The following is a 72,089-nucleotide window of genomic DNA, read 5'->3' as shown; positions in this document are numbered from 1 at the left end:
ACTACTTCCATTCATTTTGATCCTCCACCTTCAACACAACCACCAACATCTCAAATATTCCCTTCACAATCAACCTTTTCACCTAAACCACCTTCTCCATCAAAGACTCCTCCTCCTCCTCCAAAATTTGCCTATGTCAGAAAAATAAAATTTGTTGTACTTGAATAAGAAGAAAAGGAGATTCCATCACCCATGCCTTTAGCATTTGCTCCTGTTCAAATCATTCCACCCTCATCATCTCCACAAACAAACCCACTTAATCATCCACCCATTGGTTACATGCCACCTGTCAGAGCTTTGGCAACTCAATATCCTCTGGAACTGCTTGCAGTCCAAGATGAAATGATACAATTTTATAAGGAAGAGGATCCACCCAAAAGAACCTTCCCATCTCTATTAGGCTTTAGAACACCTCAGAATATGGATGAATACTTAAAGTTGAAAGCCAAACAAGCAGAGAGAGCATATTGCCAAAGAAGAAAGTAAAGGGTTAGAAGATAGGAGATACCAGGGTTTGTATCAACATCAGCTTAGTAAAGTCAGGAAACTTGAAGACTTTGCTAAAGACCTGAGTAAGTCCATGTCAGAGTTGCCACCAAATGCTCATCTTCAAGAGGAATTAAGGGTTGACTATTTAGACATCATCATTCACACCAAGCCGTACAAAGCTAACAAGTCTCAGTTCAAAGATTGGCCTCTAGATGCTCTCAAAGAAGAAATTAACAGAATTGAAATGATGAAAAAAGATCCTAAGATCAAAAGAACTGCTCCAAATTGGAACAAATACAAGCAGGTTGATCAAGATGAGGCATTAAGGTACAAAAGAAGGAGAGCAGAGCTTGTTGCTGTGGGATATGGGCCTGCAATATCAATTGCAAGATGGTTAAAGCAGAATGTTGATGAGACCTATAGAAAGCTAGAAGAGCTCAGAAAGAAAGACCCAAATATTCCTTAGAAGCTAGTATATATTGATACCACTGCTGGTAGGCCTCAACAGACCCATGCCCCTAAAAAGTTGTTCTCATTATCTGCTTTACCCATCAGTGCCTTAAATCAATTAAAAAGGCAAAAGCAGATGGATGCGGAAGATGAGAAGAAGTATGATGAACATAGAAAAGAGGCCATCATAAACCAACTTCAATTTGGAGTGGATGACGCTGCTAACCAATTTGCTGCTCAAATTGCTGAAACAATCAAACAGTTAGCAAGCAGACCTCAATCCCCAAACTCATCTCAAATAAATCTTGTCCCTAGAAAGCCAGCTAGTCCAAAAATAGTAAAGTGGAAGTCATGCTAAAAAACCCAAGTATTGACTTTGATCAGATCAGATGGTAGTGTTGAAGAGGTTAAAATGGATAGTGCATATAATGTGAATGCATACGATCTCCAAGATTTATTGGACCTTCAACTTGAAAGGGATGATGAAGAAGACATGTTCTCTCTAGACTTTGAACTACAATTCAAAGGACAAATCGGGGAGATGTTGATAAGAAATAAAGATCAGTAATAAAAAGGGTTTTGCTATCATCTATTGTATAGGGAGATTGTTGGATCTGCAGCTGTGACATTGTCTCCAGTAGCATATGTAACCAGGACACAACATGTAGCAAAGGAGATGTTGTTGCGTAACACACTCTTGATTGAGCTTTGGTAAAAGTTGTTGAGGTAAGTGATCGTGTGTTCGTAGTTAATGTTTGTTGAAACTTAAGTTGTATTCAAATTCTATTAAGTTCGTTAGACATCTTTTATATGTACTTATTTCTATAAACAGTTTACATTGTCAATGGGTGGGTACTCCCTTTTTTGGATAGGAGAATGTAAATAGTCGTACGTAACTGATATATTAACTGATGATCTATGTTTATAGTTGTCTATTAGCTATAATAGATAACACGTTTTGGTACAATATCTATATACCTATCTATACTTTCTATTAAAATGTGTTATACATGGTTTTCTAAAAACCACCCGTGTTTGCACACGGGTTTTACTACTAGTAGGATGATAAAACATAATAAGGTTCTCCACGGCTGGAAGCTCGTTTGAATTTAGTTCGTAAAAAGCTCACTCGAAAATTGGTTTTAAAAAGCGTGAAGCGCACAAAAGCGATGGGGTCTAAAATCGAAGCACAAAGCGCGAAAGCGTCAGGATTTCCATACACGAGGCGCAAAGTATTAATATAACATTTTTAAATTAGATTCATATAATATTTTACTATTATATTAATATTTTTACAATAAAACATTAGATAAATAAAAGATGTATATCATTTAATGTATAAGTAACATCTATTTACAACATAAAAAGCTAAATGTACAAATTAAAGAAGTACAACTCTTAATGAAATAAGAGAAAAATACACAATTAAAAAACGTTTGTTGGTGCATATTTTGTATGTTTGCCACTGTTCGAATAGGCTAGATTGAGCGTGCGTTGAATATTGTATAGAATAGTATGAAATCCAGTACGAACCGAAGGTTTTGTGATGTTACAGCTCCTTCGTACGAAGGGAGTCCCTTCGTACGAACGGGCAATTTAGTCGGTTCGTACGAAGGCACTAGGTGCAGCTTCGTACAAAGGCACAAAGCCTATATATATGGGTGTTGGGTCTTGTGTTGGACAAGCTTTTGGTTCCCTGAGGGGAGATGTTGTCCAACTGGTTTCACGGGTATGTAACGTTACACTTTGAATAGAAACCAGATTAAATTAACTTGTTCGGTGTCGTTTCTACTTCTACTCATTTCTTATCACTGAACCGGTTATCTCGGGACCAAAGCTTCGTCAAACTCACCAGATCCTGGACTCTCAATTGCTATCAGAGCTACGGTACTGATTCAATCGATCTAACAGTTGATTGAATCACCTACGCTCATTAATTTTGGATGTGTAGTGAGTTTTGATGTAAAATATCGAAAACACATCAAATTAAAGTTCCATTCACGGATGGAATTCGAAATTGAAGACATCATTATGTTCGGAATTGATTTTCGCATAATCCTGTGAAATTTCATCATGAAATTCAAAGAAATGAAGATTCTGGATTAAAAAATGTGTTTGGAAGTGTTCTTGAGAAATCAGCGCAGCTTCGTACGAACCGATGTCACGAACTGTTATACAAGTTGGTACGAATCCACTCATGGGTTCGTACGAAGGCACATCCGGGTTCATACAAACAGGCATGAGAACTTAATTGTCAAATTTCACAGCTTCATACGAAGGGGCATTTCTAGCCTCGTACGAAGGGACACTTGACATTTAATTGTCATTTCGTCCAGAACTTTAGCCAACATAGAACTTTAGCCAACATATTTGATGATGCTATCACGGATTGTAGAATTTAGTGGGGTAGTCATGATACTACTGGTGCAGCATGTCTATTATCTGAAGTATCTGACTATTTATGGGCCGTAACGTTAAATCCGCATAGATGATAAACTGACATTCGGGGCAGAAATTGTCATATGTTCAGTGTAGTCAAGTTTTTCAGAGATGACAGAAGACTGAATTGCTCAGTTTGAGGGGGAATTCAGTGATGAGACGTCAGAATTTGCAAAAATGAGGGGGAATAAAAATTTTCAGATGAAATTCCAGCATTTTTTGAAATTCGTGAGGATGGGGTAGTTCCGACTTCAGAATTGTCCAGGAATGTGAATCTGATTGAAATATGTAACTTAATAAAAAGAGATTTAGGTTAAAATTTATAAAAACGAAAACACTGAGGATGAAATATGTAAATAAAAGAGTTTTAGGTTAAAATAGAGAGAAAGAAACGCAGCCGTCAGTATCTCCAACTTCCATCTCCATCGTCTGCTCCATTTTCACTAGGGTTCTTCATCATCATCGCAAGTAAGGTTTAATTTTGTGATCTTCATCAGCGTTCTTGAGCATAAAACCTATTTTTCAAGTCTTTATACATAAATCGCATGCTTTGCGCCTTTGATTTCATCTAAAAAAGCGACAAAGGCGCTTACTTTTCGTACTCAGCTCGCCTTATGTCACTCAAGGTGATCCTCTTCGTGCCTTAGGTTGCTTTGCGCTTAGGCGCAACTAAGGCGTGCTTTTTAAAACCAAGGCTCGAAATGGCTCGGTTTGAAACTGAGCCGCTCGGCTCGATCAGAAGAAACTGAGCCTAGCTCGGCTCATAACAAGTCGGAGTGGCTCATATTGGGCTCGTTTGGTAGCTCGGCTCAAGCTTAGCTCGGATTATTTTACTTATAATATATTTTATTTTTATATACATTGTAATATATCACAAAAAACATAGATTTTTTTAGATGTATCTAGGAGTGTAATTTGGTATATGTGGCATATTTGAAGGTCGATTGTCATGCTAAAGAACTAATATTGTATTCCGTTGAAATTTAAAACTTATTTTGTGTTGTTAAACTTGATTTTGGCTTTTAATGTATTAGGTTAACTTAGGGATATGTTTTTTATTGAATATTATTACAGACTCCTACTGAATTTTAAGAGCTATGTATTAAATTTCTTTTTAAAATCGAGCCAAATCAACCCAAGCCGAGCCAACTCGGTTTAAAACCAAGCTGAGCCCGAGTTTAGATTTTCAGCTCGATTTCACATCCGATCCGAGCCGAGCCAGCTCGGTTATATTCGAGTCGAGCCCGAGCTTGTCCTAGCTCGGCCCTCTCTTGAACAGCCCTAGTCACTTTACAGCGACTCGAACTATGTGTATCTTGCTTTATAACATTTTTTGACACTCGGTAAATATTGTATTTTTATTTTACTTAGATTTGTGTGTTTCAACTTTGTTTTTTATATAGATAACTGGGTTATCACCCGCGAACTTCGAGGGTAGAAAAATTTACTTTATATTAATCGAGTTATGTCATTAAATAAAATAAAAATACATGTTTTCAAACGTAATTTTTTTATAATTGTTTTGAATTGAAAGTTGTAGTCAATGGGTTGCGAGTAAGGTCAGAAACTTCGGGCAAGAACCGGAGGCAGAAACTTGCCTCTCTGAACGACCCATGAAACAAAAAAAAACTTTTATTTTTTATAATAAAATATACACATGAAGTTGTTCGAACTTGCAAAACAAACTCATTTAATTAAATTTAGAAGTTAATTAAAAGTTTAAATTAGAAAATATAAACAACAAAAACTTTATTCATTAAAATATACACATGAAGTTGTTAACCTGAGCTTCACCAACATCTCTGCATCATCGACATCGCAAAGTACATCCAAAATCATTTAACATCCTAAACCTGTAACAACCACCCAGATAAGAGACTTAATCTTCCAAGTACCTCGAATGGTTTGTTGGATCGTTCAAAATCCAGTATGTGTAACGCAACTTCACAGCTCTATAAAACAATCGGCTCTGGATCTTTGGAGAATTCCTCAAATAGAGATATACATTGGTCATCTACAAAAATGGTTTATTAAGGTCAGAAACATCAAGTTTTTCATAAAAGTGTCCCGAGTCAACCCAACACAGCCGTTTTGACCCTAAAAACCATGTTTGACTACCTACCCAATATAGTCCATTTTTCACAAAATATTATTAAAAAGTATAGTAGATTTTAGAAGCATGGTTACCTTATATTTTTGGTTTTAAAAATGTGGCAACTCTCTCTCTATCCTCTTTTCTCTGTGTTAAATTATTCTTTTTTTCCTTTTCCTTTCAGTTTTTCGTTCAGAATATAATTCAGATTATAAAAACCTCTCATTTTTTATACTTAAATGTGAATCTAATTGTTCAAACTTATTTGTCTACAATCAACAAAATCTCATATAACCAGCAATTTCATGCACAATCAAAGGTGTCACAATCAAACACAAACATAATTCAATCTACACATTTCTCAAAACACAATCTCTAACATCACTAACCTGTAGTAATAATTCAAAACCCTAACTAATGTGTTGTGCACTCACTAATATCTGCTACACATGTCTCACTTATTCATCTTCACAACTTCAAACACATCTTATCTAACACCTTATGCCAATCAACAAAATCTCATATATACATAAACCTTGAATATTACTCAAACACATCTTATTTAATGAATCAAAATAAAAACACATAAACCTTGAATATTACTCAATTTATGACTACTATCCCACAAAACAAAACTTTGTCAACAAATTATACTAACTTATGCAATGGTAAACCATAAAAATAACAAATTAATTTAGATGATTAGCCTTGCAGAAAACCCAAATCGGGAAAGTTTACCAGAATCGTTAACGAAAAAATCAGACTCGGATTGGGTTACTCAAGCGGATATTAATCACGAAAAAAATCAGACTCAGATTGCCATTACTTCAAAATTTAAATTTAAAATAATGATTGACTTCAAAATTTAAAATTTAAAATCTGAAAATCAAATCACTAATATCCAATCCCGTAAATCAAGCAAACTTATTAGGAAAGTCTAACCTTTCAAATTTAAATTCAATTTACAGTTTCGAAATTTAAAATCAAACACATTAATGGCAAACTTTCAAATCTAATAAGTTCTGTTCAAACTTATTTGTCTACATTTAACCGGGGTAACCCTTTACCCAAAAAAAAACTTATTTGTCTACAATCAACAAAATCTCATATAACCAGCAATTTCATGCACAATCAAAGGTGTCATAATCAAACACAGACATAATTCAATCTACACATTTCTCATAACACAATCTCTAACATCACTAACCTGTAGCAATAATTCAAAACCCTAACTAATGTGTTGTGCACTCACTAATATATGCTACACATGTCTCATTTATTCATCTTCACAACTTCAAACACATCTTATCTAATACCTTATGCCAATCAACAAAATATCATACATCAATCAGCAATACAATGCACAATCAAAGACCTCACAATCAATTTCAAACATCAATCAATATACAAAATTTCTCAAGGCACAAATTTTAATATCACTAACCTAATGCGCTACTACTCAATAATGTGTCGGTGCCATGAAAAAATATCATAACCTTAACTAATGTGTTAACTTACCAAGGCTCAAGGCTGTATATTTTCCCAATGTTGTTTGTCCGACGCATCGTCACAAATCTAACAACCGAGTCAATCGAATTATTAGTTAAAACCCAATAAACAAAGTATACTAATATCCAATCCCGTAAATCAAGCAAACTTATTAGGAAAGACTAACTTTTCAAATTTAAATTCAATTTACAGATTCGAAATTTAAAATCAAACACATTAATGGCAAACTTTCAAATTTAAATTTAACATAATAATTGACTTCGAAATTGAAAATTTAAAATCAAACACAATAATGGTTTATTTCAAAATTTAAATTTAGAATAATGATTAACTTCAAAATTTAAAATTTAAAATCTGAAAATCAAATCACTAATATCTAATCCCGTAAATCAAGCAAACTTATTAGGAAAGTCTAACCTTACCAAGCAAAACCAACCGACATGGTACCAATTTACAGCAATAGCAAGCATATCTCTGTCCAACATAGTTGCAGCCAAAAACTCCGGACCATCTAAAATAAACACCTAATGAATCAAAATAAAAGCACATCCCTAAAATTACAAATAATATAGTCAAAGCATCTCATAAAAAACATCAGGATTTCAAAGCATTCAAAATTTAAAATCAAACACAATAATGGTTTACTTCAAAATTTAAATTTAAAATAATGATTGACTTCAAAATTTAAAATTTAAAATCTGAAAATCAAATCACTAATATCCAATCCCGTAAATCAAGCAAACTTATTAGGAAAGTCTAACCTTTCAAATTTAAATTCAATTTACAGATTCGAAATTTAAAATCAAACACATTAATGGAAAACTTTCAAATTTAAATTTAAAATAATGATTGATTTCAAAATTTAAAATTTAAAAATCAAATCACTAAGGAAACATACCAAAAATATAGGATCATATTCCTCAATCAACTTTAACAACGAATGAGAGTTGTTTTTAGGATCCATAACTGCAAAGGAAGTAACCATTGTTTAAAAAATATATAATGGTGATATATTTATAGAAACAAAGTCTATTTACAGAAACCGAATCATAATTCCGAATACAAAAATAATCTTTAACAACAGTAATCTGTTTATAGAAACAAAAACAACTTTAAAATTGAAATCAAAGGCATCTTTAAAGAATTAACAACTAACTAAATACAAAAATTATAACTCAATGACTCACGATAAATCATCATCAATAATTTTAAGACATTGACATATGAAAGTTGTTCTCACCACAATAAGGTTGCAAAATCATATGATATTTCCTATCAATCGAAAAAAAAACATATAAATTGCAATTACTTATTGTGTGCACAAAACTGAAAACTTAAGAAACATAACAAAAATATAGGATCATAGTCCCCAATCAACTTTAACAACGAAGGAGCGTTGTTTTCATGATCCATAACTGCAATGGAAGTAACCACTGTTTTAAAAAAAAAATTTAACGGTAATCTATTTATAGAAACAAAGTCTATTTACATAAACCGAATCATAATTTCGAATACAAAAATCATCTTTAACAACACTAATCTATTTATAGAAACAAAAACAACTTTAAAAAGAAATTAAAGACATCTTTACAAAATTAACAATTAACTAACTACAAAAATCATAACTAAATACAAAAAATTATAACTCACAAAACAAACCATAAGAACTTCAAAAGATAATCACATAAAATTTCATATTAACACCTAAAGACAAAAATAAAAAAGAAAGACTATACATATCAAAAAACAAACAACACCAACAAAACTGAACTAACCTGTTTTTGGTCGACGAACAATTCGAAAAATATAGGATCATAGTCCTCAATTGACTTTAATAACGAAGGAGCGTTGTTTTCATTATCCATAACTGCAAAGGAAGTAACCATTGTTTAAAAAAAATATAACGGTAATCTATTTATAGAAACAAAGTCTATTTACAGAAACCGAATCATAATTTCGAATACAAAAATCGTCTTTAACAACACTAATCTATTTATAGAAACAAAAATAGATTTAAAAAGAAATTAAAGACATCTTTAAAGAATTAAAAACTAATTAAATACAAAAATTATAACTAAAATACAAAAAATTATAACTCACAAAACAGTGCAAGATATACCTTTTCTTCAACTTCTCATAGGAACCCATTCAATAGTTCCTTGTAGGGGAAGGAGTCTGAAAGAAGCTCTTCACCTAAAATTACAAAAAACATTGTAATATATCACAAAAAACATAGATTTTTTTAGATGTATCTAGGAGTGTAATTTGATATATGTGGCATATTTGAAGGTCGATTGTCATGCTAAAGAACTAATATTGTATTCCGTTGAAATTTAAAACTTATTTTGTGTTGTTAAACTTGATTTTGGCTTTTAATGTATTAGGTTAACTTAGGGATATGTTTTTTATTGAATATTATTAAAGACTCCTACTGAATTTTAAGAGCTATGTATTAAATTTCTTTTTAAAATCGAGCCAAATCAACCCAAGCCGAGCCAACTCGGTTTAAAACCAAGCTGAGCCCGAGTTTAGATTTTCAGCTCGATTTCACATCCGATCCGAGCCGAGCCAGCTCGGTTTATAATCGAGTCGAGCCCGAGCTTGTCCTAGCTCGGCCCTCTCTTGAACAGCCCTAGTCACTTTGCAGCGACTCGAACTATGTGTATCTTGCTTTATAACATTTTTTGACACTCGGTAAATATTGTATTTTTATTTTACTTAGATTTGTGTGTTTCAACTTTGTTTTTTATATAGATAATTTGGAAATACTTTGGTCCAGATAAAAATATTAATTTGTCAAACTCTTAAATAGAACTGTAACTTTATTCAGTTGTATCTATTAGGTTGGTAAAGTCCTTGGTATATTGGGCTTTTGGGGTTGACATTAGAAGACATGGGTCTGGCTCGGTTTAGGCTTTTTGGTTCCTAAGTTGTTTAACTTAATTAGATCTCTATATATATTCAGACATGTAAGTGTAGTCTTTGCGCCTTTGAGCTTAGTGAAATAACCTAGTAGCAGGCCGTAGACGTACGTCCCCCACTGGGGCAGAACCACGTAAAATTTCTTGTGTCGTGTTTTATTAGTTTCTGTGCATGATATTCGTTTGTGCATGTGTGTTAGTTTCGTTGCGCCACTTGATACCTATGCACTGGAATCAGAGCTTTAACTCGTTGAACACACGATCATACTAAAGAGACGATTCACAGAGGATGTCGATTACCTGTTTTGTTTGTCGGGGTTTGAAAAATTGCGATTAGGGTTTGGGTTAGTGTTGGCAGCTGTAGACGGCATCGATAGCTGGAAAAACCATCTCTGAGAGGAAAGCCAAAAGCGACGTTTGTTGTTTTCACGTGCGCCGTTCAAAAAAGGGGTTTGACTAGAAGGTTTTTCTATTTGACCGATGGGTATTTTTTTACCAAGGCTTATCAAAGAAAGGTTAGTATCATTTTGTTTAATCTTTGAGTCGCAGGTTTAGTTTGTTGAATTCGATTGGAGCCGCTGATGAGGTTTATTCAAACGTTGATTGAGTTTGGGTTGTGGGCTAAGTAGGATTTGTTTTATGAGTTCGGGTTTTGATAATTATTATCAACCGGAAAAAATTTGTGGAACAGGGTTTGTGATATTTTAGCTTTCGGGTCGGATTTGTCTACAGAAGATCAGTTTGAGGTATCTGTTTACAGTTTATTTACAGTTACTTGATTTATCAGTTTTGCCAGAACAAATAGGTTTGTTTGATAGTGTTCAGTTGAACAGCTGTCAAGTTTAGGCTCGTTCCATTGTTATGTTTGTTCAATGTTTCTGATTTGTTCTTGTCATAACTAAAGACAAGATGGTTGTAATCGGAATGTTCAACGAATTTAGGTTCTTGTTGGTTGGTTTGCCATGGGAACTTGGATGAGGTACTGATGATGGATAAAACCTGAAGAAAATGGAACCAGCAGGTAAGCTGGTGATGACATAAGTGAAAAAAGAGGTTAGTGGCAAGTCATGTGTACTATTGTTCGTTTGGATGATCATTCGGTTAAGGTTTGTGTTAACTGATCATGTGTACGGTCATAGAACCCTTGGTATCACTTTCTTTCTTTTGAAAGCTCGATTGTTGTTATAACCGTTTGCTAATTAGCCGATCTAGAACTGTGAAGTTGCTTGTTCGGTGGTGATTAGTGGGTTGACATTTGAGATGATTTTTATATTCGTACTAGGTGAAGCTTTATCGCTGAGGAAGTACGAGTGGAGATGCGCCTCATGGAATGTTGTTTTGGCATGGGTTGGGATAACAGGGACAATGGGAGTTGGGCATAGTTGACTTGGTGGGGTTGCATTGAGGCGTCGACATCTTTGAGAGTTAATGTCATACATATAGGAAATTCTGCTTCTGAGAATGTATCGAGGTTATTGCATTGGGACTCAATGGAAGGCAGTGAAGACTCTTGGGTTCGAGATTCTGGTATGCTTTATTTCATGTTACCCACTGTAGTGAAGTATAGGTGAATCTGATTGAAGACTTTGGGATGGTACGGGTTTCTGTTTCGTTGGAAGAAGTGAACCAACTTCCAAGTTGTAAAGTCTTGATTCGCTGAATCAGGTAGATCTAATTGGATTCATTTGACAAGCATGAATCCTAGAGCCACGGGGATGTCAGCTCGAGCGTATTCAGAGGTATAAACCTAGACTGGGATTTGGTAACAGTTGGAGCGCGATAGATGTTCCGACACAGTTACATTGTGATGTTGGATTTTGAGACCGGGATTCCGAATGAAAATTTTCTCCTGGGTTCTTGTTTTTTTGGAGAGTGTTCTATCCTCTGGAAATATCTGGAGCCGGTAGTGCGAATTAGTGGGAGCCGGTTGAGATTGAGGATGAGTCATTGGCTAGTTTTACCTTGACTGGGTCTATGATGACCGGATTGGAGCTGTTGAGAGCTTCAATAGGCCTTTCAGGTTACTAGGTTACTACAAAAATTTGATCAAAATGTCACGCTCCAGTCAAAGATATATTTATATGCCCTAATTACTAGGTTGCTAGATCCAGTTGTGAATCTCAACACAGAGCAATGGCTAACACTACTGATGAAATTGTTTGGTTGACTCGTCTACTTCAAGACCTTCATTCGTTGCCTCGCAACAGACCAACTATTCTATGTGACAATCAAAGCGCTATTTTTCTAACCAAGAATCCAGTCGCTCACAAACGGGGTAAACATATTGATCTTGACTATCATTTTTTACGTGAACCGGTAACTGTTGGAAAATTGGTCACCAGATTTGTTCCAACTAAGCTTTAGGTAACTAAGCTTTAGGTGGCTGATATTTTCACTAAGAGTCTTTCAAGCTCACAGTTCACTTTCTTTCGTCAATTGCTTCACATTGGACTGCCACCGTTACGCTTGTAGGGGATGTTAGATAATGTCTGTATGTATTCCATTATGTTCGACTTATATATTGTTTAGGGTTCCAGATGTATCTTTTATATATTGTTTCTTGTACCCAAAGATTTCATTCAATAACATACACTAAAATTCGTTCAGATATAAGTACCTAGTGACCTAGTCTAAAGTCCATGCCTCAGGGCAATTTACAATGTCTTCTGAGTTGTTAACAGCCGGTGTATTCTTGTTATACACATAAGTCACTTTAGCCAAAATAGAAACCAAATGGTATAAAGATATAGAATTTCCCTGCATGTAAATGATTCTCATTGAGAAAATGGTTCTCAAGGCACATGACATATTCCATTACAATCGCATAACCTCTTTTAGTGGTTAGGCACTTTTTTCTATAGATGTTCGAGAAGTGAGTTTCTTTGATACCGTCAACTTTGTAAAATATAGCCACACCATCAATAGATCAAAACTGACAGTTACTTAAGCATACTATGGTATATAATGTCAGTAGTTAACAAAATATTATATAAATTATTATAATTTCCATACAAGGAGAATATTATATAAATGATTATGAATAAAGAACAGTCCTGTAATCCCAGCAAAATTAGCAATAATTCTTCAGTGATCTTAGGAAAAAAAAACCAAGTTCATCATCCCTTCACAAAGTAACAGTAAATGAATCATAATGCAAAATGTCATTATCACGTAAACGTTACAAAATTTAAATTAAATAAATGGTCTTGATTTCTCAATAATACATGTAAGTCTTATAAAGTATAATACTTTTCACAGCCTCTCGTCCAACAAACAAAGGTTAAGGGATTGTTGGCCCCAAAATGGATCTTTGATCTCTAGACAATCGAATAACTTGAATATATAAACTGAGAATTTGTACAATGGAATGTATTTTACAAATGAAATCTAAGCCCTATTTATAGTTTCTAATGGGTGCGATCCAATAGACGCGTCTTTTCGTGAATAGACGTTTCCCTTGAATATGTGGATGAGATTAACATGAAGGGGTACGTTGATTTGTAGCCACAAACTTGAACCGGTGCCACCCTTTCCTTTTTTCCTTTAGCCGATCGGTGTGTGGTGTAGGAGAGACACACCCCTTCGATTTTAGGAGGGTAGTTACAATGTTTCTTTTTGACAACTTCAGACCTTGTACTTTGTAACCGCCAAGTAACCGCCATCTAAATAACTATTAACTATATACACAATAACCCTTGTACTTAAGGATGTGTAGAGATTAAGGATTTCATTCACCCTCCTAATCTTGAACATCCTTAAGTTGCTGCATATCTTGAACTCCGAGTAGTTCTCGCATTGTAGCAAACTTGACTTTCCTATGTATTCAACACTTCACATGGAATCTTCTTATTCACCAATCTTGCTCCTCACGAACCTTGTTCCTCACTTACCATGTTCCTCACGAACCTTGCTTCACACGAACATTTTTGCCTCACACTTGTCTTGACCGCACTTGATTTGTATCACACGAACCTTTTCTTATGTAGTTGTACGAACTCCGCTGATCTTGATTAACTTGCCCACCATCATATCACATGAATTGTATCCATCTCGCATACATTTTTAGACAATCTGACCCACTCAGATTTCTCTTGTGGTTGTATTACACAACAATTCCTTCTTCTCACCCAGTCATAGGATTACTTGTTTCCTATACACATGTGCTTTCTTCTTGGTCTATCACAGATTTAATCTCGTCATCATGGTTGTTTCTCACAACGTGTTCTTCATCATTGATTGCTCCCTTCACGAGTTATCTCCGCATCACACGATTCTTCTTTCTTTCGACTCCCCACAAATCGACTACACTTTTCCACACGGTTTCGAATCACACAAACCTTTTTTGATGTCTCACCAATAGTATTCATTCTTTCAATAACTTCAACTTTTTCTGCATTCACTGCACTTTTTTGTGCACTCACTACAAATTATCTTCTTGTTTCCTGTATTCACTACATCATGTTTCCCTTTTCTGCATTCGCTGCATCACCGTGTTTCTTTGCATGCACTGCATCTACAATTGTCTATTCCGCATAGCACTTTGTTTCTGATTGAAAAAAAAAACTTTCGAGCCTTCACTTGGTAATTCTAGATTCTTCGAATCGAATCACTCGAACGATTCCGTCTTTACTCGCTTCTTCTTTATGATCGACTCACTCGATTTTCTTTTTCCCAATTGATTCGCTCAATTTTCTTTTCTGTACTATGAATTTGGCCTTCAAACCTTCACCCGCGAATAAAACTGATCGCGTATAACTACTGAATTAAATTCTGATTCTTCCTAGCACTCCAAACGAAACAAAAATAACCCTTTTATGCGCTCCTGTACTCGGTTCGATACACTCACGAACCCTAGTCTGATTGCTAACTTAGAATTCTCACAACCCTTGTCACACCCCCAAATAACCACCTAGGGCGTGTCCCTATTGGAGGTGTAACGATCCAACAAGGAGCCACCAATTATATCAAACGCAAGTTATAAAGTATAGAAATACCCAATTGAAGGAAATGTATCGTTTGAAAAGTTAAACCAAAACCAAAGTACTGAGCGGAAGCATAAAAGTATAAATGTGTCGAAACCCAATCAATATAAATGGTTATCATGACCATAACCACTCCAGCAGCATCAGACGGCAAGTTCCCAAGTTCCTTCAGTAATTACCTACAAGCATGTAAACAAGTGTGTCAGACTACGCTGGTGAGTTCAAGGTTTGTGTTTGTTTACCGAGTAGTGTTACCAATCATGTTAGTAAAACCGTTTAGAAAATGATATGTTGCTTGTTGTTATGATGTTTGACGTTTTGATGTTTTCGATGTTGCTCATGTTAGATACCCTAGGGAGTGTGCCCATAAGTATCCGGGGAGTGGATACCCCTTAACGACCGTTTGCTATGTTGCCATCGTTAGATACCCTAGGGAGAGTGCCCATATGTATCCGAGGAGTGTGCCTCTAACAACCATAGCCATACCCAGATAATTAGTTCACGCCCGTCCTTACGGCCCGGTGTGAGGTTTCCCACCTAATAGCGCTATCAACTAATCACCCCCATTGCCCTCCAGGCAATAACCAAAACCGATTAAGTTATTTACCCAATGTTTTCCCTTCCAAATGTTTACCAGTTGTCCCAAACCATCGGGACGCATGCTTGAGAAAAGTGCAGTGAACTCACCTTAGGTTTGCTCGGTAAGATTAAAGTATGTGTTCACAGTTTGATCAATCCAACCCTATTATGGTTTCAGTACCAGTCAGTTACTTACACACATAAATCACCTATCTTTATCACGCAAGTATGAGCAAGTTTGGCACATATCATTACACAAACTATAATAAGTGTTCGAGCCCTTGTATTTCATATTTCATGAACATATATCACACTAACAGTTCACAACTCGAGAATATACATGTAACCATGGTTCATAACATTCCATACTCACTTAGACTACCAACTTGTGTTAAAATTGCATATGGTCCCATCCAAACAGAGCGCGGCCCTTGACACAAAAATCCAAACCTCTCGGCCCACCAACCTTAAACACAAAGATTACAAATACAAAAATCACATAGCAGGTGGGCCTACTTGCAATCGGTTGAGTTTGAGCCCAACAGAACTCATCAGCGGTGGTGCGGCCCACTCACTAAATATGTTACCCAGCTAGCTATTTCAATTCACCGGCCCTTAATAATTAACTGTTATCCATAAAAATATCAATAGCCTATTTTCATATAACTTGCAATCCAGCTTTCTAAACTTCTGTAAGCGTTCATTATCTCAACAACCTATTATAATGTCAATATTATTATTACTCCTCATGTTAACTATTCTTTCATAAGATCATGAAAAATAAGCCTATCATGTAACATTAATTATCGAGCAGTTAGTATGTACGATATTTAATTAAATCCATCGACACAATCAAAAAAAATAATAAAATTATATCATAAATTAGTAATGATAATATGTAATATACAAATTACGGTTTGGACCTTCTAGGTCTCGGGTTTCATGAGTGGGTTGAATCGATAAGCGAGACATGTGCTTTGGTTTGAACGGTTCGGGTTGGTTCAATTTGGTTTCGACTACACGTTTGCATACTATAAAAGAAACCGTTTTTACCTCAAAGTTACGGGTTGTCACATTATCCCCAACTTGAAAGAAATTTCGTCCCGAAATTTGACAAGTAAGCACGAACGAGTAAAACGAGAAATCAAGATTGTTGCGGATTTTGCTCAGGTGTCACATCATCCCCAACTTGAAAAAAATTTCGTCCCGAAATTTGACAAGTAAGCACGAACGAGTAAAACGAGAAATCAAGATTGTTGCGGATTTTGCTCAGGTGTCACATCATCCCCAACTTGAAAGGGAATTTCGTCCCGAAATTCGCCAAGGATATCGAAAGTTGGTCCCACCGTTGAACAATCGGGGATAGCAGAGCTTCACCTGATCTTTGCGTTCTCCCACCGCGAATTTCCACTATTTCTTAAGCTTAACAGCTTCCCAAGGGGTTCAAGTACAAATCCTGGATCTGTGACTAGGTTCTCATTTCCATATATGTGCTTCTGGTTGCTAAAATCCTACCTTGACTTTCCCACATGTCAAACTTCGTTCCCATGCGTGGCTATCTGGGCCTTCAGGCCCGGTCACCCACATATGGTCTTCAGGTTTCAATGCATCCTATCAAAACTCAGGTGAATAGGATATCGAGGCCCATGCGCTTCGCCTACCCCACTTCCCTAAGCTGAGAAAGCTGAGAAGACGTCCTCCTAATTTGGTTCCCAAGAGTTCACCGCTCCCCGCAGTGCTAACGAGGTTAAGGCTACGCAATCTTCGAAAATTCCGTGATGAATCTGTGATAGTATCCAGCGAATCCAAGGGATTGCTGTATCCCAGAAGGAAATCAGGATTGGCATAAGGTCAATTCTGGAATTCTACCTAACGATGTGGAGGTAAACCAGGGAGCTCTTCAGGAAAAACGTCAGGAAACTCTCGAACAACAGGAAGGTCTTCAAGTTTCCTCTCGTCAGCCTGAGAGTCAGTAACAAGGGCCAAAAGGGAAGGATAGCCCTTACGTAGACAACTTAGAGCCTTCATGGCTGAGATAATACCTACTGTAGCACCGCTACGATGACCCTGAACAGATAAAGATTCACCTCTAGCAAGAGGAATACGAACGACTTTCTCCTTGCAGAGAATTTCCGCCTGATATTTGGATAACCAAGTCCATGTCAACGACCATGTCAAAACTTACAAGAGTATTGGGAAGTAGGTCAATGTCGAACACTTGACCCACGAGATCAAGTTTACAACCAAAAAGAACATGAGAAGCCTCTATCGATTTACTATCAGTTAATTCTACTACATGCTTATTTACAAGAAAGGTGGAAGTCAGTCCTAACTAACGACGGAACCCTAAGGCACATAACTCCAATCGAAACAAGAGTCAAATTTGCCATCATTCAAAGAAGACGTACCGGTCTCAATATTGCCGGTCTCAATATTGCCATCATTGCGAGTCTCCCCCAGCGCCAATAGTAAATACTCTTCCACGTGCTCCGTTCCCACCATTGTTCCCATTGTTGTCGCTCCCAGTATTGTTGTTGTTGCCAGCATTCTGATTAAGCTGAGGGCAATCCCTCTTAAAATGACCCTCATCACCACACTGAAAGCACCCCTTTTGATTTCCCTGGTTCTGTTGAGACTGTTGCCCTTGCTGTCTCTGATTCGGCTGAGTCTGCTGCTGCTGCTGCTTTGGCTGAGGAGCCCTACAATCCTTGGCCTCATGGCCTACCTTATCGCACCTGCGACAAACTCGATCACACTGCCCATAATGATGAAACCCACATTTGCTACACTGAGGCTTCTTTCCCACATAAGGTCTCTGATTTTGATTCACTGAGGATGATTGGCTAAAGCTGCGAGTACTGCCAGTATCTGTCTTCTTTTGGGGCTGAACCGAGTTGGACGCCTTGTCCATATCACCCCACTTGCGCTTACTATCAGTGACAGGAGTAGTGGCTGTGGTGGTGGCAGCAGTAGCTTTAGAAACACGCGGTGGCAGTGAGTTGCTTTCCACCTCCTGATCAATAATCTTGTGAGTCAACCGGACAATCTGGGTTAAGTTATTGAGGTTTGCAGCAGTAACCAAACCCTTCGCTCGTGGAGGTAACCCCTTGATGAATAACTCGATCCTTCGTGACATAGGTCGAGACAAATTCGGACACAAGTCAGCCAACTCATACGACCGCTTCACGTACGCTTCAACCTCAGATCCCACCAGTTTCAGATCGTAATACTCGTTCTCTAACTTCTGTATCTCATCACGAGGACAGTATTCCTCCCTCATTAATTCCTTGAAGTCGTCCCAAGTAGTAGCGTTTGCTGCATCAATACCCAGTAACTGAACCTGGGCATTCCACCAGGTTAAGGCACCATCCTCAAGCGTGCCTGTCGCATACTTCACGCGGTCCCCCACAGGACAGTTGCACATAGCGAACACTGACTCAGCTTTCTCGAACCACCTCAATAGTCCCACAGCCCCTTCCGTCCCGCTGAAGGTCTGTGGCTTACAATCCATAAACATCTTGAACGTACAGGCAGGCTGGTTGTTTGGGTGCGCAGCTTGGTAGGCTGCCAGAGCCTCAGCCACACGTGTGTTTATCAGGTTTGTTAACTCAGCCTGAGTCATGTTAATGCTACCACGTCCGTGTCCTCTTCCACTCATGTTTCTATATATGGAAATGAACTAATTTAGGTGTCGAAAACGAGGAAGGTGCTCAGGTTTATCACGTTAAGAACGATTAACTACCATGTTAATACACAGACATGGAAGAACCCCTCTTACATTCGTTAAGCCTCATTGGGATTTGCATGCACCACGCGTTATTATTATGTGTGCACCCATGATAATAAGGCGGTTTGCATGCTCCTCTCGATGCTTCTTAACTTATGTTTGAAGTTTCTCCCACCCCAATCAACACAAAACAAGCACTACCAACAAGATTAGGATTTACTAGATGTAAGTGTTATGCTACACTATCAATGTGTCATGATGCCTACCATGTCGTATCGTGCATGCTATAAATATAGTTACGTTTACTAGGCATATAAAGCATAAGCTAACGAGGAACGAACCTTGCAGTCTGAAGCTGAGTGTCATGGTCATCGTTTGGATCAATTCGGTTATAGTCTGGTTTTATGAAAACGTTTTAAAACCGAGTTCTCTATAACCAGTGGCTCTGATACCAAACTGTCACACCCCCAAATAACCACCTAGGGCGTGTCCCTATTGGAGGTGTAACGATCCAACAAGGAGCCACCAATTATATCAAACGCAAGTTATAAAGTATAGAAATACCCAATTGAAGGAAATGTATCGTTTGAAAAGTTAAACCAAAACCAAAGTACTGAGCGGAAGCATAAAAGTATAAATGTGTCGAAACCCAATCAATATAAATGGTTATCATGACCATAACCACTCCAGCAGCATCAGACGGCAAGTTCCCAAGTTCCTTCAGTAATTACCTACAAGCATGTAAACAAGTGTGTCAGACTACGCTGGTGAGTTCAAGGTTTGTGTTTGTTTACCGAGTAGTGTTACCAATCATGTTAGTAAAACCGTTTACAAAATGATATGTTGCTTGTTGTTATGATGTTTGACGTTTTGATGTTTTCGATGTTGCTCATGTTAGATACCCTAGGGAGTGTGCCCATAAGTATCCGGGGAGTGGATACCCCTTAACGACCGTTTGCTATGTTGCCATCGTTAGATACCCTAGGGAGAGTGCCCATATGTATCCGAGGAGTGTGCCTCTAACAACCATAGCCATACCCAGATAATTAGTTCACGCCCGTCCTTACGGCCCGGTGTGAGGTTTCCCACCTAATAGCGCTATCAACTAATCACCCCCATTGCCCTCCAGGCAATAACCAAAACCGATTAAGTTATTTACCCAATGTTTTCCCTTCCAAATGTTTACCAGTTGTCCCAAACCATCGGGACGCATGCTTGAGAAAAGTGCAGTGAACTCACCTTAGGTTTGCTCGGTAAGATTAAAGTATGTGTTCACAGTTTGATCAATCCAACCCTATTATGGTTTCAGTACCAGTCAGTTACTTACACACATAAATCACCTATCTTTATCACGCAAGTATGAGCAAGTTTGGCACATATCATTACACAAACTATAATAAGTGTTCGAGCCCTTGTATTTCATATTTCATGAACATATATCACACTAACAGTTCACAACTCGAGAATATACATGTAACCATGGTTCATAACATTCCATACTCACTTAGACTACCAACTTGTGTTAAAATTGCATATGGTCCCATCCAAACAGAGCGCGGCCCTTGACACAAAAATCCAAACCTCTCGGCCCACCAACCTTAAACACAAAGATTACAAATACAAAAATCACATAGCAGGTGGGCCTACTTGCAATCGGTTGAGTTTGAGCCCAACAGAACTCATCAGCGGTGGTGCGGCCCACTCACTAAATATGTTACCCAGCTAGCTATTTCAATTCACCGGCCCTTAATAATTAACTGTTATCCATAAAAATATCAATAGCCTATTTTCATATAACTTGCAATCCAGCTTTCTAAACTTCTGTAAGCGTTCATTATCTCAACAACCTATTATAATGTCAATATTATTATTACTCCTCATGTTAACTATTCTTTCATAAGATCATGAAAAATAAGCCTATCATGTAACATTAATTATCGAGCAGTTAGTATGTACGATATTTAATTAAATCCATCGACACAATCTAAAAAAATAATAAAATTGTTCTTGCTGATCTATCATCATTAATGATTCTGAATATTCTGACAAAACTAATAAGAGGTGCACATGGTTCAAATATATCAAGAGTACAAAATTCATATGGCCGCCATTTATTCACGATCATCCAATTTTGGTCGAACCATTGGCTACAATCTATTGTACCACCAGTATTACTAAAAGCATGTGACTCTAAACATTCATTATTCATAATGAATATCTACCTTAATTGTCCATATTTTAATGTCACATCAAATAATTAGCAACCATCCCCAAAACTAGTAAAGATGGCCGACCACTGTTGTTGTTTTCATTCCATTATAGGACCAATTCTAGTAGTTGCTACAAGTTAATTTCTATTGGACCAAATCTTGATATTTGAATTCAACTAGCATTAAATTTCCTGGCTGACAAAACTGTTATTATATTACAAGTGATTGGACCAACATAAGAATTCACATGGCATGTAGCAGACAAGTATATTAAATTGTATGCATTACTAGAGTGTTTTGATATCAATAAAATCATCATAAATTATAAGCAAATAATCAATAGTAATTTATCATACTAACCGAATTGAAAGGCTTCAAGTGAAGGGGGTGGGGGTCTACCGCCGTCGCCAATCACAGGGGGGTAGGGTTTGTTTTGAGTTTTAGAGGATACGTATACATATATAATACATATAAGGGCGGTTCATGCGATAGGGCTGTAGGGTGTTGTTGTGGGCCGAAGTATTCACACAAGGAAAGGTAGCAACATCAAATATATATTTGATGTTAGTTGTACGCACATGGGGAGGTTTAGAGGGTTTTAATTGATTTATATACTTTCTATTTTTTTTTTTTTTATAACACTCAACTAATATAATCATATCATAAATTAGTAATGATAATATGTAATATACAAATTACGGTTTGGACCTTCTAGGTCTCGGGTTTCATGAGTGGGTTGAATCGATAAGCGAGACATGTGCTTTGGTTTGAACGGTTCGGGTTGGTTCAATTTGGTTTCGACTACACGTTTGCATACTATAAAAGAAACCGTTTTTACCTCAAAGTTACGGGTTGTCACAACCCTTACATTCTTGTTTCTAAAATTTCTTGGCCACCAATACGAACCACTGTACTGGTAAAATTCAATACCCTTGAATTCAACAAACTCTTAAATCTTTAACCCGCGAATAACCACAACGCGTATTAATTGAATTCCTGACAATCTAATTCGCACTATAACCCCGAAATCAAAACCCTAGATTTCGAACAGAACCCTGGTTCGACAACCTTGAACCGAAAAAATTAAAACTTGCGAATTGAAAAATTAGAATGATGAAACCTGATCGCGAATTCCCTGCGATGCCTTGCGATTCCCACGCCTAGAGCCTGATGCTCTGATACCAATTGTTGGCCCCGGATCTTCACAATTGATATTGATTACAAGAAACAAGAACAAGAATAAGAATGAAAACTAACCAGAACTTCTATATATGTCTGAATGATTGTATGTGTACAGAGATTACAAAACAATTGAAAACTACAAGCCTATTTATATTAATTGAATAGATGCGAGTGAAAGACATGTCTCTTCGCGAAACCTCGCGTCTTCTTGATCTTGTGATGGTGGCGACGATTGGAACAAGTGCGTCCCATGGGATGTGTCGCTCCATCAATTTTGTAGGTTATAATCTTTGCTTTTGCCACGTCTAGTCCTCGCACTTGTATACTATTCTAATTACAATATAAACTTTCTATTAATTATTTACCGAACAACCCTCAAACTTAAGGATGTGTAGGGATTATAACTTTCATTGATGACAATAAATATAAAGCACAAAGTTTGCATATATATATGACCATTTTTCTTCAATTACATATTTGGTGATGATGAGTAACAACTCATCTTATTTCATCTAAGAATCGCTTGAATACGTTTGTGAGGAAAACCACTCTTGAGTTAATACCATGGTTTGCCTAGGCTTGTCATGTGGAATTGTATGTCCTGCGCCCTGTACACCATTGCATAAAAACATGTTTTATATTCGATATAAATTGATCATACACGTATAGTTTCTTGAGTATTTCTAGAGAACACGATTTCAGTCTTGTACAACACTTCTTTAGGATATATTATCGTGTGGTTTCAAAATAAGAAATAAAAACCTGAATTCAATAGCTAAAACTGATGATGATTTTTTCTAACCTTAACCGTAGCAAATGTCAATGAATAATCGTTTTGGGCATATTTTGTTATATATCTGCAAAAGAAAAATTGAAATAAAAATATATGAATTTAAGAACTTTAGGAAGAACAATTCCTCAAGAATACTAATATAAAACAAGTTCTAAGTTCAGTTTCCTTTACTTATGTCCAAGTTTCGTTCTAAATGATATATAGAAGGAAGATCCACAAACTAAATATACTGCATTGAGCTCTATCTCACCCTCCAACTTGACCATCAATGTAAAACGGTTTCCATGGCACTTCAACTTGCACATTGAGAGACGTTATCCATTGCTCAACCCCAACATATGGAAATGTTAAATCATGATCACCACTGTCAATTAATAAAAACATTATATGCACACGTTTAACCTAATATATCCGATAATAATTGTATTAGAGCTCAGTGGCGGACCCATGATTTTTTTCATTGGTGTCCATTTTTTTCGCTGTTTAAAATTTTCATAATAGAGCTGATGGCCTCTTGTCCTTAGCAGCACTAGGTATTTGTACCCACCAAAGTGGGCAATAAGTACATTTTAGAAGTAGATTACAGGTGGGAGGGGGATGTTTACAGTTAAAAAAATTATTAGAATTTGGATGGGAAGCAATGTTGCATTACCTCATAATCAAAGCTCTACATTTTTTACTAGAAAGTTCCTTATGGTGGGAAAAACTAGTAAAGATATCATAAGAATAACACAATGTGTCATTCTTTCCTTGATGGTAATGCAAGGTATTGTTGATCAATTCCCATTTTCCAATTGTTCCCTGAGAAAACAATTATATAATGACACATAATGATAGTTCAAGTTCAATTATATCTGCATGAAAATACTAATGATGCGTACTTGACGAATGTTGAGAGCTTGTTGTACAACTTTGGTGTTCGCCCATTTAGTTATGACCTTGTTAAAATCAGTCTGAAATGATCAAGTTGAATGCTTCAGCTTCATTAGATTTGTTGCAAACACAGAAAATGGGAAAAGAAAAACAACAAAAAAACTCATAACAGTTTTAGAGGTTATTTGGTATTGTTTATTAGGCCTTTGTTATACTTTAACTCATTTTAACTCTATCTAAGTGTTACATCAACCTTTCTTCCCCATTTCATTTTACCTTACTCCAAGGAAGTGGTTTAATCCCTTTAGATATTGATTGCCTATTTACTAAAGGGCAGTTTGGTATTTTACTATTAAGTTTACGGTGGAAGTATCAAAACTCAATATGTAAAGCTAAACAATAAGAAACATAATTCATTTATCCCAAATTTAAAACTAGTTAGTGTATGTAGGGCGCTTCTGTACATGTGTAGCTGGGCTTCTTATATAAGAAGATCTATTTTACTTACCTAGTACAGCGACCCGTTCAGGATATGTATATACATATAATGTCTACTGCAGATTGTTAATTTCGGTCCAGCAGGTTGTTAATCGGGTACTAGTGTTTTCGGACCAGAACCGACCCAAACCCGAAAACATGCCTAATAATAAAACCGAAAAAAACCTATATACTACAAATCGAGTCAGTTATGGTCAATTATCATTTTGGGCTCAGTTTTTTCAGTCCGACCCGATATATGCTCACCCCTATAAAAACACATAATTTTTTTAAAAAAAATTCCTTTAAAAACGCAACATTTTATTAATAAAATTTTTTTAATTTTTTTTCCTAATCCGGATAACAATATTGATGCAATGTCATATTTCTTATTTCTTGACAATACACTAGTGTATAATATTTCAAGCTATTATTGTGCATAGTTTGAAATATTATACACTGTCAAGAAATAAGAAGTATGACTAGGGTATTGTCAAGAAATAACAAATAAGAAATAAGAAATATGTATATATATATATAGGGGAGGGTTATCTTGAGAACGCTAAATATTCACTCAATTCACAAATACACTAGTGTTCTCTCTAGAACCACACCCTATATATAGACACACACATATAAAAGCATTCTCAATAACCTCTAAAAGTCGGTAAGAAAGTATTTACTTTATAATAAGCAAGGTCAAATAGGCAAGAAACAACCACATGTGCATATACCAAAATTCAAACTCAGAAAGTGAGTGTGGGAGAGAGAGAGAGAGAGATATTACTTCACAATCTAGTGCGGGATCATTTTCGTCGCAAAATGGTTCCAAAATGTTTTCCAAATTAATATGGCTTGTGCACTGCAAGTTGAAATTTCTAGCATTATATTATTTTCACGAAGTTTATATGTTTTGATACTTGTGTGCATAAATAATAATTCTCACCTCTTCATAGCTTTGCAGACTATTTAAACATGCTGAGTTTGCGGAATTAATGTCTACATAATTACCATGGCAACTGTTCACGGCTGACTGCAAAATTGTCATATTACATATAAGATTCAGTAATATAAGGAGTGATGTTAAAGATACACCGTCACAAAAGTGAAGTATATTTTAGACATCAGTCAACCTGCCACATTATACGGGTTGTATGAGCCATACATGCCTAACCGGCGGTATAACATGGAGAAAAGAAGTCATACAAGACGTATGCACTTGTCAGTGGTCACATAGACATTTCTTTGTTAGTATGAAAACATCACACGGGTTGTATGATTTGTCCCTCATAAGACCCATATGACCATTTTTCGTTGTATCATACGGCCCATTTTGACCAATTATCGCTCTGTCATACATCATGTTAATGTTAATGGTTTATGTATAACAACGACCAATCTAAATTTGGCTTTCTTTATTACTAAAGTTCTAAGATCACCTGATAAATATCGTCTGATATGAGTGCTATACGGTGAGCATATTCAAGTCTTGAATTGATATCCGTGAACTTATTGGTGAAAGGACTCAAAAGAATGTAACCCTACATTACAGTGTAAAAACAAAAATGATATTGACATTTTCACATTTTCTAAATAAAAATTATATCAATGCCATTATATATTGTAATAGTTAAAGGATTTTTTTTTTATATTAAGTTATCCTATTAATGGACATATGTTAAACTTTTATAGTTGAATTAATCTCATATATATATACACGTGTATATATATATATGATTGATCTAAATTTGTACATATTCTCTATAAAATACTTAGGAAAGATTATTATGGTTTGGAAGGTTTAACGTTTACTTGAATGTTGAATGCGGTTTGATCTCCACGCTCGTTACCTATCAATCAGTGAAAAAAATGTTTGGCAGATTACATATTCATCTGCATATAATTCTATTCATTTACCATACATTAAATTAACAAAAGAAAAGAAAAAAAATCATTTACCTTCATATAATTCTAGAGTGATTTTGGGAACGATAATGCCAATGTAAGAAATTCCTGCTATATATAATGGATTCCTCAAAAATTTGGGACGATCACTCAGAAACTGTTCATTAGATAACTATGTTATTATCACAACAAATAAGAGGGATGGTCTTAATGGTTTTTGCCCATAACATGTTTGAGCATTAATATTCAAAAGATGCAAGTTTTCTTTTAAGTTTTACTAAAATGACTTGAATGCCTTTAATTATTAAAAAATAAAAGATTAATAATTTATTTCTCTGTAAAAAAATAATAGTAAACCCTCTCTCTACTCATATCTTCACCAATTCTTGAGAACTCATTTTATTTTATCCTAATATTGAGAATATTACAATACAAAGCAAAAAAATCTTTGTCAATAATGGTCCTTTCATTATAGAGGTATTTTAGTTATTTTATCTAGAATTGATATAAAACTTAACAAAAGTTAGTCTTAAAATTCAAACTCATTATAAAATTTAAACCACAAATCTCAAACTTGAAACGTTTTAAAAAGTTAGTTCCTAAAAGTGTTACTTGGATCAAACCATAAGGACTACATGTGTAATTAACAATAATTACTATAAAACTAGGAAATTATGACTAAAATTTGCGACCAAGATAAGGTTGTCGCAAAATTAGTGACCGGTTTGCGACCAAATCCAAAACAGTCGCAAAATTAAAGACTAACCCATCGCAAATGGTCATAAATTTTGTGACATCATTTTTCTAGTCGCAAATTAGTTGAATGGTGGTCGGAAAACGTTCGCAAATACGAGAAATATATATAAAAACAAAAGTTGTAACCATCTAAAGCGGTCACAACTAATATATATATATATATATATATATATATATATATATATATATATATATATATATATATATATATATATATATATATATACAGAGAGAGAGAGAAAGTGTGTGTGTGTGTAAAATACATTACGGCTTAACGTAAATCACGTACGCGACCAAATTATGCACGTTCATTTGATATAATCACGCATGTTATATGAAATAATCATGCATGTTGGTTTTTTGAGTTTATAACGTGCGTGAACGTGCGATATTTGGTCACGTTCATGATGTACGTTAAGCTGTAATGTACATTAACCTCCCTCTCTCTCTCTCTCTCTCTCTCTGTATATATATAGGGGGCCGTTAAAATGAAAACCACCTCCAGTTTTAAGAACCGCGAGAACCAGTTCCTAACCATTAGATCTTCAAGATCAATGGATGAGATTAAAAGTAACTAAAAATAATATTAGATACTTTTTGTCTTATTATGTTTTTAATATTTTAATCCAAAAGGGTAATTTAGTAAAATGACTCTATTTTGTCCTTTTGTCTTTATTGTTTTTTATTAGCTTTTTGTATTATTTAAACATAATTTTTTATTGAAAGCATTTTTAAATTCAGATTTTTTTAAAAGATTTTTTATACTTTTACATTTTACGTTTTACGTTAAACTTTTTACGTTAATGTTTTTACGTTTTACGCGGCGGTTTTTGCATGCCGGGCTTTTTCAATCGTCGTTTTTTTTAACGCGCCGTTTTTACACCGGGCTTTTTCAAGCGTCGTTTTTTTAACGAGCCGTTTTTACACGCCGTTTTTTCAAGCGTCGTAATTTTAACGCGTCGTTTTTTATGCTTTTTTTAACGTGACGTTTTTTACACTTTTTACGTTAAACTTTTTACGTTTTACGTAAAACTTTTTACGTTTTTACGTTTTACGTAAAACTTTTTACGCTTTTCTTAAAAAATTTTACATTTTACGTTTTAGCTAAAAATTTTTACGTTTTACGTAAAACTTTTTACGTTTTACGTTTTACGTAAAACTTTTTACGTTTTACGTAAAAAAGTTTACTGTTTAACTTTTTTTTTACAAAAACTTTTTACGCCAAACAAAAAACTTTTTACGGGTTTAAACAAGCAACAAGAATCAAAAAACTTTTTACGCCAAACAAACAAGAATTAAAAATCCATCCGTGTGTCTAGAAAAAAACGGGGTTTGGCTCAAAGTTTTCAATAACCACCGAACACCATTTGTCTACCTCTCTGAAAACCTGCAAACCCCCATCTCCCTTCACTCGAAACGCCAAAAACGCACAAACGACCTACTACCATCTCCACCACCCCCCTACTACCACATGAAACCATCCCAAAAAACCACCATCTCCACCTCTACAACCCCCCCCCCTGTGTTTCGAGCAAGAGAGAGACACAGAAAGTAACCCGTTTTGTGTGTCATCTAGGTTAAAAAAAGATTGCATAGTAATATTGATTAACCTTAAGAGTAAAGTATTTGTCTGTCGATTCTCAATTCAAAAAAGGAATAAATTATTTGAGTTCTACAAACAAAACTTTAAAAAACCAGTTACCTAAAACAAGTGTCAAAAACCCAACAAATTAAAAGCCGAATACACCTGGTTCACTAGCCTTCTCCTTCTCAAAAGTCTCGAAGTATTGATAAATGATGGTAACCGCAAGCAAAATTCCAGTTCCAGAACTGATCGCACCCATGATATCTGCTAAAACAGTCAACGCACCAACGCACATTCCTCCAAACGCAGCTGCGGTCGGGATGTATTGATCACCCCAACCGACGTCGTCGGAGATAACCACCACCACTACTGCCTTAACAGAACCACCACCTGAAACCACGAACCCAGCCGGAACCAAATTGATCTTAACATATCTGAAAGGAAATGGAGAATGATGAGGGGTTAGGCTTACCGGAGTGAAAAGATGCTTGCTCCGCCGGCTGCTGGAGCTAAAAACACCACCGCCGGTGTCAAACTTCTTGCTGGAAAATTCGGCCCGACCGCCGTTCGTTGTTGCCAGTGTCAATACTTCTTGCCAGATTAACGGTTGTTTTACCGTGAAGCCCACCGCTACCGTTCATTGTTGTCGCTGTTTACCATGAAGCCCGTCGCCGCCGTTCATTTGTTGCCGCTGAATTCCAACCACTGCCGACCACCGTCACCATGAGAACACCATCACACTCCCCCACCGCCTTCCCCGAACACCATCACACCACCCACCGTCGAACCACTATTGGATCTTGCAAGATCTAGAAAGAAAGAAAGATAGGGTTTGGAGAAAACAGAAAAGAGAGAGAGAGTCTGAATTTAATAAATAGAGAGAGAGATTCTGAATTTTAATAAATGTGAAATCAGAGAGAGAAAGAGATAATTAATATTGTCAGTTTGCTTCAATTACAAAAATACCCCTCCTTTATACACACATGTTTAATGAAATGTCCATTTATGATTGGTTGATTTTGGTTCTCACGGTTCTTACAACTGGGAGTGGTTTTCATTTTAGCGGCTCCCTATATATATATATATATATATATAGAGAGAGAGAGAGAAAGTATAATGTACAAAAACCCTTAACCTACATTAACGTACGACAACTAGCGTAATTAGAGTCCATGCGTGATTATCAACAAGGTTTCATAAAATGAACTAGCGTAATTAGAGTCCATGCGTGATTATCAACAAGGTTTCATAAAATGAACTAGCGTAATTAGGGTCCAATGCGTGATTATCTTACAAAAATGATCCCATGCGTTATTTTTGTGTCCCATGCGTGATTAGGGCCGGATCCGACGGTTCCCTGCTTCGCGTATGTGATGTACGATAACACTTAATGTACGTTAACCCCTCCCTATATATATATATATATATATATATATATATATATATATATATATATATATATATATAAAGCGCAAAAGTTGCGACCTTCGATTTGGTTTCATATGTTGCATATTAGGTGTTTAACGAAATGTAAAAACCAACTTGCCCTTTTCTCACTAAAAAACAAAATGTCATTAATAAAAGCACAATCGTTACAATGCTTTATTGTCTTTTAATCTCATCCATCAAAACCAACTTGATCAATGACTAATATTGGTTCCTACGGTTTTCAATATATATATATAGAGAATATATATATATATATATATATATATATATATATAGAGAGAGAGAGAGAGAGAGAGAGAGATGGGGGGCTGTTAACGTACAAGAGGCCTTAACGTACGAAGCGTACGCGACTTAGCCTCAACATGCGGAAAAAAGTTTATAACATGCGAGTTTGGTTTTTTGACTATTTCTTATTTTTTATTAACATGCGAAATGTGTATATGTATATAAACATGTGATTTGTTTTTCCCTTTTTGAACATGCGACGTTCGTTTTTTTTTTTAACATGCGATTTTCTTTTTTTTTTAAACATAACTTGCGAAATTGCTATCGCGTACACTGCGTACGTTAAGGCATATTATACGATATACTTTTTTTTTCTCTCTCTCTCTCTATATATACCCCTCTAGATGTATATAAAGTAATAAATAATAAACGAGTTAATCTAACTGAAAAACTATTCATAAGTTGAATTCGAACTTTAGAAATAAAGCTTGAAATGATACGAGTTCAAGCTCAAGTTCTCATAATTGTAATAAACAAACTTGGCTCGGCTCGATTTATGTACACTTTTGGATTTATGAAAAGGCACCACTCGCACACTAAAGATGACTCTGTTTCTAAATTAAATTCAGTTTGTAATTAGTCTAATTATATTTTCGGAAAAAAAATATTATTTGCCATATAATTTTACTTTAACCTTTTTAATGAAGTCCACAGCTTGGATGGCTAGAATACTATTACTGCTAATCCATCCTTCTTTGGTTTCTGAATAGGAAAAGCCAGTACCAGCAGGTATATCCACGAATATGATATTAGCCATCTATAAAAAACAATAAACATATTTAAATGTAACTGGTTTGCCGATATGTATTAAACATATAATAATGTAAAATCAGTTGATACTATTAACCTGTGTCCATGCATTTGGATTCAATGTTAATGTGAGATTATTTAGGTCATCATCCAAATTGAAGTTAAGTGGACCTACACATGTTGAAGCAATATATTAGCCATAAATACAGAACTATTACTTTAAATACGTTTTATAGGCACTTATGTTAATCTGGATGTTTCTCACCAAATATTTTTAATGTTTAACATTTATAAGTATTTATACTGGTTATCTATACAACGAGCATACCATTCTTTTTTTGTTTCTACGTTTTATAGGCATTTAAGTTAACTAGTTTTTTGTACGTCACGCGTTATGGCGAAACTGAGCAAATGATAATGTAAAATAAACGTGATTTGAAAATAAAACATGTTGTTTAAAACCTAGATCATTAGAGCGGTTTAGTTTATCATCGAATTGTTTTTGTTTTATGATACCAAATAAATACTTTATTTTGAGTACAACTTCGTTTTTAACAAAACTTATAATGGAATGTCAGGGAAAAAATCAAGCACAACTACGTGCTTAAGTTTTTAGAAAAAAAAAAGTTATAAACATAATTTATTAAAGAAGTATCAAATTAATCGATAAATTAATATATGTTCTAAAAAAGAAAAAAAATATTAAAGAAAATGGCAAAGGAAATATATGGTTTTAAAAAAGGAAAAAAATTAAAAGTATGTTATTAATAGTAAATATAATAATAAACTATTATAATATATTAGATAGAAAAAATAATAAAAAGCTATATATTATTATAAAAATAAAGTTACTATTAATCGTCCTTCATCAACAACAAATATATAATAGTGTTCGTTTCACAGAATGGAATGGAATTCAGAGGGAAATGGAATGCAGATTCCATTTCTTAATTTGTTTGTTTCAACAAATGAAAGCATTGTAATTGAACAATAACATAAGAAACGGAATCTATATTCCAATTCCATCTAGATTGTATTCCATTTTGTAAAACAAACACACCTAAATTCCAAATCAAATTTCAATTCTCGTGCGAATTCCAGTTCCGATTCTGTTAGGAAACTTTAAATGTAAGTATTGAAGAAAAAGATGATCATCCTGACCATAAGCGGAAGATACAGTCAAGGAGTATCACTAAAAAGGTGCCTACATGATATCTTGACAAGAAGAAAAGAAAGATACATCTTCAACTAAGCATCAGGAGAAGATCAAGACAAAGAAGATAATCAGACAAGATCTTTCTGATGAAGTCTGATGATAAATCAGATATTTATCATCAGAACCTGATAAGTCTGATCACCAGAAATCTGATGATCAAGTTCATCAGAATTCTGGCAAGCTGGTCACTAGAAATTCTGGTGGACCTACTTGCCTTCAAGATAAGCCCTGACACAAACCCAAAAAGCAACAAGTTGGCAATAACCGATTCAATGAATATGCCAAAATATCCCTTTGTGCAGAGCAAGTAGTGAATAAACAAATGTTTATTCAGATCTGGACTCTCTATAAATAGAGATGTCAACCTAGGAGGTTAAATGAGTTGTGTTTAGCATTCAATACACACACCACAAACTTCATTACCCTTCACTTAGAATTCTTTTAGTATTCATTTTGTAATATCCAATAACTTTGTTTTTACAAAGTCAATAATACACTTGAAAAATTCTATAAGTTGTTTCTTGAAAGTTTGATTTCTAGTTCCGCATAATATTTTCCTACTTGTTGAAATCACTTGCCATATTAAGTATTTGGGTATCTCTATCTGGGATCAACAATTGGTATCAAAGCAGATTAAATAAATCATTTTCAAAAGATCAACTGCTAATATTTTCTTGATATCCAACTCTTAAAATAAATATGGCAAACTTTCAAACCATGAATAATGCTTTGAATATTGGGTCTATGTCAAAACCTCCAACCTTGGTCAGAGAAGAATACCCTCAATGGAAAATCAGGATGACCAATTTCCTAAATGGACATGATCGAGCACTGTTTTCATCCATTATGAGAGGTCCTCATACACCCAGTATTGAAATACCAGCAGTTCCAGAAACAGAGCACACACCAGCTATCCCTACCTCCTTGGCTCCCAAAAGTGAAGCTCACTGGAGTCAAGAAGATAAGGAACTGGTAGCTGCTGATGAAAGGGCCAAATCATTTCTGATTATGGCACTTCCAACTGATATATTTTCACAAGTAGATGCATGTGCATCTGCATCTGCAAAGGAAATATGGGATCAACTGAAAAATTTATGTGAAGGAGGAGAAAGAATGAAAAGAAACAAAAGAACAAATTGTGTATCTTCTTATGAAAGATTTAAAAGTCTCCAAAATGAGACTCTTTCAGAGACATATAACAGGTTCACCAAACTTTTAAATAAACTTAAAAAGTTTGGTATTGAAAAATCTAATGATGAGAAGAATGTTAAGTTCTTAGATGCCCTGCCAAGAGAGTGGCGTAGTCTCACAATGACCTTGGCATCAACCCTTGAGTTAGGGAACATGAACTTGCATGATCTTTATAGCATCTTAGTTCCTAGAGAGGAAGAAATTTATGAGGATTCAAACCATAAAGGGGGACCTATAGCTCTTGTTTCACACACACAACACACACAGAGAATACCAGTTTCAGATCCATAACCCTCTCACTGCCAGAATACAGAAATTTCTGATGCTTCATCAGATTTTTCAGCCTTTGCAGAAGCTATTGCTTTGCTCACAAGGACATTTGAGCAAAGATTGAGAGGTGGAAACGGTAAATTTCAGAAAAGTGATTGGGGGAGGATGGAAGGAAAGACAAGAGAAAAAGGCAAGGCAGAAGTTGTTTGCTACAAATGCAAACAAAAGGGGCACTATGCTTCAGAGTGCAACAATAAGAAGCTGAATGATGTGGCTTACTATGAAAAGAAGCTTGAAAAAGCCAAGAAACAACAACACAAAGTCAGCCTAATAGCAGGTACTGATACCTGGCTAACTGAGGATTCTTCTGATGAAGAAGAGGAGGAAATGGCTAATTTTGGTTTGATGGCCACAACTTCTGATGAATGCTCCACCTCATCAGAACATAAAGTAAGTTCAAATAACCTTGATTTGGAACAACAACTGAACAAACTTATGCAGGATTTTGTGCTTTTACAAAACAAAACCTCATCAGAAAGCACAAATCTGATTATCTGCAAAAGTTGCTCAACAAAACCAAAGCTGACAACCAATCACTTATTGATCAAATTTTTAATAAAGGATTCAAAAATTGAATTTTATGAAAAAGAAAGAAAGAATCTTTACAAGAAAATTCAAGACAATGAAATCAATGTGAAAGGTTTTCAACAAGCAAAAGAGTTTATACAATTTATTGAAGCAACACCAAAGAACAGAGGTGAGGGGCTGCGATATGTTAAAACAAATATTAAAACTCCCACCACCTTTGTAAAGGCATCTGAAAGCATTTCTGGTAAAATAATATCAGCTTTTGACGCTGATTCATGCAGATCTAGCAATTCTGATAAACTATTTTTGTCACCCAAAATCTGTTCGAAAAGGGATGAGACCTTCAAAATGATTGAAAAACCAAAAATTCATCCGAAATTTCATAAAGGCAAAAACATTCAAGCATCTTTGTCTAAAACTTTAGACAAATCAAATTGTTTGTGTGTTAAAATACTGAAGCTAATTCAACAACATCTCTCTAAAGAAAATCATCCTGCTAATGGCTCAGCATTAAGCAGAGAATCTGATGAGAATTTCTCCTCTGATGAAGAAATATCATGCACATTTTCATCAGAAAAAGTACCCAAACAAGTTTGGGTACCAAAAACCCTCTAACCTCATGATTTCAGGACCATCATGTGCAGCAGATCTGGTACTACGATTCAGGAAGCTCCAAGCACATGACTGGGGATAGGAGCTTACTCAGTAACTATCAAGAGAAACTGGGTAAATTTGTAAATTTTGGAAATGGGGTAAAGGGAAAAACAATGGGATATGGTACGATACATTATGGAGTATTAACCATTGAAAAGGTTGCCTATGTAGAAGGTTTAAAATACAATCTACTTAGTTGTGTGCAATTTTGTGATAAAGGCTTCCAGGTAACCTTTTTACCTGAAAAATGTCTGTTGGTTGGTTTAGATGATAACAAAATATATTTAAGTGGGAAAATGATTAGAAAATTCCATCTATTACTTTGATTTCAAAGAAGAAATTGAGCATCCTAAATTATGCTTATTTTCTACTGAAAACAAAGGAAATAGTTGGTTATGGCCTAAAAGGCTTGCTCACTTGAATTTCAAAACAATAAACCAACTAGCAAACAAAAATCTGGTAAAAGGCTTACCATACATATCATCCAAAAAGGATAAGATATGTGAAGCATGTGAACTTGGCAAATCAAAGAGAGGCTCACATAAAACAGTTTCAGAATCTTCAATTTCTAAAAACTTGGAACTTTTGCACATGGACCTTTGTGAACCTGTACAAACTGCCAGCTTTTCTGGTAAGAAATACATTTTGGTCATTGTAGATGACTATTCAAGGTACACATGGGTTGAAGAACTTTAGAAAAACTACACATCTTCATTCATCATTTTAAACTTTTTCACAAAAATTCGTTGAAGAAAGAACAAAGGAAATGGATACTACCAGAAAACCATATGTAAGTCATACTTCTGATCTTTACCCATTCCCTCTCATCCTAAAAAAAGGTGCACTAGAAAACTCTATCAAGGGGAAACTTCTTCGTCTGTTGACTTCTGTTGACTAATGATTACAAGTCAAGGGGGACTTCTTCTGTTGACTGCTGTTGACTTCTGTTGACTAATGTTAACAAGTCAACAAAAAACATCATAATCCAGACTTGTTCAAATTTATCAGAAAATGGGATTTATTTCTGATGACGTCATCAGAAATGAATTTTAACTTTCAAAAAGAGGGAAGACTATAAAGGTAGATTATTGGACCATTTCTCAAAAATGGGTCCCACACAAAAGGAAAGGTGTCATGTGGCCGTTAGTGTTCTTCATTCAAAATCAGTTATTTTTCTAACAAAAGGAATGATTGAAGAAAATGCAAGTTGAGAAGACATAATCAAAACCTGCGTTTGCACGGATAATACCCATTAATTTTACCTTGATACCCATGATCCACCGATTACTTTCTGAACTAAAACCTCACATCACACGATCTAACGGTAATAAAGGTAATTAATGACCTATTAACCGCTATTACAACCCATGTCCAATGTCCCCTCAACTCCCATAACAACCAAATCTCTGCTAAACCTCTCACTATAAAACCCAAACTCAGCAGAAATTTTCATCACTCACCTTCATTCTCACAAAAGCCTTAAATCCTAAAAACATCTGTTTTTTAAAAGCCAAAATTCCTCAACCCCAAACCCTAACTCCCAAAATTCAGCATTGGCGGAAGTTAATCTCAACATTTTGATCATTCAACATGATGCTCCATTTATTGAAGATCATCAATTTTTTGCCAATAAAGGAGAACAACTTACTGATGAATACAGAGCATGCTGGATATGAAGAAAGATGTCAACTTTTGGTGGAATTCCTCATGAGATGTCCAATCTCAAGAGCACTGACTAAAGGAAGAGAAGTACCAGAGAGATTATTGCAACAATTCATCCACACTTTCAGTGAAGATGGGGAAAATCAAGTCTCTACTCATGTTTGGGGAAATGTCTCTGTGACATTAACCCCTGCAAGAGTAAGACAAAGGCTTGAGTTTCCTGTTTTTGGTAACTACATTCAAACTCCAAGAAAAGAGGAGCTGATAAGTTTCTTCATTGAGCTAGGATACAAGAACAAGAAGGTCACCAAAATTGGTCAAATCAGAAGAAATGAACTCCCAGCATTCTGACAAGTCATGATGAAAACCTTAAACAAGTGCTTCACTTCAAAAATAGGAGGAGCTGATCAAGTGAACCAATTAATTCTGTCAATCATGTATGGACTCATAACAGGGTTCAAACTTGATTATGGGACAGAAATCTTCAACTTGATAAAAAGATCAATCCTTACAAGAAATGGGAAAATCTCTTCTCATTTACCATATCCAAGTTTCATTTCAATTTTCATTACTGAAACATTTACTGAAAGGAATGTAGAAATTTCTCTCTTAGAAGATGTCTGGAGTTCAACAATAATAAGCCATGGAGTGCTAGTCAAGGGTGGACATCAGATAGGGATGTCCATGTGTTACCAAAAAGTATGTTGAATCTAATTCCATCAGATTAACCTTACAGACTGAAACATGAGGAGATCCTCAACAAACCTGTCACACCATCAGATGCACCCACAAATGAAGTGTTTGACTGCTCTTCTTCACCAAAAGAAGAAGAAGAAGAAGTTCAAAAATCTTGGACATCAGAACCAGGACCTGCTAAAGAAAACCTAATTCTGATGATCAGAAATTCACTAGAAAACAGGGAAGCATCAGAAAATTGAAGAAAGCCATCAGAATCCTGATGCTGGATTCCACTTTGAATATGAAACCTATCAAGACACTAAAGTCCAACACTATGAGGAATCACATGTTGCTGGAACAACCCATCAAGATAGTGAAGTTCAACATTATGAAGAATCACATGTTGCTAGTATAACCCATCAAGACACAAAAGTCCTATAATATGAAGAGTCTCATGTTGCTGGTATAGTTTCTCTTTTAAACATAGTTTTAGTTGACACTATTTAATTAAATAGGTCAAATTCTGAAGATTCAATTACTGCATTTTACAAAGTTGAACCTAGAAAAACTGTTGTTGATGAGGATATTTCTAGTTCATTTCATCTCAACTCTGAATCAGATGATATGGAAGAGGATGAGATCCCAACAGATAGAGATCAGGAAACTGATCAAGGAAATCTGGGAGGAGATAATATGTTTATCTTAAAAACTTATGGAGAATCATTCACGGGAATGATTCAAGGACATAAGGAAATCCAGGGTGAAAATAAGTTTTTCATAACCGGTGGAGATGAATCTAGCATACCTAAGGATGTACCAGATTCTGGTAAATCCAAGGGTACACCAATCATTTCCAAAACAGCTACAAATGTGTTTGTAACTGGTGTGTTAGAAGGAACATCTTTTGTTCCAAATATCCCCGAACCACCTATGACACATGAAAATCTTCAGAGAGTCCTGGATAATGTACTCAATGTCTGCAAGAAGAATCATGTAGAAGAGAAGCTTGATCTGCTGCAGTTAGAAGTAAAAGGTCAAAGGGCTGAACTAAAGGCCTTATCAGAATCAGTGGAACTTATTAAGGCATAAACAGAGAAAAATACTGAAGCACTAAAAGCTCTATAGAAACAGAAAGAAAAGACACCAGAAACCAGCATTTCTACATCAGAAATTCAAAAAATCTTCACAGAAATGGAGAAGATTAAAGCACAAGTCACAAATGTTATGGAGTCAAGACAATCAAACAGCTCCAACAAAGTTCTAGAAGAGATTACAATTCTAAGGGCAAGCAACAACAGCATCACTGATGCCCTTGAGAATCTGATAAAAGAATGGGCTGCATTGCAGGAAAAGAATCAAGCAGAATTTGCTAAAGTACAGGAGAATGTAGCCAACAATACAAAACTTGTAGGTGAAGTGAAATCTCTCATGAAGAGAATGCATTTCAACATTGCCAGATTGGCTAAGATTGACTCCCACGAAATCATGAAGCCCATTCCTGTTGAAGCATCTCATCTGGAAGTTCCCAAGCCCATCAGACAACAACCAATTGTCACACCAATCACTGAAGCTGGAACAACTGTAATGGGTCCACCTCCTGTAATCTCAAAAGAAGAAATGGTAAAAAGGTTAGCATCCTCACCTTTGGTTATCTCTGATTTAAACATCAAAATCCCTCAATTTGGTCTAAAACAAACTTCATCTAGGGAGACTGCCATTAGTAAAGACATAACCCAGCAAGCCATGAAGAATTGGGAATAGGAAGCTCACTCCTCAAGACAGCCACAAATTGTAAAGAGAAAAATTTCTAAAACTCAAACACTCATGGTTCAAGAGATTGACAGGGATGTTATGATATTCACTGAACACAACCTGAAGGAATATTACTGGAGTGAAGAAGATGTGCTGGAGAAACCACCAAGTCCTTACAGTAGGGGCATATAGGAGGAAAGGCTAGAAAGAGGTGCAATGAGTATCCATTACACCAATCCAAATCCAATAAAAAGAATCATGAAAGTAGATCAAGAGAAGATTGGGACTGATGGTGCTGGAGGACACTATGTACATAATAGATACACTCTTCTCAGAGAAAATGGCTTAGAACAGAAAGTAACAGATGGAGACCTTGCTGATAAGCTGCATCCTTCGGATATTCTGTTTATGAAGAACTATTATGAAAAGGAAAAAGGCAACACTCAGTTTATCAGAAGAGCATTGATAAGCATATCAAAAGCAGGAATGAAGCTATTTGAAAGAATAGCTTTTGCTGACTTTGATTTGTGTATCAACTATGAGTATGTGCATAAGAAGAAGGTCTATCTTTCTTCACCTGACACTTCAATTCCCTCAGAGCTGAAAGATGATGCAAGATCTGGAGACATCATTGAACTGCCCAAGATTAAAGACAGACACAATCATTGTGTTGTATACAGAGATTTTGAAAACAATAAGGCTCTGTTCAGAAGTGTTGACATCTGCAAGTACTCCAACTAAACACTAAGATATATTAAGGAGTGCATGCACAAAAGGCAGGAGCAGCTTGAAAAGAAAGGGAAGAACAAAGAAAAAGAAAGACAGGAGATTGAGCAGATGATTGATGAGTGGATACAAGCAAGAATATGGTACAAGGGCATGTATGACAATTGCAAGAAATACATTTCCTACAAGAAAAAGTTAAAGACAGGAGATGTGCACAAATGTCTGAAATTGTATTGAAAACATGTTTGATTTAAAATTTTACTTTCATGTAATCTGTTTCAAAACAAAAGTACTTTGTTTGTGACTTGCAAATTCTGTTTCAACTTTTTGGGAAATTTTCTTTTGTACATTCATCTGTCATAAGGTAGTTCATTTTTCTTACAATACTTAGGGGACATTGTTAGGAAACTTTAAATGTAAGTATTGAAGAAAAAGATGATCATCCTGATCATAAGCTGAAGATACAGTCAAGGAGTATCCCTAAAAAGGTGCCTACATGATATCTTGACAAGAAGAAAAGAAAGATAAATCTTCAACTAAGCATCAGGAGAAGATCAAGACAAAGAAGACAATCAGACAAGATCTTTCTGATGAAGTCTGATGATAAATCTGAAATTTATCATCAGAATCTGATAAGTCTGATCACCAGAAATCTGATGATCAAGTTCATCAGAATTTTGGTAAGCTGGTCACCAGAAATTCTGGTGGACCTACTTGCCTTCGAGATAAGCCCTGACACAAAGCCAAAAAGCAACAAGTTGGCAATAACCAATTCAATAAATATGCCAAAATATCCCTTTGTGCAGAGTAAGTAGTGAATAAACAAATGTTTATTCAGACCTGGACTCTCTATAAATAGAGATGTCAACCCAGGAGGTTAAATGAGTTGTGCTTAGCATTCAATACACACACCACAAACTCCATTACCCTTCACTTAGAATTTTTTGAGTATTCATTTTGTAATATCCAATAACTTTGTTTTTACAAAGTCATTAATACACTTGAAAATTTCTATAAGTTGTTTCTTGAAAGTTTGATTTCTAGTTTCGCAAAATATTTTCCTACTTGTTGAAATCACTTGCCATATTAAGTATTTGGGTATCTCTATCTGGGATCAACAAATTCCATTACAATCAATGAAACGAACACTACCTAAATGTTTCTTACCAAATATTTTTAAGCTTTAATATTTATAAGTATGTTTCTAAAAATATAAACTCAACATCTCGTATATAAAAAGAAGAATATGAAGATAATTGTGATAACAATAAAAAAACAAAGATGTTGTAGCAAAATTAAATTAAATAGGTTCAAAATTTAAAACACTATTGGATTTAGGTGGATAAGTTAACGAGTTTAAAAACATTTTGAGTTATAACATTAAGTTTAATTATATGTTTTTGTAAATATATATAGGGTTAGGTTCATCAGTGAACAACATCCTTGTTTGTGAACTGAGTGAACAAATCCTAGCCATTGATTTACACTTGTGTATTAATAATCAAGGGCTAAGATTAGTTCACACAGTTCACTATAAAGGGAGTTGGTCACAAATGAACCTAACCATATATATAGGATTAACTTTAATACAAAACACTAAAAAAGTGGGGAACCGAGATAAGTGCATTTAACATGTTTAACATATCATAAGAATTCAATTTAACATGTTAAAAATTATTTTTTACAAAAAATAAAAAAAATCGATCCTAACCCTATATATATATATACATATATATATATATACATATATATATATATACATATATATATATATAGGGAGAGGATCATGAGAAAATACAACTAAATGAGAAAACTAGAAAACTAACTAAAACAGCCTAAAAAAAGCTAAAAAACATACCATTTTTTTTACAAATTTTTATAAAAAAATCGCTTTTTTATATATATAAAAAAAATTCAAAAAAAAAAATTTGTTGTACTACACATGTGCATTATATCCGTAATAGTGCACATGTGCAATACAACAAAAATTTTTTTTTGAAAATTTTTTTCCATACATAAAAAATAGCGATTTTTATAAAAAAAATGTAAAAAAATTGGTATGTTTTTTAGGCTTTTTTAGTTACTTTTTCGGTTTTCTCATTTAAACTAGTTTTCTCATGATTCATCCCATATATATATATATATATATATATATATATATATATATATATATATATATGTATGTATATATATGCGGATTGGCTTTAATAGGAAACACTAAAAAAGTGGGGAACCCAGATAAGTGTATTTAACATGTTAAATATATCATAAGAATTCAATTTAACATGTTAAAAATTAATTTTTACAGAAAACAAAAAAAAAATCGATGCTTTCGCATATAAATACATGTAGAAGCTTTTTAAATAAAAAAACTAAAAACAAATAAAAAATGCTTAAAAACTATTAAAAATGTAAAAAATAATTACAAAAAATATTTTTATTAAAATACCTTATACATATATTTATATGCAAAAGCTTAAAAAATTGAAAAAATAACTTTTAGCATTTTAAATTGAATTTTTATAATATATTTAACATATTAAATGCATTGTTCCCCGGTTCACCACATTTTTCGTGTTCCTCATTTAACCTCACATTATATATATATATATATATACGATCCTGTAAAAAAGATGAAATTTGTGAGAAGAATAAGAAAGAACATGATGTGAACACATGTTATTATTTAATTAATTAGGATAAGGGCAAATAAGTAATTTAATAAAAAAACTTAATTAAAGATAAAATTCAAAAACTTTTTATACGTAACTTTTTTTTAAAAAAAGAAATTAAACCATAATAACGAGTTTTTGTTTATCTTTAATATAAGCACCATATTGCTATACTGATATAGAGAAAAAAATTATGTTTCAATCGGGTGTTTTAGTCCATGGTGTTTTCTCTATGTTGTTTTAATTGTATAATGATTCAAGGCGTTGTGTTTTACAGTAAAACGCCATGAACGTATATAAGACACCATAATATTAGAAATACCATTTACATTCAATTTTTCAGTCTTGTTTCCTGTGGTATTTTATTTTAGGAATTCAAAACAGATTACGGTGTCTTGTAAAATAAAACGTCATAGAAAACAAAATTGAATGTGAATGGTATTTGCAATGTTATGGTGTCTTATATACGTTCATTCATGGTGTTTTTCTGTAAAACACCACACCTTGAATCACTATACAATTAAAACAACATAGGCAAAACACCATGGACTAAAACATACGATCGAAACATAAATTTTTTTCTTTATCTAGGTATAGCAACATGGTACTCATATTGAAGATAAAAAAAACAGTCGTTATTATGGTGTAATTCTTTTTGAAAAAGAAAGTTACGTATAAAAAATTATTGACGTTTCAAAAAGACGGGGGAACTTGCATGTGCATTGCATGTGAGTTTTTGAATTTAAAAATGTTAAATTTACCTTTATACACTTAATATAGAAAATTAATTATTTTAATGGTAAACACTGTTTACAATTTTGCCATGATAATCTCAACCATTAGATTATAGATTAAAGGGTGTAGATTCCTTCCTACACTTCTTACAAAACACATCTTTTTTTACAATAACTGTAATATATATATATATATATATATACATATACATATATATATACACATATAGGTTCAGATGAGAACTCTTTCAAAGTTGCGAGAACTTAAGAACTCCCATAAAAATCTAACTTTCCATGTGATTTATTAAGCATTTTTTTTTCTACACACATAGGTAAATATTTAACTAGGAAACATGTAAAAAAACTAAAAAAAATTACCTAACGTTCACTTACGCTAGGTTTTTAATCACTTACACTAGTGTAAATAAATTTTAAAACAACATAGAAAAAAGTATTTTGCACTTGTTACACTTATGTAAATTATTTTTAAATTGATTTAAATTTTCTTATATGATATTTTTTTATTCTAAAAAAACTTACTTGATTTAAAAAATTTTGGCAATAAAAAAAGATTTTTCTATGGAGTTCTTATGGTTCTCGTAACTTAAGTGGTTCTCATTTTAATCATTTCCTATATATAGGATCAAGATCAAAGGAAAGCCCCTACGAGTTGTGAGAACTTAGAGAACTCGACCTTCTCGTGCGAGTTTTGCCCCCCATTTTTGTCACACCCTAGATTAAAATGTTACAAAGACGTTCATACAAAAAAAATTCTAAGTGGTGTTTTTCGGCCTTTTACGGCTGCTGTAAAAGTTGATGACATATGTATGACATCGGTTTTTTACAGTATTTACGACTGTTGTAAATGAAAAAAAAAAACTAGTTTTTTTTTTATTTTGGAAAAATTGACTTTTTTTAGTATTTTTGGTAATTTATTTTTTTTTGAAACAACCTTTCGTAAGACCGAGTTCTCTAAGTTCTCACAACTCGTATAAGTTCTCATTTTACGCTATATATATATATACATGAGAGAGTAGGCCTTCGGTGGTTGTTCACCTTGCCCCTCTCCATGGGCTAGACCTAAGAGCTAGCTACTGTGTCATTAACCAAAGGGCTTGTAAGAGCATTCACATCCTTTCCATCAAATTCAGTGAAAGTGTTGTTTATATTATAAAAAAAAATTGTAAGTGGCTGTGAGTAAATGAGAGAAAAATTGTAACTGTTGATATATATATTTGAGTGGACACCATTCACCCACTATAATGTTTTTAATAGATTATGAAAGTGATTGTGAGTTGAGGAGATAGAAAAGGTAATAATAAAGATATAAACAAGTATTATTTAATTGAAAGAAAATGTAGTTGATTTTATTGTAATTAGATGGTAAAAATGGTACAAAGGATGTGAGTTAGTGTAACTAAGGTATGTAATATAGTAGGGGTGTGCACAGTTTTGTTTGATTCGGTTTTTCGTCAAAACCAAAACTGAAACAGAAATTTAAGTTTTTGTTTTTTCAAAACTATTCGCTTTCGGTTATTACAGTTTTGGCAACGGTTCGGTTCGATTTTTTAAACAAAGTTACGTAAGATTCAAAAATAAAAAGTATAAAATAATATTTATGTTAATATACTTAGCTTATTGAATTAATATTATTTACATAAACCTAACATTATAATCTATTTTCATGTTTATCCAAAACTTTTATTATGACATTTTTTATAATATTTTAAAAATCATTTATTATTTATGTAAAATTTTGTTCTCTCTAATAGGCAATGGATAACTTTTATTTCAAGATAAATAAACATGTTAATGTTCTTATTTAAATAGTAAACATTCAAGAATAAATTTAATAATTCCTAAATCAATTTATTAAAACATAATAAAATGATTTTTTGGGTTATTCGTTCGGTTCGGTTTTTATAAAATGCAAAACCAAAATCGAACCATAAATTCGGTTCGTTTTTTTTTCTGGTTTTTGTGTAGTTCTATTTTTTTCAGGTTCAGTTAAATTGGTTTTTTGCTCACCGTATAGTATCCTCTCCAAGTGATAGAGGAAACTAATCTTATGACGAACACTAGTATATATTTTATAGGCAAATTTTGGGTGTGAGTTAGCCGTTCATAGAAAAGAATAGAAAAAACTACAACATTATTATTTTTTGAAAATGTGTGTTAACAAGTTATTGGATAATGTGTTGTTTTCAAGTATAAAAATCTTGTACTCATATAGCGTTTATTACTAACTTGTGTTGAATTGACGTTAGGAGATCACAAGTATGATTAGAAATTATAAAAGAAAGAAAAACATACCTATTTCATACAAGAAGGTAACTAAGGCGGAAGCCCCCGGACCACCAGGTATAAAAAATATCAAAGGATCCTCTTTTGGATTTCTCGTCGACTCAACAAGATAGTAAAACAATTGTACGTCTTCTTTCTCCCCAACTCCAATGTAACTTCCATACAATACAGTTGAACATTTAATGCATGTTTTTCCACTAAAGGGTAGTTAAAATTATATACATATAATACGTGTGTCTAGGGGTGGAGCTTAGTGGGAACCCGGGTATACCCACCAACCTCAATGTTTCAGTTAAAAGTGTAAATTATCCGATTTTTCGTCCGAAAAATTTAAAATTATATAGGTTCACCCCTCCCCCCAATTATTTTGCCTAAATATTTATACAATTCATAAATTGGATCCCATAATTTTCTGCCCCACGAAACTTTTGATCAAACTCCACCAGTGTGTAATAACGTATCACATAGCTATTTTTTGGTTCTATATAAATGTGTTGATTTACCAATTACTATTGTGGTAAGTGTGTTGTATTTGCACATGTATTATTATTTTATAAAAAAATCCATTTAATATATATATATTATACTCATTTTAAATAAATAAAACTTTATTTTAAATAAATATATTATAGTCATTTTATATATACATATATATATACATATATATATATATACATATATATATACTCATTTTAATATATATATATACACATATATAGAAAAAGTATATCGTAAATTACGGCTTAACGTACTTCACGTACAACAACGTGCGTAATTTGTTCTATAACATGCGTGATTAATGTTTTCAATATGCGTGATTATTGTGTTTCAACATGCGTAATTTTGGATTTTTGAGTTACAACGTGCGTGATTTTAAAATGAACGTGCGTAATTACCTGTCGTACGTGATGTACGTTAAGCCGTAATGTACGTTAACCTTCCGTTACATATATATATATATATATATATATATATATATATATATATATATATATTATACTCATTTTAAATAAATAAACTTTAGTTTTATGGTATAATCCAGAAAAAATAAAATAATATATTAAAGGTATTTGAATTTAAAGAAAACCGTGAAACTACTATTTAGTGAAAAAAATAAAATAAAACACAACATAAATTCCATATTTTGTTCTATTTAAGCTTTAATAACTTCAAATGTAGTCTTAAACTGTGTGTGGAGGGGTTTGGGTTGGAAACATTGCTCGACACGTGGTAGGTGGAAGCTTCACCACTCCACACCTAAAAAAGTGGGGTGTGGAAAGGGTGTGGCCAGACCGGCGTTGGGGTGCCATGTGACACCTAATTTTCTTATTCTTTTTGTTATTTTATGTTAATCATAGAACGGCTAGCCAATCGGTCATCAACACCCAACCAACCATTGCCAGACACGTCACCCCAAGTCAGCGCCTCATGCCAAGCGGACAACACCCACCAAAATACCAACCCGGGGCCAACAACTCCCCTTGACCACGCCCACACCCAACTGTCATACAGTGGCGGAACTAGAAGAAATATTCAGGGGTATCCCAAATTTTTTTACGATACATTTATAGAACAAAATCTTTTTTTACCTGCATTACGGGGCGGGGCCGATCTTGAAAATTCAAGTGCCCTGGGTGAGCCAAAAAAAGGCCCTTAGGCCTTACCGAATTAAATTTTATAAACTAGTTTTTTTTATGTTATTAGTATTTAGGTTAACGAATCAATATTGAGCATATCACATTTGGGCTAGGCTTTATGAATTAATATTGGCAGTAAGTTTTTAGATATTAGATTAGGCTAGGTTTATTTTTAATTTTTAGATCGAAATTAAACAATTCAAGAACGCAAGAAGAAAAAAAATAAAGAATACTCACAACTCATAATCACAATTAGCACAACAATCTAATACACTATTGGGTTATTATTTGGTTATTTGGGCTAATTACTATTGGGCTATCATTTGTTTTTTTGGGCTAATATAATCAGTATTATTTGGGCTTGATTTCAGTTTGTAAATTTTTTTCAGGGGTGTCCTAGTACTTGTTGAGGGGTGTCCTTAGTATAAAAATCGAAAAAAAAAAATTTTACACTACCGGAAAAAAGTTGAGCCGTAGCCCGTGCTACGCCCCAACCTACATTAGGTCCGCCCCTGCTGTAATAACCATTTAAATTAGATTTATCAAATGCTTTGTAGTTTGTATACCTTTTAGACAAAATATAGTGTGTAACTTTGTATCTGAGCCTTCCTATTATAAGGGGAAATGAATATAATGTTGTTAAGTATCGATCTAGCATCGTTTTCCACCCCAACAATAAAATCAATTAGTTTGGATCATTCACGTTTTATATGTTATATGAGGGTGAAAGATTAAAAAGACGATTTCATATTACTGTCACGTACATATACGATGGAGAAAATAACGAAAACAGATTTAACCTAGTTTTTGTTTACATTTATTATTAAAAAGAACGTATTTTTGATGTGTTTTGCTTCTATCTTAAAAGTTTAACAACTTTATATTCATGGCCGGCCCTAAAGGTGGGCAGGGAGGACCACCGGCCAGAGCCCGATACTTCGAAGGGCACACTATTTAAAAAAAATCCGATATGTAAATGTAAAAATAAATAAGTTAATAGGGTATACTCATACAAACACCAACATTGACCCACTTACAAAACTATTTTTATGGTTTAGATTAGTTATTAGCCTATTGCTATTAGGTTTAAACCTTTAATGAGCCCAATATCCAATTTCGTTAAGGCTTAAGGACACGTTTTTTCGAGCTCGAACAGTGTACATGAATTCTCAGGGCCGGCCCTGATTATATTCACGATCCCTAGATATACACACGAATGCACAAGCCTATGCATACACATACCTATACGTCTTCCTGTAGATGTCACCACAACTCAATTTTATACACATTTCTTCCACATGTCCATACACTTAATTTTGTATAGAATTAAATGTGTAGATAAGACGCACAATAAACTAGGATTTCTTCAAAGCAGAAGCTCGAATGAATAAAATAATTAAATACAAAGATGATGCATACCCAGTTTCTAATTTGAAAGGAAGATCTTTGGAATATCCAGGAAGTCTTCTGATAACGGATTCAGAATATGATTTAATTATCAGGCAGGATTGTATAGTGAGAAGAAAAATAACATATTTTCTCATGGCTTCAATATGAAGTATATTGTGTGTCCCCTTAAGCTTTTGTAGCTTAACAACGGCTATAATAGCAAGAATAAGAGTTTGCATTTAGCATTTTTTTTTTTTCATTGGACATTTGTCTTATCATAAATATGCATTATATAGAAACGTTACAGAACAATCCTCCTTTAGATGAAACAATCCAAGTTTGCATTTGTGGATGTAGACAAACAGAAGACGTGCACCATTTGGTCTGATTTGTTGTGTCCCACATCGGTGGAATAAAGAAACGTTACAGAACAATCCTCCTTATAAAGTCAAGGGTATTCCAACAAAAATGAACTTAAATTTTAATTTAATTTGCATATTTAGGGGTTGTTTGTTTACCTCTTAATAAGCTTCTTAATTGTTTAGATTCTTTACTAATTCAGCACTTAATGGTTTAGACTGTTTGTTTCACGAGCAGATGTCTGAATGATTCAGACATTTGCCTTTGAATGGTTAAGATTTATACAGAGTTTGAATGGTTGAGACCTCTAATTTGAATTGGTCAGACATTTGTCTGTAAACGGTTAGACATTATACATGCTCTTAATGGTTTAGACCTCTTACTGATTCAACACTTAATGGTTCAGACCTCTTACTGGTTCAGCACTTAACCATTCAAATGTTGCCAAACAGCCTCTTAGTCAGTTTGCATTTTGGTTGTAATATGTTTGCATTTTTGGCCATTTGGCTTAATTTAGTTGCATTTTTGGGTTTGTTTAAAAAGTAGGGTTAAGTTATTCTACAAAAACATATAATTGTAAGAAGTGTAAGAAGAATTTATAGAGTGATAAGTGTCTAATAACATAAAACCTAAACTCACTACACCACAACCCAAAACCTAAACACCCAATCACCACCCAAAAACCTAACCCCCCCCCCCCCCCCCCCCAAAAAAAAAAAAAAAAAAAAACAAAACAAAAACGTAACCCCACCCCTAAAAACCTAAAAAAACTAAAAAAATATCCTAAACACCTCTAAAAACCTAAAAAATATCCTAAACACCCACCACCATGGTGGATGTTTAGGTTTTTTATTTTAGTGGGTTTTTTTAGAAGCATTTGTACCTTTCTTACAATTAAGAGCCTTTTTATTTGATCCTAATCCTTAAAAAGTAAAGTAGTTGTTTATTGGTTTGGATTGAGTCATTTCGAGCCGAGCTGACTCAGACTTAAGTTTTCCTCTCTTGTGGGAAAAATCAATTCAGGAGTAAGCCCAATAAATCAGAAAAAAGTCACTTGGTGGGAACTAAATTCATGACCTAATGGTCATAAGTCTTATCACCAGGGGCGATGCTTTGAAGGGGCCGGGAGGGGCGCCCGACCCCCCGAACTTTTCGGCCAGTAGTGTTATATATGTCGTTTTCGTATAGAAATTTTTGGGTATATACGTTTTCGACCCCCCGGTTCTATAGAAATTTTTGGGTATATACGTTTTCGACCCCCCCGTAAAAAATTTCAAGCTTCGCCACTGCTTATTACATCACTAAAATGCCACTAAACTATAATGTCATGCGCTCACGGTCTACGTTGATTGTTAAACATTGCATTAGTGGATATGGTAGGTCCACGGGCTCATTGATTGTTGAAGATTACATTAAACCACACAAGTCGACGACATGCGTTTAAATGGGACAGGTGGTGGGCACAAAAAAAATTTCATCTTTTCAGTTTATCTTATCCTTCAATGTATCAATGCGTTGATTTGTTGTATACCCGTGTTTAAAATTTAAACAAGTTGTACATCATATATTATTTTAAAAATATTAATGCAGCTGACTAACTTCATTCTTTTTTCCTGTTGACACACAAAAGGGATATTCAATATTTCTCAATTTATATACAAGCTTTTAAGCAGTACAACTATAAATAAAATTAAAAAAAAAATATTATTAAATATGATTAAAAACTAATGGCAGGTAGGCGAGCAACAAGATGCGCCGCTACCCCCGTCTAAATAGCAAACCCTTCCCTGCTAAACACAAAATTCTGCCCCTTAACATGTGCGGTGTTACTGCTTACCACCTGTTGAACCCGCTTTAGGAACCGCACCGCGTCAGGGGCGAGAGCGCCAAAGGTATCGAAAGCAAACGGGACGAACACGTGCTGATTCTCAATGCAAGCTTTTTCGTGTTTAGCTACTTTGTCCGCCTCTGCCTTGGTTATCGCCTGTCCTGCCACAAACCCGTGGTCCCTTAGCCCAACGAGATAATTTTAGTTTATTCGAAAAATAATTCACATTATAAATGAGACTTCACGTTTTCATTCCATAAGCTTTAAGAGAACTCAGGTTCTTTGTTTCATTAAGTTTTGAGATATCTCAAATTTAAAATTAAGAGAACTTAACTTTAATAGAAGTTATGCTTCTCTATTCCATTAGGTTTTGAGAGAACCCAAAATAAGAGAAGTCCATTTTACAAGAACTCAAGCTCTCTGTTTCATAAAAAGTTTTAAGGGAAATATAATTGGGTGATCATAGAACCCAATTTTAAACGAACTATTTTTTAAGAGAACCCAATTTAAGGGAACTCAAAAACTAGAGAACCATAACTAAGAGAATTTGAGATCTCTCAAACATAGAGAACTTAAAATAGTGAACACAAAACTAGAGAACTAGCTGTTTTTCTTGAGAACCCATTTTTCGTGAATTAACTATTCGTGGACATACTCTTCAAACTATTATCATGAACTATTATTGTGATCCGTGTTAATTGGTGGTTTGCTATTAACTTAATGGTTTTGTAAATACTTAGATAAAACTATTTTTTACAAAACTAGATAACTTAATTTGAATGAGTTTTTAATGTTTCACTTCTACCCAAAGGTAATTTGCTACATCTATTTTATTGGACTTATATACATGTATGTCTCACTTATGGCCGAAGGTGATGTGCTTTATTCATGTTTAGCATATTAACCCGTGCATAACTAAGATAATTGTCACAGTTCTGCCCAAAGGTGATCTATCACAATTATTTTGAACACATACTTAAATTATTTTACTTCTATCCAAAGGTGATTTGTCTTCGTTTAAGTAGAAATTTTAAATAAACTTAGGAGTAAATAACAAAACTCGTCCTTTATGTATGTATGTTATTGCAAATCATGTCCTTTGTCTTCAATAATTACATTAATCATACCTAATGTTTACAAATCCTAACATGTTATATCCTTTATCTCAAACCCAATTAATTTTCTAAGTTAATTGTAGTCACGTGGGGCCCACATGAGGGCATTAATGCCTTTTAACCTACCTATCTATTTACCCCATTTAAAACCCCAATCAAATCAGTTTCACCATTTAAAACCCCATATACATCAAGCCTTCTACACTCTGTTGTTTATGTAAATTCAGTATTTGATGCTTCCATCGGTTATGCCATTTTTAGCCTCGAATGATGACTTATTCGTCGGGCAGGTGATACAGAGAAGACGGAGGGAGAGGAATGTTTCGTCTACTCCGTTCTCCAGAGCAATTCAGCGAGTTGCTTGATTTTAAGTTTTTTAACCATAATTTTCTGTTTTATCTGCCAGGAGAATTGTGTTTGGTAAAAGTGAACTAATCTGCACTTTCAATGTTTTTATCGAAAAATAATGCAGGGCTGAAACTAGGATATATATCCAGGGTGAATATCGTATACCTAGCCGATCCGGTACCCGTACCGGGTACAATCACAACTGGAGAAATGAAAGATTCTTTTGATGTAACTGTAACTGTGGTTGCGCAACCAACAAATTCAAAACCAAACGAAAACCCTAGCTCCTTAGTGCATAATTTGCACAATTCGAATCGGCAATCGATTCAAAATCAAGGTTTGTTTGGTCAATGGAATTGAATTTCTCCTAGTTTGGATCTGTGGATGGAACTAGTGGGGGGAAGTTGGGAGTTCTTCTCATTCGTGTAAGCCGGAATCTGTGCAGCTTCTTACGTTTGGTGAGAGCAAGAAAAGTGGTGCCAGCAATGGAACAGTGGTCTCAGGTTTGGGTCAACAGTTGTTTAAATGGTGTTTTAAATGGGGGAAATAGATAGGTAGGTTAAAAGACACTAATGCCCTTACGTGGGTCCCACATGACTACAATTAACTGAGAAAATTAACTGGGTTTAGAGTAACGAATATAACATTTTAGGATTTTGAAGGGGTATGGTCCCAGATCTCGCGTCAGCATCGACCGCGAGTGACCATTACCCTTATCAAAACCCCCACTAGCTAACAACCCACTTGTGCCCATGCGGGAACGCATCGACACAAGGGTTGAATCCAATCTATCTAGTAACAAAGGAGGACTTACATGGAACGGGAGAACGGTAGAGTGATGCGACATAGCATCACATCTGGTGTACGAAAACGGAAGTATTCACAGCGACGCGGCATCGCACCGCGTCCAGTGAACACTTCTATCAATACAGGAAAGCCTTACCTTAGGCATAGAAGAAGATGAACGTAGTGGTACGGCTGACACCGCACCATACGGACATTTTCGTCACAACAAGGGATGCAGGCAAGACGACGATGCGGCTAGCACCGCATCTCGCGTATTCCTTGATCACAAGTAGGAGACGCGGTAACTTCAGATGTTACCGCACGTAGCGATGCGGCTTGCACCGCATCCTATGTACTCAAGCAAGTGGTACTGACACCACAGTGCAAGTGGCACCAATGACAGTTACCTGTCAGAGCTACGTAAGCAATGGACTGACGTGGCGTAACCTCCATAACCGACGAGCCTGACACACCTGAAAAGGGGCAGCACGTCGTCAGTCCATCCATCATCATCCTCCTCCACTCCTCGGCTATAAATACCAACCCCAAACCAGGTTTGAGGTATCTTCTCACAACTCTCTCACTACTACTACTATCTTACTTTGCTTCCCAAGCAAACTACTGATTCTCACGCCGGAGAGTGGTAACAAGGAGCACCCCCCACCCCATCCTCCTTGTTACGAGTCACGGCTTGTTTCCTTGTGCAGGAGATCAACCACCGGTGATCCAGCCAGCGATCCTCGAGAGAAAGGGATTAACCCTTCTTGACGAGACCAGTGAGTTAACCCTGCCCGGTTAACCATTGTTTCATCAGATTTGTAAACATTAGGTATGATTAATGTAATTATTGAAGACAAAGGACATGATTTGAAATAACATACATACATAAAGGACGAGTTTTGTAATTTACTCTAAACTTAGTCTATTAGTTTGACGTTAATAATAGACACATCACATTTTTCTTCAAAAAATGAACCTCACATTAATGATCCTTCATTAGTCTTAAGATCATATTTTAGCCTACCTTACTTTAATACCCATAATGGTACTCGCTGCAATTTTCTTCTATAAATTTGTATCTCATCTGTATCATCCACTCTAATTTTAAAACCTAATATGTTTTTGCTTTACTAAAGAGTTTCTATATGATTTGCTCTTAAATTATTTTCTTGATTATCTTCTAAGACGCGACAATCCTACTGCTCTTTTCTGATAAAAGTATCGCAGAAGAAAAATAGAGCATGATAAATGGGATAACTCAAACATAATGTCTTTTATCATAATCAAGAACTCATTTAAGTAAATGCTATCACTAGATTTCTTCCATACTAAGTTTTTCCTAATATTAATCTAGTTTCTATGGAATAATCAAAATAACTCCTAAGATGCATGATTTCGTCTCATTTTTTAATATAAGGTTAAATGGCATCCGTGAATATATCATAATGTAAAATATCATAACCTATAAAATTAAGGGCTTACACATGGAAATAAGTACATTTTTCCAATTCATTTCATACTAACTTTTCCACTAGTACGATTTTGATGCCTTAACATCAACTATAACACTCAGAAGTACCAAAGGAAAATCATTGTTTTGATCAGCAACATATGTAAAGGAAAAGGTAGGCCTAAAGCTGGAAAATAAGAGGTTATTCACCTTACTACCATTAAACAAAAAGCTGATAGTTCTAAGCTCCATGGTCAAAGTACAAGTACTAATTCCAACTCTAAGGTTCTTTTAGGGAGAATCTCACTACTAGGCATAGGAACAAGACTATTCATAATTCAAAAGAACAACTGGCTAAAATAGGTAGTCGCCTGTTGATGATATTTAAGTCTACTAATCTTTCATAATTCAAAAAAACAACTGGCTAAAATAGGTAGTCGTCTGTTGATGATATTTAAGTCTGCTAATCTTAATATTCCAACTTACACTTGATATGTTGAGTCTAGTTTTATACGTTTTCCTTACCAGAATTCAACAAATAACTAACATGAGAGTTGGTGACAAATTTAAATGTTAAGGCTATAAGAACGATAATAAACTGTTTTCTAATTACGCTTTATGATACCTTACATATTCTGGAGATTAATCATAATTTAATATCAACACTTAAGCTACATTATGATAGTTGTGAAGTTTGCATAACCAACCTAAAGTCACCCTTATCTTAAATTCTTATATTATATGTTATCATATCTGGATATAAACCTTTATAATATAGAACTATATGATACAATACACTTTCACAACTTTTGTTATCATGAAAATGAGAATTTAACAAAAAGACAAATGAAACTTATAAGATTCTTCCATTGAAATCAAATTTCATGAGAAATCATGACAGGGTTGATGAGGATGATCTTTTCATCTAATCTCATTCTCAGTGATTTTAAATCATGTGTTAGATGCTCTTAATAATACTTGTTTTAAGGAATAAGTATGGGTCCATAAGAAGTTATATTTTACTAACATTCACGAAACTTATTCTATAAGGAATATCCAGACGTAATTTATTTCATCATTTAAAGACTATCTAGTTGTATCTAATTTGTCTCCTATGGTTCACAATCTTAAAGAGATCTGTCATATATACATAATATGATTTTTTTTTCTAAATATGTCCCTATGTTTTCTTATGAAATCTGGACATTTTTAAATCAAATAAAGTTTAACATATATATGATAAGTTCCCACGTTACGTATATCTTTGAAACCTCTCTTATAGCATTCCAAGATATATCAAAGATTAATGGGAGCATTAAGTGTTCTTATCATAACTTGGAAGAGTTGCAAGAGGTAGGGGAGTGAAAACTTATTACCTCAATTTGCACCTCTTGTACAAGACACTGCACCTTCAACACTTATCTCATTAAAGTCTAATGCTACTCTTATAAAAGTTTCATTGTTGCTTAAATGTGGACGAACAGATTTCTTACCAAAACTAAAGTAATCCTTAAACAAAGGGAAATTAAAACGACTAACGTCATTAACTTATTTCTCTATTAGGATCTATTGGTCTTTAAATATTGACCCTAAGCATGTTGAGTTCCTAAAGACTTCGAAGGTCAATGGGAGCAGCAAAAGTCTTTATCAAGATTACAAGGAATACAAGAGGGGGGGCGGGGCATTAAATTTTACTCCAAGTTTAACTCCAATTACACCTCTTGTACAGCATATTGCACAAACTCTTACAAACATAGAATACTGAAAATGATAGCAACCTAACTAAGAGCTAATAATAAAATGGAAACTTCTAATAAACCCAATAATCAACTCAGGAGGTCATTTAAGTTTAAAACCTACTAACTTTTGATGATTATGTAACCTCCCTAGCTAGAGTTGAAATGGATTTTGGATAAGTTAACTGACCATACCTCTTCTAAATTAAACCATAGCATAAATCAATCTTCTAAATGGAATAAAGCTATTATTAATAAAACCGGGTGTTCGTAACTAAACTAAATCCTAATACAAACGTTAAGACACTAAGAAGCATGACATTTTGTCAAAGGTTATACTCTAGAGGAGATAAATTATCAAAGAATCTTCTTACCTGTCTTACAATAGTTTCTTTAAGGATCATCATTGTTCTAGTAACTTATAACAATTTAGAGCTACATTAATTAGATGTACATTAAAACAACTTTCCCTGATAACTAACTTACATATTTACAGACTCATAAAACTACCTAAAAGTTCTAAATTGAAGGTCAAAGAACACTTTGTTTGTAAGCCAATAAAATCCATGTATGGGTTAATGCAAACATCAAAATGTGATGAAATCTTAATAATTACTTTCATCAAGAAAAAAGTGAATCATTGTACCTATCTTGAGATGAGTGGGAACAACCAAAACAAACTTGTCCTTAAATAGATAACTTTCTTTTGACAAGTATATGTTACATAAGTCAAAGCATTATTCACATGTACCTTGATATAATGGATCTCAGAGATATCTCTTATATAATAGATCTCATGTCACACCTGCTCATAGGCGGAAGCGCAAGGTGTAAGCTTGATTAGTTTCCATTGCATACGATGTAAGAAAACAATCTATATGAATAAAGTATGCACGATGTTCATCCATTTCAATCACAAGTTTGCTTTCAAAAGACATCACTAATAATGTTGTTTCACAAAAAGACTTGTACAAAAAAAGTTTTAATAGACTGAGGTTTTGCATTCAATCTTTCGCACAAGGGCGGGAGATGTAAACGAAATCCTCCATAAGGATGACATCGCTTTCTTGACAGGTCGGTTCTTGTTTCATGAAGTGCAAGGATCCATTAGTTATCTGAAATACATGTAAGTTTGAAAAGTCAACAAAAAGTTGGGGAATTCATGTGTTTGTTTGCTTTGTATCAAATGAATCTCAAAAACATTTGAAAGTTATTGTATTGTAAACCTAGTATGTGAAGCGTCTATGAAATTCGAGTATCGTTAATATTTTGCAAGGACATTAATATACGTGCCACATAAGTAAACAACCAAACATAGACGATGATATTCAGACTCTTCCGATATGGGTCCACAAAAGCACTCCTAAAAGGCCAAAATACCAGGAGTGAAGCTCGACAAAACTCAATAGATCTACACCATTTGCACCTCGGTAATCATGTATGATTAATGGTTACTCTTGTTCATTTTCTACTTATGCGCACATGATCTAAAGTAATTTCATTCCATAGCTAAACATACCATTTATTGTAACATGTATTCCCCCTCGAGTGTTTAATAGTAAAACATTGAAAAGTTTGAAATGAGGGACATGAACTCAAAGTTTTGCGTTCAACATATTAGCTTGCAAGCAGATTCGGGTATCCGTATACATAACAGACGTGTGCGGGTTTGTATATATTTTTTAGTATATTTTTAGCTCTTTTTACTCGCCAATTCAAGTTTTAAATTTATAAAACACGATATTTTACTATCACTTTACACACACGTTAGGGCAAGTGCACCCATCGCGGACGTAGTATAGTGTTGGCAAGATACCGAGGTCATCCAAGGACACGAGAGCTTTTAATACCGGCTTATCGTCAACGTGTAATCGAACCAAACTTTGAGAAAAGGTTTATAAACTATAAAAAGATGAACTAGAAACAGAAAATACAATAAAAGTAAAAAACAGATAGACAAGAAAGAATCACTTAGTTCCGACTTATCTTTCATGTATCCTTTTGATGATTTCCGCACTTTGGGCATTTTAACAGATTATCTTAGTTATAGTAGTAGGCCCCTCTTGTGATAGCGACTTTACCCTCAACCTAGTGGTTTGAGTCAGCAATGATACAATCCCACTAGGGGTATGTTTGGAAAAAGTAGCTGGTGGCTGGAAGCTGGTAGCTAGTGGTTTGAGCTTGTAGCTTTTTAGATATATTTGGTGTTTGGCAGAGTAGCTGGAGCTTTTAATAAAATGTATAAAATGACTAAATTGGACATAACTAAAAAATTAAAAAGTATGTGCATTAAAAAGTTCATTATCTTTAGAGGTTAAAATAGTCATTTTTCCCTAAAAGCTTGTAGCTCCTTCTAAATGCTACTAGTATGAGCGTTCAATCAAAAGCTTCAAGCTTCTAACCTAAAAGCTTCAAGCTCCTTCAACCAAACAAGGCTTTTTATTGAGTATGAGCTTTTTCTTAGAAGCTTAAAGCTAGAAGCTCCTAAAAGCTCCATGCTAAACATACCCTAGGTCGTATTATTGAAAGATAATTAAGTAAGTTATTAATCAAAAAGTGGTGGCCCCCTTCCATGCAGCGATCACCCTCAACCCTTTGGTCTGAGTCAGCATGGTAATCCCTATGGTCATCCTCCCATGGATTATACATTAGAGGATTAGGTGCTGGGATTCTAGGTATCTAGTTAGGGTCAAATGTTGGTATGGGAATTTGGTCTCCTTGGTTCGGTTCTATCTCCATTGGTTGGGTTGGGAATAGTGGCAATGGTTGTGGTGTAATTATTTGGTCTAGGTTTGGATCTGCAGTGGTGGCTAATATATGAAAGTTTGCCAATCGCCTATTGACTATGTCTTGTGTCTGGGCGTTCATCTCCCTATTGGCTGCTGCTAACACTCTTTGCTGTTGTAACTTTCTCATTCGCTTTCTCCTCTCATGTGCTCCCCAACTGAACCATCCTCTCTTTTTCGAATGGAATGGTTCTTCGGATTGTGCCTTAAAGATGAAGATTCACTCTTCTGTATTAGCAGAATACCCCGAAGGAGTAGGTTGTGAGGAAGTTCCTTCACTTTTGGGAGAACTAGCTATGGTGACGATAGGCGTCAGACGTACCTTGATCACTCATACTGTAAACTCACAGATTGTCAAATAACACAAAACAATAATATTCATGTATACATATAATCACATAGGTTATTTCCTAACACAAGTGATAAAATTTTGGTGTCAGCATAACACTTCTGTGGCTAAAATTAATGGCTATAGCTCTGATACCATTCTCTGTCGCAACCCCCGACCCCTACCCCGGGAGCGGCGGTCGCGAGGACAGTATAGTGGTATCGGTTTTTATTAATTTGGCAGCGGAAATTATATCAGGACCGTAGTTAGGAAATAGTTTATTAGAGTGAAATACCAAACTTTTATATTTAACAAATACATGGGAAAAACCCAAGTTTCCATTACAACATGTTTATAGGGATAAACCCTAATTTATTGAAATAAAACTTCTTTCTTGTTTAGGTAACTTTTATAGCCACTTTTCCAAGCCTTCAGTGCTCTCCAGCTGGCTTCTATTAGCTTCACATTAAGTTACCTGAAACGTATTTTAAAAAGTTTTATCAGCAAGAAATACTGGCGAGTGCATCCCAGTTTAATCAAAACAAGCTTTTATATCTTTAAAGTATTGAGAGCGATTACAATGTTTTTATCTACCCAATTACCACCCACGGTATTGTCAATCCTGACTTGTGGTTATGCTACTACTCACAGTGTAGTAACAACTAATGTATACAAAACCCCAACATACCGAGAGTAATTGTAGAATACATAGACTCAATCACTGTCAATTATACTTTAAAAACAATAGAGGTTTTGTAAAAACTGTTTACAAAAATAAGATGTACTCACATTGCTGACTTAGATAATACTACTGCTTTCTGGTGACTTCCTAGTTATAATCTATTAAAATAACAATGCACACGTGTTAGTAAGATAACCCAATTACATTAGCTATACCCCTGAGACAGAACTCCAACGACTGAGTCAGACAGAGCCTTGACATGCGTTACGGAGCTCTAGATCAATCGGGCAGAGTAACTAATACGTAACCGGGGGTTATAATACTTACAACGAGGCAGAGCTTCGCTTTTTTGGGTATTATACCTGAGTATTTTAGCTTATATTATTTGAGAGAGAAAGAAAATTGTGAGCGACTGAAAATGAGCTCGAGCTATCTATTTATAGGGTCTGACCAGGGGCGGCTCACGCCCAGCGACTCCCTGTGCTTAATCTCTCGCGGCCCACGAGAGTCGTAAGCTAGGCTCTAGCTTTGGCCAGTCAGATCCTAGCTTCAACACGCATGAGGATACGTGGCAGCACCGGGTGCGGCCTAGTGTCACTGGGTCGCGGCCCCGCGACGGCCTAGCTTAACCTGGTCGCGCCCCGCGAGGATCCATAAAAATTGATTTTACTTGATTTCTGTTTATATAAAGGTATTTTAGTCCCATTTTTTGTATACGAGGTATATTTTAGGATGTATAGGGGTATGTTAAGGGTGTTGGGAGAGTTGTTATATACGGGTTTATGTATCGTTGGAAGAAGTAAACCAACTTCCAAGTTGTAAAGTCTTGGTTCGCTGAATCAGGTAGATCTAATTGGATTCATTTGACAAGCATGAATCCTAGAGCCACGGGGATGTTAGCTCGAGCGTATTCAGAGGTATAAACCTAGACGGGGATTTGGTAACAGTGGGAGCGTGATAGATGTTCCGACACAGTAACATTGTGATGTTGGATTTTGAGACCGGGATTCCGAATGAAAATTTTCTTCTGGGTTCTTGTTTTTTTGGAGAGTGCTCTATCCTCTAGAAATCTCTGGAGCCAGTAGTGCGAATTAGTGGGAGCCGGTTGAGATTGAGGATGAGTCATTGGCTAGTTTTGTAACACCCTAACACGTTATAACTGAAAAGACGCAGCGGAAATTCGTTCCATAAAAATTTCTTTCATTAAAAACGTTTTGACCTACTAGCAAGTTCATTATGAAACACTTTCTTACATTATATGCATCTTTTATACTCATTTACATAACAAAAGCATAACTCATAACTATCAATTTACATAGTCAAGTATTCCCGTACAATCTGACTTGTGACTTGGTCTTTGATCGCTACTCCTTGTGATGAAAATCTGTGATTCGTACTACCTGCACCCACCACATACAATCGAAACATTAGCATACATTATATACAAACAAGATTCTTAATCGTGTAGTCTCGATTTGTTCTATCCACATATTCTTTCCATCCGTTATCTATCTAGATGTAGTCATTCCATCCGGGTGCCTAATCCTTAGCGAACCTCGATGGAGTACCTGCACCACATTTCATTCTCGAGGCACACTGTTAATAACGTCAATACTTAAGTGTATTGAAACCACGTATGCATTACATACATAACTACGTACATACATACCTACACACATTCATACATACATTACTTCATACAAACATACCTGCTCACATACTTACATTCATACATACATTACGGCGTACAAACATACCTACTTACATGTTTACATACATACATACATACATTACTACATACAACATACCTACTCACATACTTACTTACATGCATACATACATACATTACTACATACAAACATACCTACTCACATACTTACTTACATGCATACATACATACATTACTACGTACAAACATACCTACTCACGTATTTACATACATGCATACATTACGGCGTACAACTTACCTACTTAGGTGCTTACATACATACATACATACATACATTAATACCTACAAGCATTCCTACTCACATACTTAATTCATTTCCCCGCGTACACACTCACACATCCCGAACTGAATCACATGTCATAAATGCTTTTAAAATATCTTTCAGATATATTTCGGATCTGAAAAGTGAGTTTCATACTCATCCGTAACTTACCAAGCCATTTGGTAGGGTTAAGGAACATTACAAAGACTTAACGAGGCTTGGAATGGGTTCACGGGGTCCGAGTTCGAGGAAAAACGAAGAAATTACATAAACAATACATTTGCATCAGCCCTCCACCGTAAGCTACGCCGTAGCTTACGGTGGCCCCAAATGCTTACGGTAGTTCTAGTCTGCCTTACGGCAGGAATAAATGCCCAGTTCCCACCGTAGCTTACGGTGGCACCGTAAGCTACGGTGGTGCCCAGATCAGCTCCCATCTTTCACACTAAAACTCGCATAACTTGCTCGTTTTTGATCCGTTTTACCCGATTCTTTTTCCTACGCGACCGTAATTTAATTCTCTATCACATAGAGTAAAAATCCAATATATGGACTACCTAACTTTATGACTTATAAGCCTTCGGCTTATTACCCTTTTACCAAGTTTTGACCCGTTCATGCATATATCAACATAACTTGTTTCCAATTGTCCGTAAAACCTTTCCCTACATTTTAGACTAAGAATCCTTGCCTCGGGTCCACATTCTTAACGAATTTCATTACCGCTACCTTACTTATACATAATTATTCAACCCGTTTAGTCCCATAAACTATCTTCGACTATCTAGATTAATACTTATCTTAATACCTTCAATCATTCCATACCATACATGACTTCCCTTCATTTATAACAAGAAGGTTCTTATGTATACTAAGAAGTGAGTTGGATGTCACTTACCTTGTGCGCCCAAGTTCAAGCATAGGTTCCATGCTTCCTTTTGACCCGTTAGCCTCCATACTTGAGCCCGTAGACATGCTATCCATCCTTACATAACCATACATTGATACCCTTGTTAGTAAACAAGGCCACACATAGCATCAATCACGATAAATCTATGCTCAATAATTGACTTTCATTAGTGGATTTCTTGCAACTCATAGCATAGATTAACAATGAGATCCTTTTTACTCGCATAATATAAACATGCCATTACATATCTTGCTATGAATATACCGTGCATCACTTTGACTTCCTAAACCGTACATTTATGATAAGAGATCCACCTTACAACATTCCTACCATTGTTGACTTTCCATAAGGTCAACCATCAAGCATTTCAATTTTCCAACTTAGACACACATTCATTCACAAATTAACATGTTAGACCATAGTCATTATGCCATCTACGCTTCATACTCATTTTGTAGGACATATTTGGTCGCATAATCAAATAGTTACATATACATATATACATACCATTCCGTTCATAACAACATCTTCATAGTTAACGTCAATATCATTTAAGTTTACTCTTTTCTAGAATTCTCATTCGTTCTATAACTATTCTTAAGTCGAAACTAATATAATCAAACAATCCATATATATTCATCACATCATTCAAGCGTATAGCACGGATTTCACATATTATTGTCGTTTAGGCATTTCATCAAACACCTTGTGTGCGTACTAACATCTAAGCTTAATGTACAACTAATTCATGCATATCCTTCTAACCTCATACATAATTCACCAAAATCAATTACTAATCATCATGTATCATACCAAATGAACATTGAACATAACATCATCATATTCCTATACTTTCATCTAACAATAATTCATCATACCCACATAATACATCATTCTTTCAACAAGAATTAAACATAAATGGTGATTCAAGTCATCATCCTCACCATAACAAACGGGTTTCGCATCTAAACTTCAAATTAACACAAATCTTACATAACCCATGTTCTATATGATGTTTCTAACCCTTATACATAATCAATTTCATATTATCTCACGGATTAGAGCATAACCCACTTCACCCATGATCACCAATCTTAAATTTAAAACATACCTTATGATCTCCTCATGTTGGTGATCATTAATCCATGCTCGGTTATAGATTTAAGCATCATTTAGCCTTTCAATTTGGATGATCTTTCATGTTTAGGGTTTGGAGTTCTTGAGAGCTCCTGAAGCTTCACGAACACACACGTATGTGTGTTTGTGTGTGTGTGTTGATCTTTTAATTAGTAAACAACTTTCATTTGTTTCCACTTTAGCCCCTCGGGTTTTCCTTTAAAACATAACTGACACTACCTTTCATTACTTAATACTTTTGACCATACCCTTAACTATGTTAAATAGCCTAGTTATTTATTTCATGACGTGTCATAAAGGAACATCCGACAAATATTAACATTCAGATTTTGGGGCGTTACAAGTCTACCACCCTTAATTGAGGTTTCGTCCCCGAAACCTTTCTTACCTTTATTTAACACTAATTATTCCTTCTCTACATCCACTCGACACAACCACGAGCTCATCACAATGACTATCATTCAATTTCAAAAACATTCCTATTAATGTTTCTTTCATGTTTATTTCATTATTCATATCATTGACTTCTCCCTAACAATTCCATACCTTCCTTATCATAATTTCGCATATCATTTTCATTTCCTTGGTCTGACAACCACGGTTCAATATACATACTTCTTTGACTTGTAATCACACACACCTATGTACTTAACTCTAACGTGATCATCCTTCTACGTTTTCTACAATTACTTGTACCATGCATACCTTTACGTTACTTTCCAACCATCTTTTTCATTTCACTTTACAATTACTCTCACTTCGTGCATTATTTAGTTTACATACGTATGTGTATCATGCAGTTCATCTTACGAGAATTTAATCATTACCCGAAATCTATACATACTCATATATGCTTAACTTTAACGTTAACCTTATTCTACCTTTTCTACATTTACGTATACCTTGCATACCTTTATATTATCTTTAAATCATTCCGTTCATTTCACATTACTATTGCTTTCACTTCATGCATTACTTAATTCACGTGTATAGACAGTTCATATCTCTCCAATCATGAGTTAGACATTTTACTAACCTCTTTTTCATTTCCCAACCACGATCCGCAACCCTGATCGTTCATCTTCTCCTCGTGCACTAGCCGTACAGGCCAAGTTTCATTCCTTCGTGTTATGAGCTTCCGCTCGTGCACGTCCTTTCACCAATACGATTGGTTTCATCACATCAATAGTTCTAACATTATCATCAACAACATCGGCGGTTAGCATACGTCATTCAAACATTCATAACACTAGGTGATTACACACCTATAACTCTTCTACAATTTCCTACGTACCTGCTATAACGTACCGCACATTCTATTTCTTACATGCAATCTTTTTATTTAATTAATTATTTTGTCACTGAAGTACACGTTCGTACTTCCTTCCATTCATGCTTACTTGCAAAAACCTTATTACATCGTTTCAATATTTCTTACTAAGCTTACCATTCCCGCCCATACTCAAGTTATTGTCCGGTTCACCGCCCGTCATCATTCTAATTTCTAAAAGTCAATTACTAACACATCTAACACATAGCTTATACAAAACTTCGTCTATTATACTATCACTTTTACTTTATACTCATTTCTATGACTCGTCCGACTCAATCATGGTCAAACTATCGACATCTTCTTAGGCGGATTAATTTCATCTTTTTATATTTTTGAATCCATCTCACGGATTCAGGCGCATCATTCATGCTTTTTCATTCATTGAATCCGCCTTACGGATTCAAACATTCATTCATGCTTTCTAATGAGATTCAAGCATACCACTTACAACCCGGTAACATCGGGTTAATTGCTTTCAACATAAATCTTTCGTTCTACCCATATAACGGGTTGAGCTTCATACATTTATTATTGCATTCACGACCACCCGTTCTAAACGGATGGTACCTTATCCTTACTCGACTTGTTCAACTTGAACCGGTCGACTTGTATAGCTTATCATAACCCTTTTTAGCATAACCAAATCCGCAAGGGATTTGCATCATTCGTATCTTTCATCCCTTGAATCCGTTTCGTGGATTCAAGCATTGCATTCATAATTATCAATCCATACTTTCTTATGGACTCAATATTTCATTCTTATCACTTATACCTTTCACCCTTACATAGTACTCTCAACCTTCCGAGAGTCTTACTACCCATTTCACCCACACGCCTAGCCGCTACCAAATTCTATCGGACATACCTGTAACAATTATCGCGGTCTCACAAACGTCATACGTTTCTTGTGTACTGGCCAGGTACACCTTCCACGTACTAGTTTCGTGTCTTCGCGTAATCGCCACCTTATGTCCGAAGGATTTAGTTTCGGGATGTGTGACATTTTCAAAACCTATTTACCATGTCGTTATTATAATTTGTTTAACATTTTTCTTTCACTTGGTTAACTGTACCATTTCATACGCCCACACGTTAGATTTACGTACCTGGGGTCAACTCGCCTCATTACTTGCCTTGATGCCGGTCCCAGACCGCATTCACAGTTCATCTCTCTCAACAATTGCGCTTACCCTTCACATAACATACTATTAGTATCCTTCAATTACATATTCTAATACTTACTTACATTCGCTGTTGCCTTTAGGCTTCAATCGAGTCTTGGATTGTACGGGCTCTTGGGAACGAGAGCACACCGGTTTGAGTTCAAGTATTTACCTCCCGTTACTTGATTCTCTCAAACCAGGGCTCTGATACCAACTTGTAACACCCTAACACGTTATAACTGAAAAGACGCAGCGGAAATTCGTTCCATAAAAATTTCTTTCATTAAAAACGTTTTGACCTACTAGCAAGTTCATTATGAAACACTTTCTTACATTATATGCATCTTTTATACTCATTTACATAACAAAAGCATAACTCATAACTATCAATTTACATAGTCAAGTATTCCCGTACAATCTGACTTGTGACTCGGTCTTTGATCGCTACTCCTTGTGATGAAAATCTGTGATTCGTACTACCTGCACCCACCACATACAATCGAAACATTAGCATACATTATATACAAACAAGATTCTTAATCGTGTAGTCTCGATTTGTTCTATCCACATATTCTTTCCATCCGTTATCTATCTAGATGTAGTCATTCCATCCGGGTGCCTAATCCTTAGCGAACCTCGATGGAGTACCTGCACCACATTTCATTCTCGAGGCACACTGTTAATAACGTCAATACTTAAGTGTATTGAAACCACGTATGCATTACATACATAACTACGTACATACATACCTACACACATTCATACATACATTACTTCATACAAACATACCTGCTCACATACTTACATTCATACATACATTACGGCGTACAAACATACCTACTTACATGTTTACATACATACATACATACATACATACATACATACATACATACATTACTACATACAACATACCTACTCACATACTTACTTACATGCATACATACATACATTACTACATACAAACATACCTACTCACATACTTACTTACATGCATACATACATACATTACTACGTACAAACATACCTACTCATGTATTTACATACATGCATACATTACGGCGTACAACTTACCTACTTAGGTGCTTACATACATACATACATACATACATACATACATACATACATACATACATACATACATACATACATACATACATACATACATACATACATACATACATACATACATACATACATTAATACCTACAAGCATTCCTACTCACATACTTAATTCATTACCCCGCGTACACACTCACACATCCCGAACTGAATCACATGTCATAAATGCTTTTAAAATATCTTTCAGATATATTTCGGATCTTAAAAGTGAGTTTCATACTCATCCGTAACTTACCAAGCCATTTGGTAGGGTTAAGGAACATTACAAAGACTTAACGAGGCTTGGAATGGGTTCACGGGGTCCGAGTTCGAGGAAAAACGAAGAAATTACATAAACAATACATTTGCATCAGCCCTCCACCGTAAGCTACGGTGGCTACCGTAGCTTACGGTGGCCCCAAATGCTTACGGTAGTTCTAGTCTGCCTTACGGCAGGAATAAATGCCCAGTTCCCACCGTAGCTTACGGTGGCACCGTAAGCTACGGTGGTGCCCAGATCAGCTCCCATCTTTCGCACTAAAACTCGCATAACTTGCTCGTTTTTTATCCGTTTTACCCGATTCTTTTTCCTACGCGACCGTAATTTAATTCTCTATCACATAGAGTAAAAATCCAATATATGGACTACCTAACTTTATGACTTATAAGCCTTCGGCTTATTACCCTTTTACCAAGTTTTGACCCGTTCATGCATATATCAACATAACTTGTTTCCAATTGTCCGTAAAACCTTTCCCTACATTTTAGACTAAGAATCCTTGCCTCGGGTCCACATTCTTAACGAATTTCATTACCGCTACCTTACTTATACATAATTATTCAACCCGTTTAGTCCCACAAACTATCTTCGACTATCTAGATTAATACTTATCTTAATACCTTCAATCATTCCATACCATACATGACTTCCCTTCATTTATAACAAGAAGGTTCTTATGTATACTAAGAAGTGAGTTGGATGTCACTTACCTTGTGCGCCCAAGTTCAAGCATAGGTTCCATGCTTCCTTTTGACCCGTTAGCCTCCATACTTGAGCCCGTAGACATGCTATCCATCCTTACATAACCATACATTGATACCCTTGTTAGTAAACAAGGCCACACATAGCATCAATCACGATAAATCTATGCTCAATAATTGACTTTCATTAGTGGATTTCTTGCAACTCATAGCATAGATTAACAATGAGATCCTTTTTACTCGCATAATATAAACATGCCATTACATATCTTGCTATGAATATACCGTGCATCACTTTGACTTCCTAAACCGTACATTTATGATAAGAGATCCACCTTACAACATTCCTACCATTGTTGACTTTCCATAAGGTCAACCATCAAGCATTTCAATTTTCCAACTTAGACACACATTCATTCACAAATTAACATGTTAGACCATAGTCATTATGCCATCTACGCTTCATACTCATTTTGTAGGACATATTTGGTCGCATAATCAAATAGTTACATATACATATATACATACCATTCCGTTCATAACAACATCTTCATAGTTAACGTCAATATCATTTAAGTTTACTCTTTTCAAGAATTCTCATTCGTTCTATAACTATTCTTAAGTCGAAACTAATATAATCAAACAATCCATATATATTCATCACATCATTCAAGCGTATAGCACGGATTTCACATATTATTGTCGTTTAGGCATTTCATCAAACACCTTGTGTGCGTACTAACATCTAAGCTTAATGTACAACTAATTCATGCATATCCTTCTAACCTCATACATAATTCACCAAAATCAATTACTAATCATCATGTATCATACCAAATGAACATTGAACATAACATCATCATATTCCTATACTTTCATCTAACAATAATTCATCATACCCACATGATACATCATTCTTTCAACAAGAATTAAACATAAATGGTGATTCAAGTCATCATCCTCACCATAACAAACGGGTTTCGCATCTAAACTTCAAATTAACACAAATCTTACATAACCCATGTTCTATATGATGTTTCTAACCCTTATACATAATCAATTTCATATTATCTCACGGATTAGAGCATAACCCACTTCACCCATGATCACCAATCTTAAATTTAAAACATACCTTATGATCTCCTCATGTTGGTGATCATTAATCCATGCTCGGTTATAGATTTAAGCATCATTTAGCCTTTCAATTTGGATGATCTTTCATGTTTAGGGTTTGGAGTTCTTGAGAGCTCCTGAAGCTTCACGAACATAGACGTATGTGTGTTTGTGTGTGTGTGTTGATCTTTTAATTAGTAAACAACTTTCATTTGTTTCCACTTTAGCCCCTCGGGTTTTCCTTTAAAACATAACTGACACTACCTTTCATTACTTAATACTTTTGACCATACCCTTAACTATGTTAAATAGCCTAGTTATTTATTTCATGACGTGTCATAAAGGAACATCTGACAAATATTAACATTCAGATTTTGGGGCGTTACAAGTTTTGTCATGATTGGGTCTATGATGACTGGATTGGAGCTGTTGAGAGCTTCAATGGGCCTTTCAGGTTACTAGGTTACTACCAAAATTTGATCGAAATGTCACGCTCCAGTCAAAGATAATATTTATATGCCCTAATGTTACAAACCGAATCGTTAACCAATTGATCCAAAGAAATTAGATAAGAAACTTGAGAGAACTTGAAGATTTTTGGAGAAGACTTAATTCATATTCATTCATCCTAATAACTTAGAAACATAAATGGCTTTATATAGCCCTAAAAGTAAATAACCAATACTACCACTAACACCACTATCATAACTAAAAACATGCAACATAAAGGAAACAACTAATTGCAATGCAGATGCATGGACTTCGTGGGTACTTCATGGGTTAACCGAATAAGGCACACATCAATCCACCTCACTTGAACTCGACTTGTCCGCAAGTTGAAAATCCGGATACGACTTGGTGTAAACCACAGCGGACGCCACTCGACTCGTACTCGTACTGTAGCATTCGAAGCAGTCACAACGGGGCACCAAGGTGGGTGCCACTCGCGTTCGTCGGCTACGTCTTCTCTTGATGTTCTGTTGCCCTTTTTCGAGTTTCAGTTGTGTTGTTGGCATGGCGGAGGGCTGAAGACACGAGCCGAAATTGTGGCCGGTGTAATCTGTAGGTTCGAAGGTGCAATGTTTTCAATAGATGGTGTTGGTTTGGTGGTCACAAAAAACACGTGTGAAGGTGGTAGTTTGATGGCTAGTTTGGTTTTTGGTGGTGGGTAGGCAACAGTTTGTGGTGGTGTGGCGGCAGCGGGTGACACGGCTGCTGGTGCGATAGCGGAAACGGGTGGTGGAGGTCTAGGGGTGTGGCGGGATTCGAACACGGTTCGGGTTGATCGGATCTCAGTGAATACGGTTTCAAACCGGGACTCGAGTCTTGCAAAGGATTCCCTCCATTGACGAAACTCGGGTTTGGACAGATTTTGAGCAGCCATAGGTCTGAAAGGGGATCGCGAGGGCTCTGATACCAATTATTACGAACCGAATCGTTAACCAATTGATCAAAGAAATTAGATAAGAAACTTGAGAGAACTTGAAGATTTTTGGAAAAGACTTAATTCATATTCATTCATCCTAATGACATAGAAACATAAATGGCTTTATATAGCCCTAAAAATAAATAACCAATACTACAACTAACACCACTATCATAACTAAAAACATGCAACATAAAGGAAACAAACTAATTGCAATGCAGATGCATGGACTTCGTGGGTACTTCATGGGTTAACCGAATAAGGCACACATCACCTAATTACTAGGTTGCTAGATCTAGTTGTGAATCTCAACACAGAGCAATGACTAACATTACTGCTGAAATTGTTTGGTTGACTCATCTACTTCAATACCTTTATTCGTTGCCTCCCAACAGACCAACTATTCTATGTGACAATCAAAGCGCTATTTTTCTAACCAAGAATCCAGTCGCTCATAAACGGGCTAAACATATTGATCTTAACTATCATTTTTTACGTGAATTAGTAATTGTTGGAAAATTTGTCACCAGATTTGTTCCAACTAAGCTTTAGGTGGCTGGTATTTTCACTAAGAATATTTCAAGTTCACAGT

At 35.1% G+C, this 72,089-nt stretch overlaps 1 protein-coding gene and 2 long non-coding RNA genes across 7 annotated transcripts; all 3 read right to left on the bottom strand.

Moving 5' to 3' along the window:
• Positions 1-5,297: 5,297 nt before the first annotated feature.
• On the bottom strand, positions 5,298-7,485 carry LOC110874814. Its single transcript, XR_002556239.2, has 3 exons — positions 7,397-7,485; positions 6,989-7,045; positions 5,298-5,392 (listed from the first exon to the last, which is right to left on the bottom strand). It is a non-coding gene; the product is annotated as an uncharacterized LOC110874814 (long non-coding RNA).
• Positions 7,486-22,957: 15,472 nt separating this feature from the next.
• Positions 22,958-49,201, bottom strand: LOC110879148 (serine carboxypeptidase-like 13). 5 transcript variants are annotated; one of them, XM_022127574.2, is made up of 14 exons: positions 48,957-49,200; positions 45,910-46,055; positions 31,551-31,624; positions 31,338-31,460; positions 26,683-26,785; positions 26,536-26,573; positions 26,163-26,264; positions 25,670-25,756; positions 25,511-25,585; positions 24,255-24,326; positions 24,026-24,174; positions 23,624-23,737; positions 23,383-23,437; positions 22,958-23,188 (listed from the first exon to the last, which is right to left on the bottom strand). In XM_022127574.2, the coding sequence occupies exons 1-14, from the start codon at positions 49,163-49,165 to the stop codon at positions 23,093-23,095; spliced, it is 1,443 nt and encodes a 480-aa protein (XP_021983266.1). In that variant the 5' UTR covers positions 49,166-49,200; the 3' UTR covers positions 22,958-23,092. The 5 variants fall into 5 exon arrangements, 4 of the variants coding, with proteins under 4 accessions (XP_021983266.1, XP_035830730.1, XP_035830729.1 ...); XM_035974837.1 differs by lacking the exons at positions 45,910-46,055; positions 48,957-49,200 and adding exons at positions 35,845-35,988; positions 36,150-36,186; XR_002558495.2 differs by having other exon boundaries at positions 23,110-23,188; positions 23,545-23,737.
• Positions 49,202-66,928: 17,727 nt separating this feature from the next.
• Positions 66,929-70,131, bottom strand: LOC118479923. The gene is made up of 3 exons (XR_004861541.1): positions 70,091-70,131; positions 68,968-69,054; positions 66,929-67,359 (listed from the first exon to the last, which is right to left on the bottom strand). It is a non-coding gene; the product is annotated as an uncharacterized LOC118479923 (long non-coding RNA).
• Positions 70,132-72,089: the final 1,958 nt, after the last annotated feature.

The sequence above is a fragment of the Helianthus annuus genome, chromosome 6 (assembly GCF_002127325.2).
Source record: "Helianthus annuus cultivar XRQ/B chromosome 6, HanXRQr2.0-SUNRISE, whole genome shotgun sequence".
NCBI lineage: Eukaryota > Viridiplantae > Streptophyta > Magnoliopsida > Asterales > Asteraceae > Helianthus > Helianthus annuus.
Note: the sequence above shows the minus strand (reverse complement) of the source record. Positions and strands in the feature narration are given on the sequence as shown.

What these genes read in the sequence shown, in the direction of transcription:
- LOC110879148 (XM_022127574.2), bottom strand. Translation starts at nt 49,165, where the DNA reads ATGCAAACTCTTATTCTTGCTATTATAGCCGTTGTTAAGCTACAAAAG. An exon ending in AAACCGCATTCAACATTCAA is followed by an intron (nt 26,265 to 26,535) that starts GTAAACGTTAAA and finishes ACTGTAATGTAG; the next exon opens with GGTTACATTCTTTTGAGTCC. An exon ending in AAGCTCTCAACATTCGTCAA is followed by an intron (nt 24,175 to 24,254) that starts GTACGCATCATT and finishes TTGTTTTCTCAG; the next exon opens with GGAACAATTGGAAAATGGGA.